The 67544-nt window shown below is 37.0% G+C and overlaps 1 protein-coding gene and 2 long non-coding RNA genes across 3 annotated transcripts; 2 read left to right on the top strand and 1 right to left on the bottom strand.

Annotated features, from left to right (window-relative positions):
* Positions 1–10766: 10766 nt before the first annotated feature.
* LOC132197829 (uncharacterized) lies at positions 10767–45935 on the bottom strand. Its single transcript, XR_009441906.1, has 5 exons — positions 45779–45935; positions 45330–45430; positions 11621–11691; positions 11276–11405; positions 10767–11219 (listed from the first exon to the last, which is right to left on the bottom strand). It is a non-coding gene; the product is annotated as an uncharacterized LOC132197829 (long non-coding RNA).
* Positions 31941–33326, top strand: LOC132197339 (uncharacterized). The gene is made up of 3 exons (XM_059620575.1): positions 31941–32101; positions 32156–32299; positions 32915–33326. The coding sequence occupies exons 1-3, from the start codon at positions 32053–32055 to the stop codon at positions 33136–33138; spliced, it is 417 nt and encodes a 138-aa protein (XP_059476558.1). The 5' UTR covers positions 31941–32052; the 3' UTR covers positions 33139–33326.
* Positions 45936–55602: 9667 nt separating the features above from the next.
* On the top strand, positions 55603–57203 carry LOC132197460 (uncharacterized). Its single transcript, XR_009441853.1, has 3 exons — positions 55603–56125; positions 56258–56377; positions 56446–57203. It is a non-coding gene; the product is annotated as an uncharacterized LOC132197460 (long non-coding RNA).
* The last annotated feature ends 10341 nt before the right edge of the window (positions 57204–67544 follow it).

The following is a 67544-nucleotide window of genomic DNA, read 5'->3' as shown; positions in this document are numbered from 1 at the left end:
CGCACGGGTTCAATATTTGATTCCTCGGCGTCCGAATAACAAAATAAAAAGAGTGGTGGATAAAACGAAATAAAAAACAAACAGCCGGCTGCTGAGCCACGAAATTGGCTGCAGTAGCTGCCGGATCAAAAAATGCAGTTGGGCATGCAAGCTCCATCCATCACGCAGATAACCCCGCAGCCGACAACAAAACTGACGCTTATGCGCGCCGAGAAAAAGGGAAAATGCAGCGCTGGCATGCGTTTTGATGGAGTCGTGTGTCTGTCTGATAGATGACTGGCGGAAATATCTGGCCGTCGAGTACAAAGCAGCCAGTTTGCTTTACAAAACAGCGCAAGGTGATAAATGTAACACCCTCGAGAACAGCGAAACCTCCTCAAAGGCCGCGATAAGACCGTTTGGAAACGCAAGCCGCACACACGCCACTGTGCGGGAAATTGATTCCGAGAGAGGAGGAATTGCTGCGTTTGCATGCGGATAATTTGCCACTTCGGAGAGAGTGGCTTGTTTCGGTGGAAAAGCTGCGAAACAGGAAGCGACAGTGCGTGCAGCTCGGAAAGTTCGGCCATAACAAGAGTCACTCAAACTTTTTGAAGTTTCAATCTCGGCGAGTTCCTGCGACCGTGCACGGATTTTCCTCCAATTTATGTGCGCGTGGCAACTTTCTTAAATTAATAAACTTGCGAAAATCGTTAAAATGAAAAACCCGCCTTGGGAGAAGCAAAAGTTATTTTGAGAATTTTCTTGAACCATGACCAAATCTGCATTTCGCCAGACATGGAATACTATATATTTTAAAAAGTTGCTCAAAATTTTCGCGGCCGGAGAAATGAACTTTTTTTTATAGGCAAGATACACCGACTGACTGTTTTTTATAACCGCAATAATTATTAATAATAGTGATGAATGTACAACTTTTCACCACTTTTTACTAATTCATGAAATCCTGGCACTGAAGCGATGCTCAACACACTTGAAGGTAAAATCAACCTAGCAGTTGAGTTAAATTTACCTTCACGCGGAGGTTGAACGAGCAGATCACGTGACCACTCCGCTGTGCTTTTTACTAGCATTGGTGAATAAATTATTATTTTTTACAAATTTTTATAGAAACTACTGGCTATAATTTCCTTTCTATAGTCTTTTTTTAACTTAGATGGGGGCGCAATGCCTGATGCAACAATGAAATTGATTTTCATTGTTTGATTTTTGCATTGGGCCCCCATTCGTTCAGTGTTATCAAGACCAAAAAATTTGTTAAATAAATTACGTTTGAAATAATTCATTGAAATATTATACCAGCCTCATTTGAGAAGGTACACCTATATTATGTATCGCATTTTGCAATTCAGTTCTCTCTCTTTTGGTTCTATGATATCTTCACTAGAAATAATATTCTTCAATTCAAGTTGTTGTGAGTATTAAACCAACAGATATGAGTTGAATTTACTTTCACGTGAAGATAGTACCATGCTTTTACTAGGTAGGTGAGTAAAATCAACTCACCGCGTTAGTTGAATCAACTAACAAGATGAGTTGAATCTACTAATTCCTGCTGAAGCTGCCAGGACTTCATAATTTCATAGGACATACAAAGGGAAATATAAAACATTATAGTAATTCATAAAATTAGCTTTATACTATATTGAATGAAAATATTAAAGCAGGAAATTCTTTATTAATAAATTTTTAATAAGTTCTGATTAAAGATTAAATCAATTACAAGGCTATTCAAATTAGGGCGTACCTGAGACAACTCCTTTGACATTGTGACATTGCAAATTCGCTTCGGAAACAATGGTTCCATTGTTGTCCTGACCTCACGCTGCACTCTTGGATTTTTAAATCGGCGACGAAATTCTTTTCCTTTCTTTTGCCTCCGTTCAAGAGTATTCATTACGGCTCGCACGCCCCACATCATTTAAATTTTGAGAACACACCTCTGCTCCGCAGACACTCAGATTATATTATTTATCGCTCGATCCATTTCGAAAAGGCAAAATAATTCAACAGAGGGCCGGTTATTTTCAGTTATTGGTGCTGCGAAAAAAGTCCGTCGGTCGCCCCGAGCGACACTTCGGCGCAACCAGTTCCGTGATTATGGTCGCTGCTTTTCGCTAAAATATCCCGAATGATATCATTGCAGTCGTAAAATGAATTTCCTGCGGCTTATGCAGACGGTCGGAAGACGCGGCGCAGAGGGTTGCCTACCTTCTCATTTTTATTTCTTTTACTCCCGCTGCTCTCTCGCGAGGACGATTATTTTGACGCAAGGTAGAGCTAAATTAAGAAAAATTATACGACTTTCGTTTTTCTCGACCCCAAGAGACGCAGGAGCGAAGAAAGGGGTACAAAAATAATTCCCGCTTCTAACATGCCATTGTTTCAAGTTTTAAAAGTTAATCAAGCGCGTCCGATGCTTTAATTAGATTACGGCCGATAGAAATCAAGCTATTCCGCGGCGTGTGCACCCGTGATAAAGTAAACGAGTGTATTTTTCAGCAGTGACAGAATAATGGAGTCTATCTCGTGGCATCGGAACGGCAAAGAAGAAGGCGGCGTACAAATCAGACTGCAAACGATTTCTTCTCTATATACACGCCTACTCGGTTTTCAAACGCATTGTTACGTGCTCTGCGGTGGCACTCGTATCAAAGGGTTAAATCTTAATCAAAAAATTTCTTTTCTGTCTGCTGCTGGACAGGCCTATACAAGGTCCACGTCCTCATATATCTCTTATCTGCGCCTAAGCCTAGGGCCATGAAATAATATTTCCACTTGCAAAGAGAAGAATTACTTTATATTTTTCCAATAACAATTTTTACTTTTAAGATAAAAGCGTGGATCCTTTACTGATTTTCCAGTACGCGGTCTCATTAATTCAGGTGGTGGTGTTGGCCGACTCTGAAGAGGCAAAAAACTATGTATTTGTTTTAGCTAATGGGTAAGAGCTCTGGGCAGCAATATCAAACGGTGACACGCCGGGAATAAGCCTTGTTTTCTGAGAAAACAGAAAATATTTATACTTCTCGGCTTCTGTTGAAAAAGGCGTTCAGCCGTTCATGCCTCTGAATAAATTACGATCGCTCCGGATTTTCGACAAGCATCTGCTGTATTTATTATTCGCTTTCAATAACCTTTAACTGAAGCTTGGGGAAAAATAATTTTATATAGATAATTTAATTTTTTTTATCCTATAATAATTGCTAGATTTTTTAATTTAAATTCATAAAAATCGTTCCAGATTTAAATTTCTTGTCATAATTTTCATCCATACAAAGAGGGAAAAGTTAAAAATTTATATTAAAACATAATAATTTATCAAATTACAAAATGAAAAAAAAAATTAAATTTACCAAGAGACAAGAGATTCCTATTTTCTCCCAACTCTATTGCATGCTGACCAGGCTTAGCATGGGTGTCTAAAACAATTCTCAAACAATATTTTGATCACCTAATCCATCTCACTTCTTGATTCGGGTCGGCCAAAGCTGGAGGCGAGAGACTACTGTTTCCCTTCGCACGAAAGCGCACAGACGCGGCGACACGCACGCCACAAATTCAAACGAGATTTGCATAAGTTGCAGCTTCTTGAACGACTCAAGCCCCAGAGGGCAAGTTCATTTCAGTCACTGGGATAAATAATGCAGCAATTAAATGATTTAACATCACGCATGTTGTGCCTGCCCTGCCGTTTTTTAATTCGCGTTTGATTGATGCACGTACACAACACACCAACCCTTTCCTTATTCTGTCCGGTATGGTTATTTACATAAAATGTAAAACGCAGAGGCGATCTTTCATTTGACACGTGAACCGATTAGGCGATAATGCGCGCGAAGAGTCAGAGCGTCTGGTTTTTAATTGGAAAGCACTAAATATGGCTAAGAGATCAATTCGGTAGCAGAGTCAAAAGTCTTGGCGAGAAACAAATTGGAAGTCTTGGCGCCGACGCGGCTTTTGTTAATTTGTTAAAATCGGTCGTAAATTTAAAAAACGCCCAAACAAGAATCAATCTAAACTTCTTCCACTTAAAATACAATTCAAGGTTGTCTCTGAGAGACAAAGTGCTGGAAAAGTTTTAAAATTCCTTCCAATTGGTGGACAATAATTTACGTCGAAATACAAGTACAAACATACAAAGTTTATGTTCTGGAATTTAAAAAACAGTTGTTTCGTGGCCGTAAAAGGGTAGAAAATGCACTTTAGGGGCTGATGATGCACCAGTCCAATTTCGCATTCTGCTTAAGTGCCCAATTAAGCTTTTAAAAACGTCGTAAAAGGGCGCGAGAAAAACTTCCCCAGCAGCTAGAAAAAAAGAACATCACAAGTCGCACCGTGGAGAAAAGAAGAAGGGGGTGTGCTTCCCATAAAACCTATGTTTTCTTTCCCTCCATAAGCAATTTCTCAGCATCATCTACCTGTGTAATAATAATTCCACCCCGAGCCAAAAACGGATAGGGGCTGAGTTGAAAAATTATAAAACGGCTGATAAAAATATAAATCCACCGGCAGCCCGGGGGAAATTGGTTCAGAGCCACGCATTGTTGTTGGACCCATCGGTAATTACAGCCCTAAATTGGAAGGTCTGAAAAATGGACCCCCGCTCTCGGCCAAAAGCCGCACTCGATAATTATTAAATTATATCCAGGCGAGACGGTTTGTTGCTGCCTGCCTATGTGTGTTGTTTTTTTTTTACCATTTTATATTTTTGCTTCGTCGCTGACAATGAGTAATTATTGCGGCAAGCAGCGAGTGCACAACCCGCCTTCTTGATTTATGTGGCCAATCACATAAATTTTTCTTGTTAAGACAATTTTGTGGTGCACAACTGATGAATTGCGCCAGTTATTGGTAAATCACGATTCTCATTTGGAGCTCTCAAAAAATTACCTCTGGCAGAGGAACTGTCATTATTTTTATTACTAGTATTTATATTTGCACATACATGTAAAATATATTAGCCAAGGTAATAAATAATTTGATATATTACCAACAAATATTTTGCATTAATCTAAAATTTAAACTTAAATAATTTGTATGTGCAGTAAATTTCTACAGCAATCTCATTTTAAACTGACTTTAAAATTTAAAAAAAAAATCTATTATATAATATTTACAATGATCAAAGTAAAATTTTCAAGGATATTTACAAAAATCATTTTGTAATTAAGACGTCTCGGTTCAAAATAAGGTCCTGCTTATTAAAAACTTGGCCATGTTAGGCGTTTGTCGCCTTGGACTTTCGGCCGTGAGTATGATGGCCTTTCAGTGTCACCAAGGAGTGGCGCGGCTGATGTGTTTTTAATTAAATTTCAATGATGAATTATTTATTACCCACAAGAATTGCCCGTCCACGATCCATCACGAGCTGGCCTCTTCCTGTTGATCGTCACACCCGGCCCCGCACGTTATTTGCAATTGAATTACATACAGCAGCACTGCCCATCAGAGGCGGCTGCATAATTATTAATCAGGGATCGCGGCAGCCTCCCTTTGGAATTCGCATTGGGGGCTGGACATTTTGCTTGAAAGAGAGGAGCAGACCTCCATTATGCCACTGTGTTTATTCCAATTAAGACCAGACGCGCACACGAATAATAAATCAGCCTTCCAACTCATATACAATTAGTTTGGGGAAGTGTATAAATTTATTATTTCAATAAAATAAAATCTATGTACGTTAAGGAAAAAATAAGCAATGAGTTTATAATTTTTTTATTTTTAAATCTTTGTAATATTTTTATCAATATTATAAAATTTTAAACTAAACATTAATCTTGCAACATTATTAAATTAATAATTTGCAGTAGAAGAAAAAATTTCATTAAAATTGTTATTCGATTATTATATTAGGCTCTACATTTTGTTTTCATTTAGAATCTTTCCATTTTTAGTATTTTATTTAAGTCCTGAACTTTTTTTTGGAAAGTTCACTTTCTGAACATTTATCACTGCCCCTGATAGTCTGATGTGCTAACCCATCGGCTTCAAACGCGTGAATTTATTTAATTTGACGTTGCTCTCTCATTACGTGTCTCGCACGGGGGGTGCGCGCGTGAAAGTGGAGAGAGCGAGTGTTAAAACTGCTCTTTATTATACTTAGCTGAACGACTCATTGTTGCACCCGCCCCGAACAACAAGGAATGTATAATTTAGTGCGCGGCCCCGTCATTACCCCTGGACGATAAAAGAAATTTTCCACACTCAGCGGTTCCTCCCATGTACATTTGTAATAATCGGAATCAGGCAAGCACCATACATCACCAATCAAGTCCGTTTCTTTTTCCGCAGCACGCGCCTCGACCGTGCATGTCGTGTTTTTTCCCAGTTAAGGGGCTCAGTCAGATGCTGGTGTTTGTCACGCTTCACTACCTCGCTGTGCAATTAAGGAGTGAATATTGATTTAGAAAAATTTATGACTCTTTTGGCTTGTCTCATTTATTAACAATAATAAAAAGTTTTAAAGGATCAGGATTGCTTGTGATATAAGTAATGAAAAAAGAATACCAACTGTTTTTCTAAATTTGTTAAATATTGCATATCTGGCCATAAAATAAAATTTACATAAAATTAATTTGGCAAAGTTGATTATTTGACATTTCTATGTATTTAATATTTTAAACTTAATTTTAAAACTATTTTTTTCAGTGTTCATTCAAATAAAAAGGTTATTGTATAAAAATTTAAAAAGAGTTGCGATTTTAATTTTAACGATTTTAACACTTTATTTTTTATATGCATAATCAATTGTATGGTATGGAGTGAGAAATAAATCCATGGCTTGTTTAGTTTAATCCTTTCTTTTTATGAGGCTGAAACTTGCTGTGCGCAGTTAACTAATGAAAATAATTCATTACAAAAATACCACTGCCGCCGCCGAGAGAGCTATGTAAATTAATTCGAACATTAGAAGGGTCTCGCATGTACCGCAGCGTGGTGTCCCGCCGGATCGCAATTGGTCACGGCGTTGGTGTTTTTTAATATTCCGGCCATATTTTATCAAATAAAGGCTCCCAATTTATTATCGTAGCAGTTGTGATGCTGCGTGGAAAAAAGAAAGGGTAAAAAAATGAAAACACGCGCGTTGACCCTTTTTCGTTCGCTCTCTCGTATACCCACAAGGGTTGCGCCATTAATCTTTAACACCCATCGAGGAAACGCCGCACGTAATCAAATCTCAACGTTTAATCTATCACACCCGGAGAGAGAAAAACCCACCCGCTTTTTAATTAAAACTTTTATTATTCACTCTCTGGAAAAAAAGCAACGCGCGGCGTGTGTTTTTCTCAATTCGTCATCCCCTTTTATGCATATGCAGACTTTAATTATCGCCAACATAGTGCTGCGTCACTTCATCTCTCGCTCTAGGAAAAATCTCCCAGTGCGTGATGCTGCCCTGTATTTTTTTTTTAGAATTTTATTAATTCGCGTGCCAACGGCCGGCGAGCTGGGTGTATTGAATAATCGTGAATGGCAACAAAGAGGATCGAAATCGCGGCTGCTGCTGATGAAAATCAGATCACCAGCAGCGGCACCGACCATTAATTGCGTTTCGGATCGTCTTCTGACATGCAACTTTTATTGCACATTCACGCACACATATCGCTCATCTGCTTTGCTCTTCCTCGAGTGGCAGTTTCCTCTGCTCTTATGGGTGAAAAACAAAATTTTTATTCATGAATGGGGATTCACATGCGATTTTATCTGTGCGTGTAGAGGAAAAAATCATCTTTTTTATAAATGATCCATTTTTATTATGGCGCAAATTATTCTGTGGGATAAAATTGAAAATTATAGAAACAGGGGAGCAGTTATATTCATCTCAACGTCTAGTAATTTTATTATATAATTATTAAGGAAACAAAGAAGTTTAATTTATTCGATGCACATGTCCCAGCATTTTTAATAATTCATTAGGTCTCCCTTATAATTTTTCTTCCAAGCTACCCTCTCATCTTATTTCACGATTCATTATTTTTGATGCACTTTAAAAGCTGCACCTGTGCGCTCGACAAAAAATACATAAACACTTTTTCTCTCTCGGTTATAAGAACAAAAGGAGCGAGAAAAATGGAAGCAATCTACAGAGTTAAATTAGCTTCTAAATGCAAGAGTCAGCATTACCATTAAATATACGCTTCTTCATCTCGCATTCAAATGCATCTCGCGCCTGGATATTGATTGAAAGATTTTTCATCTTCAAAGTCGGGGGCATTTTTCATGCTGCATTTGAATTATCGGTCGGGGATATCTTTTTGTGAGAGGCATGAAAAGGAATCGTCTTTATAAAGTGGGCTCATTAGCCCGGCAAATGTATCAACAATCAGAGGCATCGAATTTATGTTGTCAGCTTTTTATTCGTTTGTCCGCGTGTAATTTTCAGTTGGGTCCGAAACCGGTTCTTCTTACAAACCCTCACGCCCCGATGAAAACTTTGAGGAAAGGGAGAAGTCGAAATGCCCGATATTGGAGCTTAATTAAAGCAACACACTCGGTATCTTCCGAGAAGCAAGGGAACAGCGGTAATGCAATAAATTTCATCTTTCAGCCGCAATTAACACTCACGCACCAACCTGTCGCCGTGTATTTTGAAACTCATTAAAAGTTTAATTACTTGATTTTATCGTTTAATTGGGAGAGGCTGACAATGAGACGCACCTTCTTGTACTTTGACTGTCAAAAAGGAAATGTAAGAATAAGTTACAGTCTAAAGTAGTGGCTTTCATCTCCATAATATCTGGTTATTCAAACTTAAAACAAATTAAATGCTCCCTCATGGCATGGATTCACTTCTTACCACTTTATTGAGCTTGATTTTTAGTTCATTATTATTTCAAACAATTTTCATATGATTTGTTATGAAGGATATTGACAATCGTTAATTACAAAATTATTCTATGGGAAGGTTATACAAGTTTTATTATTAAATTAAATCAAATGCATGCAAACGAAAATTAAAAATATATCAATTCTTTTTATTAAATAATCAAACTTGTTTGTATACTTTAAATCTCCTTAGAAATAAGATAAAGAAAAACTAATTTCTTTCCTCTGTGAATATAAAGCTTATCGGATCAGTCGCAAAGGTGGCCCAGTGTGTCTCTGGCGCAAACAAACAGAATTGCAGACGTCGCTAAATTATCGCCTCTCGACACACACTCGACAGCAGCATTTCGCTTTCACGCGCGCAGATCTACAATTAGATTTGCACAATAAGCGAGGGATTTAAAAGGGCGTGAAAGCAAGTCTGATTGTCGCCAGGCTTATTTACGAAGTGGTCTCGTCAGCATTGAACCGGCGCCAAAACACTATAACGACTTAGGCAGGCAAATCCTCCAGCAGCGTCTTCGCAAGGTTACCAGTTCAGAACGAAAAAGCCAGAGTATATTTCTGGGCGGGTCGCGCGGCACCCATTGCGCCAAACTGCGTGTGATTTGCGATAATGAGACGCCCGCTATTATTTTTTCGCACGTCACACCCACCGCAAATGCAACACATAATATTCGTCTCTCGCCGTTTCATGATATTATGCCCGAGAGGTGCTGCTTTGATTTTTTCCTGGGACAGTGTCTCACGGTCAGAGGGATTTGCACACAATGCTTGGTACCATTGTGTCTGCCATTATAGCAGCACTTTCAATGCAAATATCGCTTTTCGCGGAAATAATCCGCGTCTTAGCGCCCAGGAATTAATTAAAAATTATATACAAGACACAAATAATAGATTCTATGCGCGGTTGTTGTTTTATTTAAAGACTTTAGAATCAATTTTGTACCAGCCAATTTATCTTCCCGGCCAGGAAATAATAGCCCAGCGATGTATCGACGTTCCAAATCAATAAAATATACCGTCTATCGACAGCTCCTTTTTCCGCTCTACTTTGGACAGGCACTTGTATGTAGTTTGGGGCGAAACGCTTCTTTCGATGAATAAATTATTCCTGTTTTCGTCAAAAATTCAGCGCCGACAGGCCTGTCGGTTTGCATCTCATTTGGCCGTGTACAATAAAATATGCCCGGAGAGCGGCATGGAGCGGACGGATTTTCGCAAGCTGTATATAATTTGGCGGAATTGAATCGGCACGACGCCGCATTATATTTACTGCGCCTCTTTGCAGACCTCCGAGCAAGATAGACCAAACTTAATTGCGGGGTCTATTTTCTATGGCCCTGCGAATCTAAGAATTCAAAGAAGAGCAGTTCAAAAACCGACTTATCATTTTAGCTATGGTAAATTTTCAAAGAATTTTCAAGTAAATAAATCCAATTAAGTTTTATACTTGCCACAGTGGTTTGCGTGAGGAAATTTTGTAATAATTGTATGAAGTCCTGGTGCTGCAGTAATGCTCAACTCAACATTTGAGTCGTTCCAACTATAAAAATATGAGTTAAATTTACCTTCATATGGTGGTTAGAAGAGCATTGCATAAAATTCCACACATTTCGCATCCTCTATAAATTTTCTGAAACCCTGGCATAGAAACTGCCCTCGACTAAACTTTTGTGTTGATTCAACTCGTCAGATGAGTTGAATTTACCTTCAAGTGGGGGTTCGACAAGCAGATCACGTGACCGGCAGTAAAATCAACTCACCCAGTTAGTTGAATCAACTCAAATGTGAGTTGTATTTACTAAATCTCACCGAGTTTGATGGAACTGTGCTAGGACTTCATAAACGCCAAGATGTATGAATATCAATGATTTGTTTCAAAAAAGGTAAAGATCAATTAATTTAAAATTAACTCTGTTATTTTTCTTTTATTATTTAATTAATTTTTATAATTTTCAGATTTAAATTATGTTAAAATCATTTTTATTAATATTTTAAATATTATTACAATATTTTCGTAATTGCTTCAAGGTAATCTTGTTTAATTGTACTGTATGCCATTTATTAGGATGCATAGAAATTATTATGAATTTAATTAATATTGTGTTTGAAATGTTACATTATTGTAATAACATTCCTCTGCTATATGCGATTTATGGTTCCGAATTTTACTGAAGCCGTTTTGAAGTTAGCTTAAGTGTTAAATATTCATAAAATTTATTACATCGTGCACATAATACAGTGCAGGTAGCAGGCTTTGGCTCACCCCAAGAAGCATTCTTTGGCTCCGCGTTCGGAGCAGTCTGTGGCTCAGCGTAGGCAAAAGTCTTCAGCTGGGCTCGAATGTTGCTTTTGTATGCCTGGTTGTGCTCATAATCATTGGCCACCTGATACAATTGCAAGTACTTAATTGGATTTTTTTTTATCAAAATAAGTATGTTACCTTATTGGGCTCAGCGAGAAATAGTTTGTTCTTCTCAAGCCCCTGCAAGGTCGACTCAATCAGTTTTATTAAATATCTTTCGTCGAACTCTGCAGTCTTTGGCTCTGCGTAGTCGCAATCCTGACATTTTCTTTTAAATTGCAAAAGACGAAAATTTTAATATTAAACATTTGTTCAATCCCATGCTCACAAAAAAATTATTTAAAAAATTTAATTTTCTAAAAATCTTTATATGCTAATGTTTGCTATATGACCTGATAAATCCAACTTGCCGTAAAATGTATTGCACCCTGCGCGAATAATTGATTTCGAGTTAATAACACTGAGAAGGAAAAGTGAACTTACATTATTTAGAAGTTGTAGGTCATCGAAAGAACGACTGGATTTCCCACTTTTCTGGGTGATGCGTTAGAATTCTGAAAATTAAATAAAAATTGGTTTGTCAGTTTGAACTAGTACTTGATATCTAATGATTTTCTGAAACCCTGGCATTAAAACTGCGTTCAACTTATTTTTTGTGTTGATTTAACTCGTATGATGAGTTGAATTTACCTTCTCGCGAAGATTGGACGCGAAGATCATGTGACCCTCAAGCTGTTCGTTTAACCAGGCAGGTAGGTAAAATCAACTCAACACGTTAGTTGAATCAACTCATCAGGTAAGTTGAATCTACTCATTCTTGCTGGAGCTGACAAATGAATGCCAGGACTTCATAAACCTCAAGAGATACGTGCTTAACAATTGTTATAATAGATTTATAGAAATAAAAGATTAACCCTCTATAATAATTTACATATTAGATTCTAAAATGATTGGAAAATTATTATCTCTGTAATAGTATCTCTTTGGACAATAGAACTGTCTTTATATCGTACGTGAAACTCTCATGTTCCTCCTAAAATATTTTTAGTTTATATCGCCGCTTTATTTCAAGCGAATTTTCCTGCACCGGCTTCCAACAATTTATTTCTTCTTTCTATATATTTCCTGATACTTTGTTAAAGATATGTCCCTGTACCCAACTTCTTGGCAGCTTCTTGGTATATTCAACTCAACATTGAGGGTTGCATTTATCTCCGTTTATAAGTTGCGCCCAAGAGAAATCACGTGTGAGCATTCCGTGAGTTTTACGCAGGTATAGGCGAGAAAAATCAACTCAGCATGTTAGTTGAAACAACTCACCAGACGAGTTGAATCTACTAACCCTCTCTGATTTTAAGAATGAGTGCCAGGGCTTCATAATTGATTAGAGACACCGAGGGAAAAAATACAACTTTATTTTATTTTATACGAAAGAAAAATTAAATTTTTATAGAAAACCCTCATTAGCAAAAAATAAAAGGCAGAATCATCGCATACTTTAATTGCAGGTGAAAAAAATATATTATAAATTACTCTATTTTTTCTGCTTCAATATGATGGGCACATCGGTTTTGGAAAAAGAGTTTGATGGCAGAAGTTAGGGTAAAAAATGTTAGTTATTTACTCTGATGAAGAGGGGCAAAAAGCCGCAGAAGACAAATGCTGGTTGGTCTCTTATGCACGCGGAATGCACAGCGCTCCATCAAGGGGGAAAAATAATTGGCAAAAACCTCTCTCGCACGCCACTGGCCACGGCCAAACACTTTTTCCTGGCGAGTATGAAATAAATCAAGCGCCAAAAGGAGACGCTCTCAATTTGACGCCGCGCCAATTCGCGCTATTTGCCAAAGAGGAAAAAGTGGCAGACTGCACATTTACACCGGCGTCCGTAATTCCATGTTGCGAGCAGAGAAAAGGAAGGCCGGCGCGCGCGACAAAAAGCACTTTGCGTTGTTTTTGCCTGAGAGCAGGAGAGCAACGAACCCATTATTTGAATCCGGCGCGAGCTTTGGGGAGCGAAAGGTTAATTAAACGGCGGGCCTAATGATTTAATTAAAAACTAATCATAAGGCACACAAGTATAACTGGGCACGTGAGAATCAAAACAACAATAACTCATCACGGACGATGACTGTGGCGAAACTTGCTCGAGTGTGAAAAAACCCGCGTGACCAGCACGAGCTTCGGAAGAAATTCTGACAAGACGTGACCAACCCTGACTTTGATTATTTATTTCGCTCTCTCCCCCGCGAGCCCGAGTTGGTGCTCTTCGGGGAAACGCGAGTGGCACGCGGCCGCCGGCTGCGGAGAACGAATTTTCGGTGCTTTCGCACAAAGGCCCGGTCCTCGCAGCGGGTTTCCGATTCCGAAGAGACGGCAGGCAAATTAGGCCGTCTCGTGATAAATCGCGGCCACTTCGCTTTCCGTTGCCGAAACAAAACAAACAACACGCTTAGAAATCGCCTGCGCTTCTGTGTCTGTTCGCTTCCCAGGGAGTTGCCAAATGATTAATCACGAGTATTTTGTTCTTTCAAATGGAGAGCGAAATTTGTGGGCGAAAGTTATTATAGGAGTGGACTTTTATTTATATTTTTTATTTTGAATACATGTTATTATATAGAAACTTTCACCTTAATATTATTACCAATTTCTATGTTTTTTTCGCTTGACTTATTGATGAAACAGATGCTATTCTTTTTAAATTCATAATACTCTCTATAGTATCTAGAAATTTAGTTTTCCTTAATTATTGGACCATAACATTTATCATTTGTTCTGTTTACTAAATAAATTTTTTCCAATTATAACGAATATTTTACAACACTCACATGAGGGCATTACTCCACATAAAAAATATTCAAATTAATCTTTAAATATTATATTAAAGAATATATTTTTAATTCTGCCTTATTTTTTTAACACAAAAATAATTGACTTATGAATGTCATTATTACGATGACATTTTTGACAAACCCTGCCTCCTCTATTCGCATTCCAATCTTTCCCTCTTCAGATGACAATATAATAATATAACAGCTGACATTTCATTTCCACTCTCCCCTTATTTTAATTCAGTCGCGGTGGAGGAAAGATAAAAGAATTTCCCCGCGCCGATTGACAAGGCAGCATAAATAAGAATTTCTAATATCGTCTCATCACCGTGGTTGGAAAAATAATAAAACCCTGCGAGAGATGATAAAACCAACCAATGTTGTTACTTCCCCTCGGATGGTCCTTTTCAACAACAGTCGCATGCCGCTCGCGAGAAATGCGAGGAATCCGTGGATGAAAAGGGTACCGCGTGTATATTTTTTCTAATCGCCTTAATTTAATGAGAAATATCTAACGAACCGTCTTAAATTCTTATGTAAAGAGGCATTACGCCGCGAGTCCATTCAAGCTATATCGCTGGGAGTTTTCTTTCCGGCGCAAGACGTGCGTATCTAAAAACACGCATGACTCGGCGGATTCTGCCGCGTTTTTCAAAACTTTGTACACAGACGCCGAGATAAGGCGATGACACATAGTTTGTGTTACTGTAGTGAAATGGATTTGTCCCTGACAGGAAGGAAAATAATGCACACTGCTTGATGCAATTCTCAAACTCTGACTCAGAGCAATTTATTATAGAACAAAAAACGTTTGAAAACAACTGTCACAAATAAATAAAATAGAAATACAAAAGCAACTGATAAGTCGTCGATTCTGTTTTTATAATGATCTTTATAAGATAGAAATTTATCAGCACAAATTTAACTTCAAATTTTTCTTTTATTTTTCAAAGTTAGGAATGTTCTTTTATATCTTTCCAAAATTTAAACTTTTTTATGAATGTTGAAAAATATCAAGTTGAAACTGTTACTTATATAATTAAACTGCGCTAACAATTTACTATCTTTAACTCATTTTCTCATAAGCCCATCTCGTTTACACCAATGTCTAACGTCATGCAAGTTGCATAACTTCTCCAGCAATGAATGTTTTACTAGTTTCTGCAAATAATACAATCAAATTCTTTTTCATTGCAACGTAGAATCTTCCGAAAAAGCTGGGAAAAAACCATTTTTTAAGGAGAAGTAAGCGTTATTTTTTTTTAGAACATTTAAATTTTCTGAATGAAGTAAAATTGATTTATGTTGTATTTTTCATTTTTCAAATGTTCAGCAAAAAAAATTATATAAAAGGAAAATTCATTGCCGATGAGGAAAAAATCACTTGGGTGTAAAACCGAGCAAGTGTGTCTGATGAAATTAGCGGCGCAGACTGCACTTCCTCGGTGTGCGTCTTCTGTGGGTGTTGGTGCATGAGCAATGAGCAAAACAAACGCGCCCCGAGCTGCTCCTTTTTGCCCAAGGAGATGTGGATGACCAACCATTGCTAGACAACCATACACTCGCCCATTTCGCTTTTTTACCACACGATCGAGGCGAAAAACTAAGCCTGAATTTCGTTTGGTCCAATCAGTGGTTCGTAAACGCTTTTTCCTTTGCACGCTTTTCCCGACTCATCTTTGGTTATTACGCGGCGCGGTGTTTGCTCTCTGCTTTTTTTGTACCGCAGGTCGGTGTTTTTGCCCGACGAGCGTTGAAAATTTCTGATAACTTCACACTTTGAATGGGTAATATCGCCGCCGTCGCACGGCACAATGGCAGCCCTTCCACCTGATGACTTTCTCGGTAAAAAATTACCCGTGGCCAATTTTTGTTTGCGTCTCGAGATGGGCATCAGGTATTTTATTCACATATAACTTCGGTGCCCCTGCCTTCTTTTGTCCTCATGTTTGGCAACTGCAGGTATTGCACAAGTTAAGTTGGCCTTCAGGGCTTTCAATTAATATTAAAAAGAGCAGGATATATAAAGAGAGGAAGCTGCAGCAAAGTGCACTGGGCGAGAAAGCAGCGTGGCAAATTTTTAATTCACTTGTTTCCTTTCAGTATCTCGCAAGGTGGCTGCTGCTCAATGGAGCATAGGGGAAATTTCTAAAAAAGATTGATAGTTAAGAATGAAAAGTGATGAGCGAAATTTTGGTGAAATTTCTAGTGATTAAAAGTGAAAATTCACACACGTTGCGACAAATTTAATACAAAACACAATAAATAGAGGCTGAAATTTTCCCCATTTGAAAAATAATAGCCATGAATAATTTTATCAAGACTTTTTTCCCCAGCTTAAGGAAGTTCACTCTCTGTTTTCCTGGGAAATATATATGCATTAGTGAAATTAGCACTTCTCCTCGGATTCAATCTTGATGATGCAGTGTTAGTCCCAAGTGATTCATCCGTTAATTCTGAGATTAGCAGATAAAAACAAAGCGGGAGATTGCGGGGTGCGATATAATAATTATTGGGGAGAGACGAGCATAATTTTCAATTATCAGCACCACTCTGTATGCGATGAAAGAAAAACTAACTCGGTCCCATTTGCAGCTCTCGAGTTTAGCGAAATGGAATGAATAAATCATAGCAGAACAACATTCCGGCCCGTCTCTCTTTTGATAAAACTCATATAAATTGGCCGAGCTTTTGTGTTTTCATAAGGGCAGAGGGAAAACTTGACAAAGAAATTCTACCCTCTTGTGCTAATGTTCTTGGCTGGACGACGGTTTTATTATTTATTTGTAATTAGGAAGCGGCGCACACAATAAATATTGTAAACACCCTTGTAAGCAGCATAATGCTGCGAGTATTACAAGAAATATAAGGTGCGCTCCTAGAGAGGGGATCGCGGGGATTGAGATGTGAATAGTGGAAGGGCAAACAATCGTTACTTATACACAAATAGACTATATATGGCAGAGAAACACAAAATTCTGTCTTTGGTTTGGGGCTCATGCTTGCCAGTGGCAGTAATTGAAATTAAATAAATTTTTATTATTTTGTTTAAATATGAAAAGCAAATTGATCCAAGTTTTTGTTTTTCTCTTTGATTAATTTGTTTAATAAATTTACACATGACAAAATCAAATGAAGTTTAAGAAGTTTATGCACCTGAATTAAAACCCGTGTCTCTGTGCGTCTCTAAAAAAAAAACAATCAGCAGAGAGTTTTGAATAAACAATGCTCTTTTTGAGATGCAAAAAAAATCTATATAAGAATCAGCTCGAGCGGCGCATTTGTTTTTGTTGCGGTCTTTTTTCGTGTGTCATTACAATGAGGATTTATTTTGCATTCACCGGCAGCAGCTTCGTGATGAAGCAACGTTTGTACTTTAGCCAAGGTCTCCTCGCCTTGGAAACAAAAGTCGAATGACTTGAACGCCTGCAGCTCAAGCGAAATTGCACGTGCAAATTTTCTTTGAACTCTACCAGTGCCGAAAATAGAATTCGTGGTTTGGCAAGACTTGCTAAAAAACGTATCATAAAAATTAATTTAATAATATATTATATTAAATAACATTTCATTGTAAAAAAGTTTCTTTATAACTTCACAAAACTATATTTATTTATTTATTTAATTCCTCTTTTATGGAATTATATGTAAGTTTAAATTATAAATATTTTGACTAATTTTTTTAATTAAGTTTTTATATATTTTATCGATAAATTTGGATTTAGAGGGGGAAAAATAAAAAATTCGAAAAAGATTTTTTGTTTAATTTACAAATTTGCAGACATTACAGAATATAATTAAAAAGAAGATAAGTACAATTAAATTGGACATGATAATAGATTCCATTTAAATTAACAGATATTCAGTAAATGAAATTTAATGAAAAAAAAATCATCTCTCTGCTAATTACAAATTATTCTGTATATTGTTGCTTGTCATTCTGCATTATCTCGGCAGACCAGTAGGCCAAAGTGCCAGCGCCGGATTAAACCTAAGCATCAAATCCAGTTATTTCATGCACTGCTAGATGAAGTGAGAGCGATAAGGGCTGCATTTATTTGCACATTGTTCGGTGGCGCAATTACACAGCACGCAGCAGCGCCTCTCCTGCGTTAATTCGGCTGGGGTGAGTCGAGGGGGTGGCGAGGGGAATCAAGCGAGCTGCAGACCAGCATGCAAAAATTTGATTCCGGGCGCGCTGCGTAATAGACTAACAAGTGAAAATTATTCCCCTGATGACGGAATTTATATCATCAAAGCGTGCGCGCACGGTGAGTCATGGTTCGATATATAGATTCAATTTGCTCTCAGCAGCCTGCGGAAAGCACAGAGAGACGGACGGCCAGGGCTCATTTGAATTATTTATTGGGTACCGCCGTCGTAAAAATGCAGCACGTGGCCGCAAAACGAACGCGTGCTGATTAATTTCTTTCAATGCGCCTCCTATTGTGCCATAGGAATCGATCAGTTTTCTGCAACATCTGGATTATTCCTATTCAGATGCAACTCAAAATGATATGTTCACTATTTATAACATTTCTCTCTATAGAAAATATTTCTTGATAAATTTTGTTGACATAAAATCAAACAAACAAGTCAGATTCTTGAGCCCCCTCTGAAAATTTTAACATATAGATCATAATAAAGACAATTTTTTTTTTATTAAATAAAGACAATTTTCTTGATTTTTATTATATTGTAGAAAATTTTTAATTATTTAATATACCATTCTAGTATAATTTTATTATTCTAGTTTTTTTCCATGCATTAAAGGATTAAATATGGCAAAGGGAAAACCCATAAAATGAATGAAAAAGTTTGTTACATTATCGAGTTAGCTCGAAAAGTGCTTTAAAGTACCAACAGTTTTTTTAATAGTAACCTTATCTAGACAAGCAAAGCGGCTTGATGCAAAGGGACGAGAAACATTCACACACTCGCTCTAATGAGCACTCCTTCTCACAACAGTAGCTCTGGGGAGCCATCTCTCCCCCCGAGAAAGGGAAAATTAAAACCATGCCCGAAGTGGAGTTTTTAACTCGGGTTTTTTTTCTTAGTCCCAACCCCTAAGCTCTTCTTCTGCAAGGGGCGATGCGCGGTGTTGATAAGGCGGCCGGGAAAGGTTAAAACATCTGTTTGGAATCAGATGACCGACCTACTCTAATTTCAAAACGCTATTCCAAGGGTGCATTTATTTTTCGCGTGTGGCGTGCGCATTTCTCGCAGACATCAGGGGTAATTGGAAGTGAGACTTTGCTCGCGAGACACGATAATTCGTCAAAAAAGCTGCTTCTGTACTAAAGGAGGAAGACGCGCGACGGCTAATTGGGTTACGAGTTGTGGCTCGAGGTGAAATAATTGGGCCTGAAGGGCGCCGGTTTTGCGGCTTTTTCTTTCGGCAACAGCTGCTAAATGGGCGCCTTTATCAATTTATATGATGACAGGGAACACAAATGAAGAAAGTAATTCTCGAAACGAGATGGGCCAGGTCTCTTAAGGACTAAGGATGTGAAGACGGACGCATAAGGTAGAAATTGAGTAGTTTTGCAGATGGGAGTCCATAGTACATTTTTAAGTTTCAAATTACTATATATGTACCAACAAGAAATTCATATTTATTTAAATTGAAATATTTACTGAACTAATAATTCAAATTTTAAAAGTTAGTTTTTATTGCATTTCTCTGAGGTTATTTGCAATGCAGAGTAATTTTTTTACAGCAATTTGTAATAAAAACTAATTATTAAGTAATCCAAATTTAATTTTATTACAGAGTTCAATCTATTAATGATTTTTCCATTTTGTTTCACTTTGACGAGCCCAGGATTCATTAGCTTTGTTTCTCACCTCGCTCCCTCTCTCTGATGCTTGATTCGCCTTCGCAACAGTACGAGAGCGTAAAAAATATCCACATTAAATCCAATATAAAATTTATTAAACGCCCTTCAGACAAAGAGGATTCTTGTGTAAACGCCAGCCATCAAATTCCAATCAAACGCACATCGCGCGATGCAAATCAAATTTAACGACACTCTTCTTCACACCGCGTCTCTTCTCTGCGCGCTAATTTGAATCGATTGTCTCTCGCGAAGCTTGTTTCCACCCACGCTCTCTTCGTCAAAGGAACGATCTTTTTCCATTTCAATACAGCTCGTGGTGCTTTTTCTTTCACGAGCCATTGCCCGCGCGAGATGTCTTTTGATTGCACGATGGATGGATAAATATAATGCAGAGAAGAACGAGGAGAAAATACAAATGCGCATTTCTCAAACCCTCTCTGCGTGTGCAGTCGTTGGGGTTCTTCCGCTCGAAATGAATTTCCCGCCCTGCGCGAGTGATACATCAAAAACGAGGAGGAGAAAATGAAAATCCGATCGCGGCAAAGTGAATTTAGGAATATAATTTTTTTTTTAATAATCGAAAAGAGCGAGAATTCAAGTGTGAAAACGCGAGTGTAGCCGCGGCGCCTTATCAGCAAGTCCAGTCACGTGGTTACACAACATTAAATTCTTTGTAGCTATTTATATGCCGCGTGTTTCATTCACCATGCAAAGAAATTATGGTCTATTGAAATAAGGGGGACATTGATGGAATATCAAGCGTGAAAAGAGCCAAGCAACTTAGCCCTTTCATCGCCCTCCCCGCGCGTTGTATATTTTGAATCTACCTCCGAAGGGGAAGCGTAACAAAATTTGTATGCTCAACGTGACTCATTGAGATTTTAATTAAAAAAGTAAATTTTGTATCACAACCGAAAAGTTAATTTAAAATTTATTCATGAAAAACGGAGAAAATTACTTCAGTTTTGGTAGGTTATAAAAAAAAATTAATCGCCGTCCCTCTCAACAAGAGCATCATCACTTCTTCAAAAAGAGAGACAAAGGAGCAGCCCCTCAATTTTTCTCTCTTCTTTCCATCAAATTAAACACAAAGAAATTTCCATTCCGCTAAAGCCTCTGCGGACAAACAAACAAACACAGCAGCAATTGCGACAGCCCTTTTGTTTTTGCCCCGCGTGCTGTAATTTTATATTCAGGCTGCAATTTACACACACACTCTCTCGAGCAGACAAAGAGGCAACACACGAGACAAAAAACAACGCAGAGAGTCTAACGAAGGTCTGCTAACTGAAGATGCTCCAACCCTTTTAAACGCAGCAGCTACATATAATGAAGACGTCCCCTTCAAGATAAATCTCGCGGCGGCAGAGCGGAGGTAGTTTTTTTGCGCCGTAAAAAATTTCCCTTCCAGACGGAGCCTGCAGCAGCCCGCATGCTGAATTCCCGTCAAATATTTATCCTTTTCAACTTGCGCTCTCGGTGTGGTACATTTTGCAGCATCCTTTCTTTGAAGCGCCGGGCCATGTGCAAACATCGTGCTTGCATTTGACGAAACGAGCTTCTTCTTCTCTCTCTTGTGTATGAGCGATGATCTGCCGGTGCATTAAAAAATTTCCTTCTGCCTCCAGTGGTGAAAAATTTATAGAACCTTCTTGGCCGGTGGCGCCGCGCGTGATTTCCGAATTGCGTGCTAGATTTGCTCGCACGCGAAAGGGCTGACAGAATAAAATCAAGTAAAAGTCGAGCCTCCGCGTTTGTTATTCTGAGATTTGCCGAATTGCAGATCTGAACAGATTAGCCCGCTTTGAATTCGTGCGCGACCCACTCGACCCGACGCCTGCCAAAGCGAAACGGGCAGCGTCAGGAAGTGGCCGCAAACACACATCAGACATTTATACGTTTGACCGCCTTCCGTGATGTGCGAAAAGTGAATTTGCGCACGCTAGAATGGATTATTCGAGCGGAAATTAAAGTGTGTGTGGAGGCTTACGAAAGTTTTCTTTAAAAAAAATAACCAAAATAATTTTGGTATATATATTTTTCATTCATTTTGCAACCGAAGAAAACTAAATAATATTATGATTATTCAATTAATTTCAATCAAAAAGCTTTGTGAATTTTGAAGTCACAAACTGGAATGAAAAATAAATAGTGTACGTGTCTGTAGTTCAGTGCAGTTGTTGACAAGAGCCCCCTTATCCGCAACAAACTATACCTATCACCTCCAGTTAGTATGAAATCCTTGCTACCAATACCGAAAAATACCGATATCGAAAGGTGCAGGCAGCAAAATCCAGCCAGAAACGACACGAAATCCAGTCAGAATATTAATGTTTTTTTATTAATTAAATTTTCGTCAATTTTCCCATGTTCCATGATGATAGTCCGATCAATAAACTATAATTTGAATTATTTTGCCTTGAAAACATCTTCAAAGATAAACCATATTACTTATCCCAACTAAATTCCCAATCAAATTTCCAACCAAAATATTCCAACCAAAATTCCAACCAAACCAGCGGTGGTTTTACCAAGGTTTCATGACATTCGTGAGGGTTTATAGGTAAAATTACTTATTTTATTCAGGCTCAAATATGAAAATAAATTCTAATAAGGAAAATTTTAAAGGAATGTGTAACCAAATCTCTTCTTATCGATTTGGATATTTGAAGAACTTGAAAAAAACAAAATAATATTATGCATAAAATAAAAAAATAAAAATAAAAATTGCATGTAATTTTTATTGTTAGAAAAAGTTTTGGTAGAAAAGAAAATGTGAAAATCTTCGAAGCAGAAAGAAACCTGTAAAATTTACAATAAAATATTCCTTCATATTTTTAAAATTTATACTACTGCTGCTGATTCTTAAATATACACTGCAGATTGTTTTGCTTCTCTCAATAGTGTAATGAAAGTCATCGCTAACAAGTCTATTTTCACTCTCTCAAAAAAAAAAAATTAAAATTAATAAAAAAAAAATGGAAGCAATATTCAAATTTAGTAGACTACTTTACAAGTTGCATGATTTTGGTAGAAAAACAATCTGCGGATATTTAGAAGAAAACTCAACCCAGGTCTATATCCCAACCAAATTTCCAATCAAATTTCCAACCAAAAAATTCCAACTAAAATTCCAACCAAATCAGCGATATTTCTACCAGGGCTTCATGATATCCATGAGGGCTCACAGTTAGAAATGCTATTTATTTTTATTCGGGCTCATCTGCGCAAATGAATTTTTTATAGATTGTGTGAAAAAAATCTCTATCGATTTTTACGTTTGAGGAACAACAAAGTTCACAAAAGAGCATAATAATGAAATATCAAATGCTTATTTATTTTTTGCTCTATTTTATTATTTTTTTTTATTTTATATTTTTTTAATTGATTTTAATGTACATTTTAAATTCATTTTTGTAGAAATATGATTGGTAGAATAGGACTCTGAAATTTGAATAAATTTCTAAAAAGAACAGAAAAAACTCAAAATCTATTTAATTCATAAAATATTTAATTTTTTATGCTGCTTAAGAGATATTTAAATATAAAATGCAGAATGTATTTTGTTTGCTCTATTATGTGATCTGCCCTCAAGTTTAATTAAAGCCCTCTCGCTTTTCCGCAAAGGTGTCTGAAGATATCAAGCCCAAAGGCTTAAATATTCCTTTTGGTGCTCATTCTTTCTTGTGCGTCAGTTAAGGTTAAAATTCAGCCTCGCTTCTTCCCTTTTCTATTCTGCGAATGAAACTACGCCCACTTTGCTTTTAGACATTTATTTTCGCAACTCTCTGATATGCATAATACACTTGGGCAAAACAAAGTAGCGAACTTTCACGCCCGACACGTCTCTCTTTCTTGCCTTGGCAGTTTTTCGCCAGCACCTTATTAAGTATACATAAAACACGGTGCTGATGTTCCTCTCTGGCTGCTTTTTGCTTTCAAAAAAATCGGACAGGAAATTTCTTCTCTCGCGAACTTCAAAGTTTGTTTACTCTCGAAGGGGCCGTCTGGTCCTTGCGGAAAGTACACATACGCGCTCTCGTAATTAAATTTGCATAAAAATCTGGTCCGCCGGCTCCGGCAGATTCGCGCCTGAAATATGGACCAGATGGCAACGCGAAGATACAAAATATTTTTTCGCGCGCCGTCTCTTCCAGCAGCAGTCTTGAGGCGGCGGACGCCTATCTCAATCATCCGCGGCGAGCCAAGAAAACTAGCTTACCAGTCCCATCAATCACTCCCCAACACGAAATTATCTTCTCCTCCTCCTCATTTTTAATTCTTTTGTGCATGCGAGGGAGATAGTGCTGCTGTCTGTCTTTCCGAATCGAATTAGCTGCCGTATAAAAACAAAAAAGCTGTAGAGTTCATTGTTTTTTAGAGCAGATTGCAAAAAGAAATCAGGCGGCGAGAAATTAATTAAACTGGTGAGCATGGTAATTTAATTAAAAAATGAAACAAAACCACGTTATCATATATAATGCCTAGAGCTAAATAATCTCATTCGCATAAACTAATTACACAACAAGAAATTTGAAACAAATCAAAAACATTTTTAAAATCCAATTATTTGTGATAATTTAAAATTTCCGCTTCGATTCTTAATTTTGAAAGCATTATTTGATCAATGTTCTGAGAAGGAATTTTAACTGGGCATAAAATCATATCACTTTCGTGTCACTCTTTGAAATGCAAGCACCGAGGAAAATTCCTGTGTGTGCCTCGATCACTCTCGGCGCCCCCCAGAGTCCGAGAGTAAACGAAACAAGGAAAATTTATTTCCTAGCTATTTTATAGTCCGTAGGAGGTGTTGGTTTTATTTTCACGCCATCCACGGCTGCAGCAAAGGGATAAACGAGCGATGACCTTCAAAATAAGATCGGGTTAAAGGAGATTCCATTTCGATAAAATGCTCTTTGTTTAGTGTGCTGGAATATTAAACAAAGGAAAAGGTACGTTGATGATGATAATAAATATGAAGTGCTACACGTCCAGATCGGAGGAAAAAATTAAAAAACCCAATTTTCTTCCTCGCGCGCGTAATGATAATGATGATGATGGACCTCTCCTCCGGTTGAGTCGTCGTGATGCGCGTCTCGCGCGCTTCGGATCAAAATATGAACGGACGTTGTAATGCGTGAGAGGTGTGAGGAATAAATAATGAGATTGGAAACACTTTTTATCACAAAATTTTCTGTCGGAAAGGTGGAATTTCGGTTAAAATTGATGTTTGTTATATAAACAAGGCTGGGAGGAGATTTTTTTTATTAAAGCACAAGGCTAAAACTTGACTTTGAAAATTCTCTCCAATAAATTATAGTCCAAAAATGGAGCTTATTAATTTTTTATGAGTTCGTTGCCATTTTAAAGTGTTAATGCACGAAAAAAGAAGAGTTCCCATAAAGAGACGAGAAAAGAATAACGTCATGTAGGACAACGGGTTTCCTTTGGCGACATTTAATTATAATTCCCACATGTCGCGAGGGTTTGACAAGTGCTGGGCATAAAAAGCATAATAGTACTTGTGACTCATTGCTCTTGAAAGTTCACCGACACAAACAACCGCGTGCAAGTGCTAAAGTTGGCGATGAAACAGGCAAGATAAAAAGAAGAATTAGTTCCTTCCTTCCTTCCTTTGTCCGCACCCTTCCTCTTGAAATTACTCGCACTCTCGGGCCATTTGCATATTATGCACCAGCGTTTAATTCTGCACCGCTGCTTTTTGTTTCCAACCCCTTCAGTTGAATTTCAATCAAACCCACGCACGGCTGCAATAATCAAAGACCCACCAGCTCTCAAGTGTTAATGAAAGTTTTGTTTATGGGTGAGAGAAACGTGATTCTTGCACCCCTCCCTCTTATTCAAAGTCCTTCCGAATTTCGTCCAATAAAATTTACATATTGATAGAAAAATATGAATAAATAGAGATAAGACGCGGCTCGTTCAACGATCGGGCAATTAAAAATTAATAACAAAACGCTTGGCCAGCAGCAGCGACTCAATCTCCATCTCTGGCATTAGGAGAATAATAACCATTCTGTGTGGATTATCAAAACGGCTTCCTGGTATTTTATATATAGATGTAGATATACCGACACTTTTGAATATGGAACGTGTGTCAGACCATAAATAACAGCGTTGTTGCGGTGATAATAAGAAATTGTGCCCTTGTTCAATTATGTGGTATTATTTTTGGGCTGGACGACTAACTGACCTTCAATAATAAACTGCCTTCTCGTTGGAATTGAAATTTGATTGTGAGGCCGATAAGAAGAGCAGAAAATGAAGTTGATGCAGCTTAGCTTTTTAAATAAAGTTAACATTTAAATTAATAATAAAAAATTATTACTTTTTAAACTAAATGCTGTTTATTAAATTGAAAAAATTAAAAAAATTCACATGTTTGTTAATTTGTCAAAATTTAAATTTTATTAATCTCATTTTATGTAAATAGTGTTTTATTTTTAGGAATTTGTATATAAAAACCTCCCTGCAGAAACGCTATTCTTAAATCTGTATGTAATGAAAAAAAACTACAAAATAAAGACCAACGGGGATTTTTAATAACTTCTGAAAGATTGCCGGTTTTCCTCTGCCCTGGTTCATTCCGCAAAATCAATTATCCAAAACAATCTGCAATTAAGAGCTGACCGAAACGAAAGAGACACACAATTCCGCCACTCGCGGAGCCTCTCTCCTCTTCCTTCTCCGAGTATTATATTTTTTCTTTTCGTCTTCCAAGATGTAACGGCCCGGTCGACCCGCATCCAACAGAGTCTAATGTCCATCCTTTGAATAAAATGCAATGCTCTTTATCAGCCTGGCTACCGCTCGCTTTTTTTAATTCCTTCCAGCAGCCGGCGGCGATCTAGGCGCGGCTCGGGGCTCCAAAAACACGTACTTCCATTTTTTGTGGTCGCCGACGCCGCCGTGGCACGGCAGCCACATGCACGGCATAAACGGCCGGCGGCCATTCCAAAATGATGATTACCTCCGAAGATGCTCCGCTGGCTTTTGGCCTCGTCATTTCGCTCCATACAATAAAGAAATAATATATACAAGTTTTGATTCGATAGACCGCATGCACCTGGGTACCAAGAGAAAGAAGAATAAATTATTGAGCATGCGAGATCTCTCTCTGTTTCTCTTTTTATATAAAATGTTATTTTTTCCACTCTTTTGTGTGTGTTTTGTGCGTTTGGACTTTGCTGTGCATCTCTCGATGATAATGATTGTTCTCATGCGAAATCATAAATATTAATCTGCCCTTGAGCACGCAACCAAGATTGCGGAGAGTGCTGCTCTGCGAGCAATTGTGGCACTGTGTGTTTTAAATGGCCTTTTGTTTGTGTATCTTTTGTTTTAATGAAAACTCTAGATTTTTTTTTTTTAATTAAGAAAAACAACTTTCGAGATCTGCCATTATTTTTTTGCGGAATGTAATTAGCCTGTTGATTATGTGTGGATCCTCACGAAAAACTTATTTTATGCATTTTGATATATTCGGAGGAATTCTTGTTGCATGTTTTGACGGTTTCTGAGAAATTAAAGACCTCTCTTCGCGACGTTGATAGCCAGTCATTATGTCATTTTTCCTGGTCGCAATCAAAAATGCATTTTCTCAACGCGTTAATTTTTTATGAACTCTGATTTGGAACATTTGTCCGGGGAGCTATATAATTTTGTTTTTCACGCAACTTGGAAGAAGTCCATAAATCTCGCACCTGTTTCTCCCTTAAATTATGAAACATTTAATTTCTCTCCTGGCACCTATTAGAAAATTAAAGAATTCGTATAGAGAAAATTATAGTTCATTTAATACATCAAATTTCCTGAAATTTCATGCCTCTAAAATATGCTCTTGCAATTTATTTAACATTTAATTTGAGAATTCACGGAAAGGCTTAGCGTGAATTTATTATATATTATTTTAATATAGACGTATATTATTTAAAATAATATTATCAAGCCCCGAAATCCACAAGATAAGAAGGGTCATGAAAAATAGCTTTACTGCTTATCAAATTTAGAGTTCCTGAGTGGCAAAAAAAAAATCGATTTTTCTTGTTTGTTGTGAGTTCAGTGCTCTCGGATGTTGATAATATTTCAACTTCAACCCCTCGTGCCCTTTTCAAATGTGGAGTTATTTGTTTGCCTATATTTACTTATCTAAATATGCAAAAGACACTCAGACGTCCGCCGGAAAAATCAAAGTAATACCAAGTCACTGGTTGATATGCCAACAGAAGCTTGGTCGGAACTATTAGGTTGAAAAAAACGAACGGAAATTAATGAGGTCTTTAGTCCGCTACTAATCATAAATGAGCAGACAGCTGACGCCGTCCTGGGTATGAGAGTCGTTATGGATTTTCTGATGATATAACTCGATGGACATATTTCACGTCCCGGCACCACACTTGGAGCTGATGTGGCGTCACTTTTTATTATGCACAGGCCTAGGGAAGGGTTGTTAATAAGCTTTGGGAGGCACATTAAGTTTTAAAAGTGTGTTGGCTTAATTTTAAGATTTATTTCGGGACTGCTTTAAAACGAGTTTTTTTCTAAGTTGGAATGCGTATCAAAATTGATAAATTGGCAATTAAGAAGGAGCATAAACAGCCATAATTGCAGTTAAAAAATACACCATGAGACTGTACTAAATTAAAATTTTATGGATCACGTAATGAAATGCGACAAAATTGTTATGCTGAGCAAACAAAATCGAAGATATTTTAATGCTTAATAAAAAACTGTAATTGAATGATATTTTTTTTTCAAATAAAATTTTTAATAAATTTGACAGAATGTTATTATCACTGGGGAAAGTAATTTTCAGCCACGGATATTTGAGGAACGTCACAAATAAAATTGTGCACGATCTAAACTTACTGTAAGTGGCTCTTATGGCTCTCGGACAGCTTTTATGACTTATTCAAGCAATCTGAGAGCGTGTGCTGTGGCGGAGGAAACTGGTGAAATAAGAGTAAGTGCACATGCTCCACCAGGCAAGCACACTTTCGTGCAATCTCGTCTGGCGGCCACAAGTCGACTGACTTTTCTTCTTGGCGTGCTTGGCGCAATATCCTGATGGCGTCAATTTTCATTTCTCTGCGTGAATTAATTACGACAGCTCGCGCCACTTTCATCCTTTTACGAGCAAAAGGGGTACGCGAAAAATTAAAAGGATAAAAAAAGATAATAAAAAAGCCACCCCCGCATGCATCAGAGCAGCTGGCAGGAAAAGACGATGAGGGTGTATCGTTTGCACGCCAGCATGAGACAAACCCGATGTCATCTCCATCATGAGAGTTTAAAAATTTGTTGCCTGCAGTTGTCATAACCTGGCACTCAACCACACACGCATCTAGAACACGTGTATACACCTGTTAAGGGAGTGCTCGCTAGTCAAAAAATTAAAAAAGGAGGATGCCGCTAATGAGTTCTGGATTTCCTCCAAAATTGCTCAATTTACTCGCAGCAAAGGGGCTTTTTCCTCTCTCCAATTTCTTACTCCGGGGTAATGAAGCCGAAATGAGAAATTATTGCGTCCATCGCGGCAGCCGCACCTCATTTCCAACGCAAACGAGAGGTGACACCAGGACCTGTGCGCCAGCGGTGGATGGCAATTACCATCTCTCTCCATCTATATAGCTCGCGAGTAGCGCGGTGTGCCAAACCGCAAAACGCAGCCGCCGGTGCCCACCAGAAACCGCACGACTTTAATCTTTCTTTTTACACAAAAACGACATACGCGGATAATGAGAGGAAACAAACACAGCACTCATCTTTTTATGACGCTGCAATATCAAGGCTTGTTTGTTCAGCAGCTGAGGAAATTGATAATATGATTTTGTACTGTACAGACCTACAAAAAAAGTGCATCGTGATTTGCCTTGATAAAGCAATATGATTGCAATTATTATCTTTTTCTGAATCATCAAACACTCTGCAAATGATTGCAATCATGAATCGAGAAAAATTATAAATGAAAATATACTTATATCACTTATATATAAAAATAAATAAATACTGCAGATTCTGAAGAAAAAATTTCTCAGAGCTCCATAAAAAAGTTATGTGTAATTGATTTACAATAAGATGAACACATAAATCACTCTACATTGCAGCTGTATTTTGAAAGGTTTTTATAGTTGGCTTCAAACTCACACCACATCTTATCAATAATTTATTAAAGGTTATAAAACACTAATTAAATTCACCATCATAATATTAAATTATTATAAACATAATTTTTTGATCTTAGCAAAACAACTATTATATGTTTTTTATTGTCTTAAAATTAGTCATACGTACTTAAATTATCACGAGTCCACGCTTAATTCAAAATTTTAAAACAGTATTAAATTAAGTAATGAAATTATTTTTATAAATTTTGTGCAGGTTATTATTCTTGACTCGTAAATGGTAAAATGATTTTGATTTTAAATTGAGAATTGTGGTTACATTTCTGTAAAGTTAAAGTTAATAATTTGATACGGTTGATCTGATTTTCATTATACGCTTTAATAAATAAAAGTCTAAAAGAAAAATAAGTTTCTTATTGCAGACTTTCCGTTTTTTTTTCTTCTGAAGTTCCCCCTTTAATTTTGTCCAATTTCGCGTAACCATTTCAATCGAGCCTCTAGCAAATTGCTAAAATATCTGATGCAACGTGCGACCAGCCGGCACAAAGCGCGTAATAAATGTAATACGCACTGCACATTGTGTATTGTGGTGCGGGGAAACCGGAGGCGCGCCTAAATTTAATAAACCGAAATCTCCCCTCGCAGAATCCACTAAATTATGCGCCACCGCTCTATGGCAACACTTTCGCGTCTTAAATGACCCGCGTGCGGAACGCAACGGAATATATATTTGCGTGCGTAAGCTGCAATAAAATAGCGAACCAAAACGTTTATTAAATGAATCATTTCATAGAGCTGCGGTAGCAGCAGGTTTGTATCAGTCATATTATGTAGTTTCCCCTCGGCCGCAGCGCAAAATGCGAAAGGGGTTGGTTTTCATTAAAAATAGGCGCTCATCCGCAGGAACTGCAATTGCTCCTCGGCGCACGATTTGGCCTCTCCGGCGAGCGTTTCCTCTCGTAATATATGGCACGGAGAGCGGAAAACTTTCGACCGTTCTTCGGCCCGAGTGCCTTTCCGGCGGGCCATTCATCGCTGCGCGCCGCATATTTATCGCAGCGGGCCTCCTAATGAAATAATAATTAGTTCGTCTAGTTAATTTTGCGCTCCAGCCTCGCCGAGCAGATTAAATTTGCCCTCTCAGCCCGTATGCCTTGTTAGAACAGTGCCGAAATTTTGTTTTTGAAAATATTATCGCGCGCGCACCAGCCGCAATTTTCTCTCCGGCTTATACTCTAATCTTTCTTTTCACGTGCAAGCTATGATAAGAGGATGAGGTGTTGCTCAATTATAGGAAAAAATTAATTTTGATGCGATAGAAGAGATAAACTAATGACGTCCTCTGAAAATTCTTGAATGGCCGGACTTCCACACGGAAAATGTTTTTATGAATCATTTCTAATTGATTATTAGCACAACAAGGAATATCATACATAATATTTATAAGATAGGTTTTTTTAAAGATATTATTTACATTCTCGAAACTATGTAAATCAAACGTTTATTATATGTTACTATTTTTATTAATTCTGAACCATTCTGACCCTATTAGAGCTGCTGCATTGGATGGTAATTTTAATTAGCGCACTTATTGGTTTCAGCTTTGGAATTCAATTATTCTTAATTAATTTCTGAATTTTACCGTTCACATTTATTAAATTATTAATTAAATAATAGTCTTTTAATTGATTTCAGAGAATATTTCTTTCGCATAATATTGTCTTTGTTAAAAGTATTATGTTCCCTCTTTATTGGACAAATAAAATGTGTGACTCTTGAAACTCATAAAAGTCTGTTTTGACTCCCTAAATTTTACTGCAATGGCCACATAAGGAAAATGATCGTATAAATGCAGCGATTTTTACATCACTCTACGACGCAAACTGATAAGACCGCTCTCAAGGTGTGTCTCATGCGGACACCGTGAGTGATTTCCCGTTCTGCGCTCTTCCCCTGGCATATAATCTTTGTTGGTCATATGCGTCACAATCATTCTTTGACAAATATAAAGGCCCAATCAGCCCTCGAGCCTCAGTTCTTTGAGTGACAACTTTGCGTTAGGAAGCAACTTACTCTCTCATTCCTGCACTTTACGGATAAAAATGCAGTACCTTATTGCTCTGTGCGTTTTCGCCCTGGCTCTCCACCAAGGTAGGCGGCTTGTCAGAAGTTTGTGTGCTGTAGTTATTTAATTTTTTTCTGCAGGAGTTGCCCTAGAGTGCTATGTGTGTGCGTCTGCCGGCGACAACGCCAATTGTGGAGACCCTTTCAAGCCAGACTCCAACATGCCCACGTGCAATCTTCCGAACGGAACCAACGCAGTTTGCGTTAAGTCAATTGTGTCTCTCCGTAAGTAAATTTTAAATTTTTAAACGTTTTTTATCTCCATAAGAAACTAGAAAATCTTTTCAATAAATTATTTTGCTAAAAAATCATTTGGCACTGGATTCAATTTTATCCTGTTTTGAGTTCACCTCTGAGTAGTAATATTATATTTTTCCTTTTTATTTCCAAAAATTATTAGTAACTTAATGGCAGTGCAAACACTGCGAACCTTAATATCAGTTAAGATAAGTTATCAATGACTCGCTATCAAAAATATCGCTGGACATATACCCTGGTTTGGTTCACTTGTGAGTTTTAGTTGCAAAGTGTCTTTATTGATTGTATCAGAAGGCAATTACTGCCCAGGTACATCATACATACATTCAAATAAAATTATCAATTTACATAATAGAGAGGAAAATTATCTTAAAAAGAAAAAATTCACATTAATCAAAAGAAGTTTTATGCTTCATTGAAGTTTTCATATTAATATTGTTAATAATTTTTCACAATTATTTTTTAATCTAAAAATTAAGCGCATCTAGTAACAAATTGAAGATGAGAAATTTATTTAAATCATTTTTAAGTAATTTATTCTTAATTTCACAAAAAAAAATATTGATTGTTCCCAATTTTCAGCTTTGGGTGAGTCTGATTTGGTGACCACTGCTAGAAGTTGCGCACCAAATCTTTCCGGTGACCCTTGCGCGGCGATCAGGACAACCATAAATGGCCAGGGTGGAGTTGTGGATCATTGCTCCATTTGCTCGACCAGCCTTTGCAACGGTGCTCCCCATTCAGTGGCGGTTTCTGTGACCAGTCTGATTGGAGCTGTGCTGCTCGCCCTCAGACATGCATTTTAAATTTTGAAACAAATATATATTTAAAAAGTGGAAATCTCATGTACCTTTTCGTCACAAACAATACACGGCAGGTTTTTTATATTGAATTTGTGTCGTAAAAAGTTTGGTGTATAATAAAATTTGATGCCGACTTTCAAGGGATTAGTATCCTTGCGAAAATTACTTTTAACGGCTCAAGGTAAATTAAATTTGCGTTTTATGCTTCTCAGAGTAAGCCCTGATGCTGCGAGAATTACACGCCAAACGATATAATCCCTGTTGGAAATTAATAGACGAAAATGGATTTTGTCGCCTGGGCGTTGAAAGGATAAAAAAATTTAAATCTGCTTCTCTGCGCCGCACAAAGCATGCCGCTCTTGTCCGCAGAGATGCTTTTTATTCTCAAATGAAATCTACGGAATATTTTATATACGCGCTGCTGAATAGGGCAGATTAAGGCAAAAGGAGTCAAGACGACTTTTGAGTTTCAGGAGGAAAAGATCAACACGGCATGCTTAATGATGATGACCACGAAGCCACTCCAAAAGGCTGTTCCTTATTTTTTTTTTATTCCCGCTTTTTTAAGTGTCCCTATATATATGTTATTATTTTTCGTGACTCCAAATAAATGACGCGAAGTGCGGTTGTTTGCATTTGGACATTGTTGCTTCGTGGTGTGGCGACACTTTAATTGTGAGGCGAGAATTCTCCGAGTTGGACCTGCTAGGTTGACACCAACATTTATGCTGCTCGAGCGGAAATTCTCCAAAGTCACGCAACCACAAAAAAAATTATATTCCTTGGAAAAAGTGCGCCGGTAGGAATTTCTGACACTTTCAGGAAAATAAACATCAACAACGTCAACGGTCAGAGAGATCTGATTTCAAACAGCATTTATTTTATGAAACCTCAGTGGACAGACAGAAAGATGATGAATTATTTTTAAAGCCGCGACTTCCATTAGTCGCGAAAAAGGGTCGGCGGAAACATTAGAAATTCATTTATGTCGCCGGGCAGCATATCAAAAATGCAATTAGCCGGTCGCAGAAAAGGCTCATAAACAAAACATCAGCGCCGTATTTGGCGCAGACAGGGGAATTTCATATATAATGTTTAAATGGAACACACGCCGCGGCAGCCGACCGAAATGGGGAGTCATCAAATTGCAAATCCATCACGAGCTGTTTGGGTGCGTCGCCACACAGCAGCTCTCTGAGGAGATGCTGTCAATCTCGCGTTTGGCCCTTTTTTGTGCTCCATTGGCTCCAAATGCAGCAGCTGTCGCCGAGTATGGAATTTTGAATTTTGTATAAATGCGGTGACGCGATTAATCGAAAACCACGCGTCATTTGCCAGTTGAGAGAAATGTCAAACAATACCCATGATTAATATTAAAATCAAATAAATTTTGACGTATAGATTTGGAAATTGATATTTCTGTCAACCTATACACATCAGTATGTCCAAAATATGAAATATTATCAAATAAATCGAATTGTCACATCAAAGCAACTCGACGACGTAAAATTGCGAATGTTTCATTTGATTAAAAATTAAAATATGTGCAAATATTTGTAATCCTTTGTCAAAGAAATCTGCTAAAACGAATACCAAAACATTTCCTTAGCATGAAAATATGATTATGCAACCTGCACAACATAGAAAATTTAAATTTTGTTGAAAGTTCTTTTCTTTTTTTGCTCTCTTATTCTCGCATGGGATTCTAAATAAACGAACCAATAAAGGAAGATTGTTTTTATGTGTGTTATCAATAAAATTGTTCTATTTGTTCTATATAAGAGGATATTAGTAGATATGAAACTTAATTTTTTAATTTCAAATTATTTAGAAGGAAAATCAAATTTCTTCAAAATTGGCCTTGTGTTTTGCCGGAACTTGGTGAATCAGTGCGATATCTGTTTCCAGTTGGCTGGCGCCGGACCACCCTCCCCATACAAGTTTGCAGGTTTGAAAAAATCCACCCCAACCTTATTTTCACAGCTCGAAACCCAATCAATCGCAATCAATTACACTTCTTCTCACTCCGTCTCGCACGCACGGGCAGCTGCGCGAGAATTGCAGCACGGAAATAAGGAAGTGGAATTACGGGAAAAATTTCATTACTCGCCGGTGCTGCAGCGAGCTTAGGGTGACGATGCATCTGTCCGACTGTCAAAGCGCGTTTTTTTTCTCTGCACGTTATATTAAATTGCGTTTGTCCACCGCCGAGAGACCCGCAGCCGAGTAATCTGTACGAATTTCCCTCATTACGCGTGGCTGAGTACATCAATCAGCAATGAAAAAGTATTATGGCGGGATCCGTCCCGTGTCAGTCAAAATGCGTCGGCGGTGGTTCTCGTACACAAAAGCAGGGCTTAGTCGAAGAAGGGGGTTGTGTGTGTACCCTTAATAGTTTGGCGCGCGCGTGGTTCGAAGATAATCCGGGCCCGGCGAGTTATGAGTTTTGTGCAATCACATGAGACCGAACGAGATGGGACGCGTGTGTTTCTAGATTGGATGTGTATGTTGTGAGCACCTAATTCATGACGTATAGAGGGAGAGAGCTTTATAGGTGTGTGCGTCGGTTTTGGAAAGGAAGGATTAAATAATGTCGTCGCGCTTCAGAAATTATTAATAATTCCTCTGCGACTATTGGGAAATAAGCTGCTTTTTCTCTCTTTCCCTATCTGCTTGAGGAGGAACACGATGTTGAGAGAAAAGGTGTCGTTTGATTTATGGAACTTTGATGAGCGAGCGGATTAGGCGGGGTGTTGAAATACTTAAAAAAATATTTCTTGTAGATATATAATTTTTAAACAATGCTATTTTTTTAAATGAACATTAAAATGTAAAAAGATTAAAATGTATTCGGAGATATTCACATGCTAAGTTAGTATTACCTGCTATTTACATAAGCTCGCATGTGAATATCTACAGTTGATATTTATTAACTTATGGAATAATTTTTTAATTTTTATTTTAAAATCAATGTGCTTGTTGGAAGATATCATTTAATACAAATTTAAATTTCCTTTTTCTATCATTGCAACAAGAAAAAGAAATAGTTTCTTTCTTTCTTGCCAACATGCATCGAAGAATGAAAAGGAAATTCAGAATTAAAAAGTATTTAACCATCATATCAATATAAAACTCTGCATTATATTTGTAAATCCCAAAACCTAAATCAAATTTATTATAAAATGATGATTCAAAATACCCACCCCCGCTCACATCGGAAAGATATTCAACAATGAAACTTAATCCCTGTTGATCGACAGGCTGCAGCTTTTCCAGTATTTCACAGAAAATGCATCACGTTTCGCTCCTGTTGCTCCAATTGTACTCTGCCAGGTTTTGAGTTAATCACAAGCCTGAATGGCGAATAATGATGTCCCTCTTCTCGCAGGGCTGCTGCTGGACCGCACAAAGGAAATTCAAGGAGATCTGTGACAAGTCCATTTGCCGGCCACGCAGGGATTTTCTTTTAAGAGCGCCGAATTTTTTCCAGCAGCTGGCCGCGCTTTTTGGGTGTGCTTTATTATCACGCTCTTTAGCGCGGCAGTGATAAATGATCACCTGGCCCTTTATGATGCTGAAAAGCGCGCGGGGTGCCTCGATATTTTCCACTCAAGTGGAACTAAATTCGGTTTCTTCTCCAATTTTGGCCATTTCACACAAAAAATAAATCTATCGCTACCCCCGTGGCTAATTTCACGGCGAGGATGCGGCGAATAATGCACATGGCGTGGATTTTTCAGCATTTTGCTGCGGAAAATTATGTTGGATAAGGGGCAGGGGTGATCAATGTCTGCTATTAAGAAAACCGGACGGCTGATTTATGTGGAGATGCACCAAAAACGTTACTGAAACGAATGATTGGATTTCCGTCTTAAAATGTATGAAAATTATAAATAAAAGATTTAACAATCTTTGGTATACATACATATCTTTCTGATAAAACTTATAATAATTTTCTGTTTCGATATAAATTTTATATGTGTTAGTTCAAAATGCGACACTAAATAAAATTAAACAATGCAATTTGTTTTTGCTTCTTTTTGGCATGTGCTATAATAATAATAAATTTAATATTTTGCTACAAAATATTAAATTTCTTTACTTTTATACAGACTGGTTTCTAAAACTCTTATTGCAAATCTAATTAATAATTTTTAGACTAAATTAATTTAAAGGAATAATTCGGGTATTTAAGAAGTAAATTTAATATTAATTTTTAATCATTTAATTAAAAGTTTCGTTATTTGTAACTAATTATAATTAGCTTAAAAAAAGTATGTATTTCTGTACATTTGTCCAGACTGCATATTGAAAAAAAACCAATTACAAAACGTTCCGGCTGCAAACCTTGTTAAAATCATGTTCTTTTCATAAAGACGGTTGGTAGTCTGTAAAAATCGCTATTTACCGTGGCTGCAAGAGAGGGAAGATGCTGCGCGCACTCAATATTTCTTTTGTGAGTCGGGCCAGGATAGATAAAGGACGACAGCTGCAAAGCGCGGGATAAGAAACAACAACAGTTTAAATACACACAATACCTGGGCATTAAAAGATGATGCACTTTGGTGGGCAAACACACCTGCTTCCCGCACCCACCCCAAACTTAAAAGAGAAAGAAGAAAAGTTATGGAGAAGAGCGTGCAGTGCCTGCTGCTGGCTGACAAACGGCGGAAAAAAAATGAGCTCGTGCCTTAATATGAATTTTATCTGCAGGCAGTTTTCGAAGTGAGCAAAAGTGATTGGAAAAGAAGAGGGTTGCTCATCCTTATTTTTATCTAGTATAAGAAAGACGAGGGTTGGAAATGGGCTCGGGATGATAATTGGCTCCTAGATAAGGCGGAATTTAATTTCGTCTGGAATCAATTAGCACCAACCCCCTGAGAGAGCAGACGAAGATCGGTATCGCGAGAGGAATAATCAAATTAACCGCTCATGCCATTAGAAAAATTCAGCTGCCAGCTCACTACTTTGCTAGATTATCTTTTCACAACAGAAGCTCGTCTGCTGCGTTGAAAGGGTGAAAATTATTTGTGTTTTCGTCACGGCAAACTTTTTAGTTGATAAAAAGAAGTCCCAATCGTCTATCAACGCCCCATCCTGCTCCTGACAAATGGGAATCGACTGTTTTTACAAGATAAAATTTAATGGCAAGAAGGAAATTAATTGTCAAAAAGGGCTTCTATTGGGTTTTTTAACATATCAGGAATGGCGGCGACATTCTGGTCTCGTTTCGAAAACTGTCACTCACAGGTTTGGGGATTTTTTTATTATTTTATTGCCGAGCGCACGTCAAACAATTTCAATTTGGATATACGGAACTTTTTCACAATGCAGAGAGGGAGCGGTGCAATTTTTTTCATGCCCCTTTGCGCGAATTCTGCGGGCTTAATCTACATTCCAACTTGTCAACTGCGCCCCTTGTCAGCAGAGTGAAAATATTTGCCTCTCACAATAAAATAAAAATTCCAGCAGCAATTCGATCCAATCAGAGTCGCTATTATTCGAAATAAAATCATTCCATCATCACAGCAGCGACAGTATAATTCCATTATGTGTCACTTTTGCTCTCGAAACTGTGTCTCGCACCCCAAAAATGTGGCGATTCTCCCCCAAAAAGTGGTGGGCTGTTTATTTCCATGAAAATGATGCCAAAGGTTGAGCTGGCAATATAACACGCACAAAGCCCGCTGCTGGTCCATTGTGCCGATTGCAGAATTCGATATATTTGTGAATAGACAGAGCACTACTGTTGCTCCCCGCGTGCGTGTTTTCCAGACCGGGGTGTGCTGCAGTCAAAGGCGTGCGTCTATCACTGCGCGCAGATTATTTGAACCATTTCAGCTGCCCCCGGATAATGGCAGCAGGTGACGTATGGCCCTGATTACGGCCGAGCAGATGCTGCTCCAGAGGCAAAGAGTCACAGAGTTGTGATTCTAACTCTGTGCAAAGAGTGATCGCGACCAGCAGTACTCCAATGCGGCTCTTTATGATTGCCAGAGAGCAAACAACCTATTTGCTTACACTCAACAAAAGCTGTAAAACACACCTTTCCAAAATAATATGAAAATTTTTAAGTAATGGGGAGGCTGTTGCGTGTGTATAAGAAGAATTAAAAAAATTCAAATTCACCGTATTTTTCAGATTCCATATATGACTTTGTGCAAAAATAAGTACAGAAAGCATGAATTAATTTTAGAAAACTGGGCAAAAAGGTTGTATGAAAATTCTTTCAATAACTATTGTAATTAATTATTATTTCTTGATTAAATTTTGTTATTTCTAAAAAAAAAATTACATTGAATTTCTGCAATTTTTCTTTTGATCTCATAATAAAATTACATTGTGTATTTTTACTTTGAAATACTGATCAATTTATCTCTTTATGGGCCGTGAATTGATAAATATTATTAGCAACTCTTTTTTAAGACATTTGCAAAAAATTGTTCCATCAACAATGGAGTTTTTAATTAATTTTTCTTCCCGCGATTTCCTCTCATTTGCAATTGAAATGCTGCCCCTTCCTCTCTCTCTCCTCTTTTCTTGTCAAAAGCTGTGACAAATCTGAATAAAAAGACAAGCTGTCACAGCCACACCCACCCCCAAAAGCCAAGTTTTCAAACCACGGAGCACAAACAAATTTAATCCCATATAATTACGCTCCCGTCTGCGTTCGCAACGACAAAGAGCCAAATTCACGGCTGCTTTTCTGTGTGGCTTGGATTCAGCTGCAGTGTTTGCCAAAATAATTACACACACATGCGAGCACTTAATTTGCAAACGTACTCTTGCCTCCGCAAACACGTCGCTTATTGTTTGCCCCAACGTAACAATAATTCAGTCGAATTTCCGAGCTGCTATGCAGAGACGCCGGCGATGTAATTATATAATCTTGTGTCTACCCAATACACTGGCAAGACATGCGTGTTCATCAAACAATTTAACCCCTTCGCCACCCCCATCCCCGCGCGCTTGATTAAATCACTCGCATCACGAAACGGGCCCCTTCTGTTTCCAGCAAACTAATTAATATGAACGTGCACAAAGCCCAGCTCCGATACAGAAACAATTACGCCGTTTAATTTCGAAGAGCTCCCGTTTAATTGGCAAACAGCCTGCTGATGGGTTTTTTACGATAAGTCTTTTACTGAAATGGACGCTAAGGCGAGGTTTTATTCGCCGAGATGCTCAATAAATTTCAACTTTTTCCGCACGTTTGGCAGCTTGATTATAGTCGCACCTTGGCCGTCGCGGTTTGGTAATTAAAATTCTGATGCCGGCGCGACGCCGCGGCTGCTTTTTGTAAACGTTTGATTGATTTTGCGAGATGTGGCCTTGCGGTTGGATTAATTGATCTTGAAGATCATTCAAGCTGCGAATTGAAAACATTTTTGATAAGCCATTAATATGAATATAGTTTCTTTTTATTGATATAGTCAACGCCCAAAATGGTCTTAAGAAAATAACACGTTTTACATAATTCAATATTAATTTATTAGTAATTCCAATATAGGTTGTCAGTTTTCATAATCTGTTCTTTAAAAGAAAATCCTTTTAATTGACAAGTTTTCAAAAATAAAATCTTACCGCACGAGAATTAAAATGAAAACCTTCATAATTTCATAAAAGCAAAAAAATGAAAATGTACAATATATTTTTGAAAAATATATCAGTTTATTCTCTAAAATTAATTAATTAATTTAAAATTTTTTTAAATAAAAATATAAAATGAATAACTGGAGGAAAAATTGTAAGAAGGTTTACGGCTTTTACGGTTTGTTAAATAATGTGAGCACCTCAAGCAACGCTTAAATATATTTTCGGTGGTTGAACAAGGTGGCAAAAATATTCTTTTATTACAATTCCACTTGGAATGAAAAGAACTGTATGGGTCACAAGGGGTCACAAGCTAAATTTGTATTTTTGGCTCCCTTTTCTGTATATTTCTCCTTTTAAGAGACGCAAAATTTGATTCATCATCGCGCTTTCAAAGAGGTGAATAGCAACGGCATCCTTATTCTTTGACACACTTGCGATTTTGAAAACATGTTTTTTTCACTCGACAATGCTGCAGGTAGTGCGGAGACGGGCCAGCCTCTCTTGGATAAAATCTATTGTCACCCTTTCTTTATTTGCTTCCTCCTACATAATTCAATACAAATTTCTCAATTCAATACCTAACTGCGTTGAATTCATCATTCGTTGAGCAAGAATTCCATATAATATCCATTTTCTGGAGAAAATACAAGTTTTGAATTTCTAAACCAACGGGAGAGGAAAATATTTTCAATTTGAACTTGAGATCTTGAACTCTCTTCAAGTCCTCAAGTAACAAAAGCATAACCAAGGTCTCATTTTATGAGGAGACTGCTGCTGCCTGGATATTCAATCCGCAGCATCTTTCACAATCACGTACGTGAGCTCGCTAGAATAAAAATTGTGTACTGAAAAGAGCAGCAGCAGTTGGTTGTTATACGCAGAGCTTGTGCGGGCCGAAAAGAGTCCGATTTCAGACCCTTTATTTGAAACGCAGGGATCGAGCAACAGGCGGGCAGGTGCCGCCTAAAACGCGACCGGCTGTTTGCGTCCGCCGAAAATCTGACCAGTCATCTGAAAATTATTTAATTTGAAAATGGCGAGCGGAAACAGCATGTTGCTTCTGCTGTCACGTGGAGAGAAACAGAAGGGATGATCGATCTTAACAACCACTTTTGTACCTTTAGAAAGGAAAAGACATTTGATACTTTTTTTATCATTTATTCACAACAAAGCTCCAGCTTGGAAAAATATTCAAAAAATTATAATGCAAAGTAATTATTGAATTATTGATATTTTTTTATGAAAGCAATTTTCTTTTTAGCGCAGATTGTGAATTTTATGGTGATGATGTTAGTTTCTTTCTAGTCTTTTTATTCTTCGCCTCGTTATTATGTTATTATTTCTGCTTTTGTTATTAATGTGAGTGCGTTTGCTCTATCATCGAGGAAAATCTCGGCGGACTCCCACGCGCCACTTCTTACATGACTAATCCCTCTGCAGCACCGATTTGGGCGCACAGGCCGTTAAATGGCCGCGCTTGTGTGAATAACCAGAGTTGACTCGGAAAAGGCTAACGCCCAATACAGAAGCTTCTCTTTTTTTATCGGCGCATGAATAATGACGACACATTTCATAATTTGAATGTGCGCGCTGTGGGACGCTTTTACTGGAAAGGAGCGCCAAATTGGGCAGAGGAAGAAGATTTCTGATAAATTTATTCAACAGAGAAGGAACGAACCGTCAATTTTTATGCCTTTATTTAGGCGGTTAACGACCAGATTGTATGTATTTATTTGGGTAATTTTTCATCTGCCTCTGGAAAAAAGTGCCGCTATGCACGATTGAATTAATTTATTAAAATTATCACATTTCCATATTAACTTGTTTACCAATCCGTTCAAACACGATTTTTGTTGCTTTATATTTTTAGCTCCACCAGTATTTTTGCAAAATTTATCAAGAGCAACCTTTTTCAATCTGTAAAGTAAAATTAATACAAATTGTGAAAACAAACAATTATAACACCAAAAATTCAATTAAAACCTTCTGCAAAGCGCCAACGCATGATTAATTAGCAATTTTGAAAAGAACCTCCGCGCTAATTTGTCGGATGGAGCGTGCAGCGTTCAAACGAAAAAGCTGGTGATGAAAAGCAATTTATTTCTGTAAATTAACAGGCTGCTTTTGTTATAGTCCATCGCACCTCTGCTTTTAACAAGGTGCAGCTAATTTAAAACGTTTGCAATTCCAAAACATTGTTTGACGAGCCAATAATAATTAATAATCCAAAAATCCTAAGGAGCCGTCAATCAGCTCCTCTCAGCGGCCTTCGAGCTCCACTCAAAACTGTGATTAATTCTCCAACCGCGAAAGGGGTCGCAACAAAAAATACATGCGCCGTCCGAAGGCCAAGAAACTTTTTGTGCATTTGACTTTTTGCAATTTTATTTGTTGGGCCCTCTTCTTATTTATAGAGATGATCCGGAACGCAAACAACTCGCAGAGACCGCAACCTCGAGAATAATTTGGTCGGAGCAGCGCAGTCCCATATTTTTCACGCGCGCGCTCGCGATTTTGACAGAAGCAAAGCTCTAAATTAAACAAAGTGCCGCACGTCGAGTGCGCCAGGCATTGTCAGTCTGAAGCAGTAATGATCGCATTAGAGCTGTTTGCAGAGAAGTCATGCTGCGTCTAGTGTACTTTATTGAGAGAGGGTGGGAAATCCATGCGAGCTTCGATGCTCCCCAATTTAATTCAGGCACACGCGGCGCTCTTCCCGACTTTATCAAACGTAATAACGGTCGTGATTGATGAATCTAAAGTGACTCTGGGGACTCGGCTTTGTGTGCATGTGTCGCCTCGATTCTTGTTGCGATCGCTCATAATGCAAGTGAAACGCGATACCTGCCGATGATGGCAGCGAATAAACAGTATTTTTTGACAACTTGTTTACCAAAACATTCATCATGCTTTTTACTTCAATAAACTTTAATTATAAATTTTCAAAAAAAAAGTCTTATGATTTAATTTTTTTAAAGGTTTTAATATAATTTTGATTTCTTCTGATTTGTCTCTAATGGAAAAATAAAACTGACTTTTTAATTTTTTTGAAAGCAATGCAAGCTACAAGACTGTTTACTTCTTGCGAGACGAACGTCTGTCATAACAAGCGGCGGAAAACTTTCCCAGTGGCCGTCGCCGGCCGCACACAGGTCGATTCTTCTCCAAGGTTGCACCTGGCCTCCCGCTAGAGACGCATGTGCTCCTGCTACAAATGTGAGAAATTTTGTCTCTTTGGAATAAAAAAACGCAAATCTGGGAATCAAACCAGTTGGCTGGCGCATGCGTAATGAATTTTATATTCAGACTCGCTGCTTCTCTCCTCCGAAAGGCGCCTTCACAAAACACGCTCAGCCGAATCTCGAGCTCACTATACATTTTTAATGGAGAGTGAATATTAAATTTCCGTTGCAAATACGGATAGGAAATTTTTTTGCTTTTTCATCTTAAACTTATTAAATAAAATCAAAATTTATATGTTAATTTTGTTGCCAAATTTGTATTTCGGACTCGTATATACATTTTCAGTTGGAATAGTTAAAATTTAAGTCCCAAACTTTTTGTTTTCTAAAAATATAGCGACAAACGGTTTCTCAAGGAATAATTAACACTCTGGCTGCTCTGGACATAAACAGTCGTTGCACAAGTGCATTAGATACCATCTGAGAGTGCATGAAGTCCTGTTACAATCTTGGAAAATTTTGTCTCTCGGGGAATAAAAAAACACAAACTCGCCAAGAAGCAAGAAACCCGCAGGCGTGCCAACAGGAAATACAGGCACGCCACACAAGGCAGGAAAGTTACGATCGTCGGTTGGCAGGGAAAATTGATCAGAAAATAAAAATTTCTTTGAGGACAAAGCTCACAGTGCATCATGCATCTAGAAGTGCACTTGGCTGCATTTGTAATCGACAATGCACTCTGCAGTGACAATTAAAAGCGTTAGAAACTCTCTACAGACACATGCTAACCTGTTCCACGTTAGAAAAATTTAGTCTCTTGGGAATAAAAAAAAAACGCAAACCTTGGAACTAGAAATCTGCCGACGCATGCGGTTTCATGTGCACGCGTGCTCACTATTTACCGCCGCACACACCACAACATAGGAGAGCCCTCCTTTTTTTTTCTTCAATAATTCTATGTAGTTTGTGGGAAAATAATTATAATTAGTATTTTAATTATAGAATTTTGCAATTTTCTTTTAAAATATCTAAATATTGAATTTATTTTTGCAGATAAAATTATTTAATTAAAATAAAAACCAAACCGAATAGTTACAGGCTCGTATCTGAATCAAAAGGCCAAATTCTGATAAAAGATATAATTCGCTTGTACGTACATTCCATGCATTGACCACAACCCGATTGTTTTCGGCTGTTGGGCAAAATTTTGATTTAATGACGTTTGAATTAAAATTCGGCGTTTCCTCATTGAATTATTATAGTAATTTGTGATTCCTTAGAAACTTTTTTACATGATAAACCGTGATAAACAAATCAAATAACCCATCGAGGATAAGATGAATTTCAAATTTCAATTATTGAAACTTGAAACTACAAGATGTAATAAAAAGTTAAATGTTTGTGTGTGTTGCCTACCTTCTGCCTGTTCGTTGCTCACGTTAGATGATCAGGAGCTGGCTGTTGAAAGTCGTCGTTTCGGCCCGTTCTGCAGGTGATTTTTCCGCGAAACTCGCTCACTGGTAAACAGAAAAACACGCAATGCCAATACTAAAACATGAGTGATTTTTAATGCTCGAGTGTTGGATTTTCATTCGTCAAGGAGGAGGAATTGGTAAGCAATTTGACGTAAAATTTAACGAAAGCGGCTGTAGCAAAACCTTTTATAATTTTCCTTTTTTTATCAGGTTGATGAACAATTGAAAATATTTAAATTTAAAAAATATAGTTTGAAGAACATTCATTTTAAAATATACACACTGCAGGGACAAATTTTAACAAAGACTCCTCTGGCGATCATTTATAGTTACTAAATTTTGAGCCCAAATTGGAGAGGAGCGAAATCGGGTTAAAATTGAGAAATATACCTGGTGCCACGGCTGGAACGATGATGAATTGAGGACGGCCGCCACTTGTGGCTGCTTCGGATTGATTTCACTGGATTTTTTTCGAAAAAAACACTCATTTAAGTCCCATTTCTTAACTGACACTTGAATTACAACATCACACGTGTCTCTTTGCTCTTTGTAAACAATTACTGACCCCGCCCCCTTCACCTCCGTTTTCACAAAAAAGGGCGCGATTGCATCATGCACTGATTAGTAAGTGGCGCCGCTGGCGTTGAGCGATCTGCAAAAACGGTATATCTTTAAAAAATTGATTTTGAATTTTACGAAAGCAAATAAAAATTTATCCCTCAATGCAATGATAATGAATATTGGGAGCTCAAAATTTTCTTCAACGATGTGAAATAATTAATTAAGGGTTTGCAAAGTTGTGTTTTACTAATGAAATCAAATTTATTATTATTTAATAATGAAAAATTATAATTTATCGCAAACTATGATATGATAACCTAGAGAAAATCTTTCGTTGCGTATAGCTGTTCTTGTTATTATTATTGCGTATTGTTGTAGTAAAATCTTTTTTCACATTTTAATAAAACAAATGCTCAAAAAAAGCTTTAATTTTTTTGTACTATTTATTACGTCCAAAAGCGTTTTGTTTTAGCATTGTTAGAAATTAATTTTATTTATTTCTTATGCTCCAGGAGATAAATCACTTTTCTCCTTTATTTCTAGTGTGATAGAGAAGACCTGCTAGAAACGCATTCACGCCTGCTCTTGGAGTGGAATTGAAAATCAACTGACCCTGAACGCGATCACGAAGTCTCCTGGCCAGCCCTCCCTTCCACTCACTGACCGCTCAGGCTCATTATACAGACAAAAATAAACCCTGAAAATTTGAGAGAATCGGCAGCTTGCCAAACGCCAATCGTTTCATTATTTTTGAATTGATGTGGACAACTCCTTATACGGCAGCATGTTTTTTTGCAAAGGACGAGAATTACCCTTCTCAAATAATTACATTCACATTCCTAATCCCAAATAATTGGGATTGGCGAGAGCGAGTCCAATTTAATCCGAAGATCAGAGAAAATGCCACTCCTTGCTCGGAAATAATAATCCGCTCCTAATTCTGGCGCGATTATCATCAAATTGTGCTCGAGTTTCTTTCTGATTCTCGCTCGAGGTCATGTTTCCGTCCTAACGAAAGTTGATAGGATTATTGGCGGCGTGTTGTTGTGTGCAGAGCAAAATGAATCATGGGAACATTATTTTGCGCTCGGCGTTTATTAGCGCGGTTTTCACACAAATATTAAATCAGCGCAGCAGCCATAAAGGATATGAAAAGTGGCGGCGGCGGATTTTTATTGTATCAAGAGGTAACAAGCACACTCGCACAGGATGAGCCCTTTGTTGTGATGTGAAAATAACTCGCGGCGGCGGCGGCGGCTTTTCGCCACAAGTCGCACCGGAATACATGGCAATTTCATTAGCCTATTTCTTCTTGCAGTTGTTTACAAGAGCACACACATGACGCCTCGCTTGCGGGAAAAGCGAGTGCTTTTTTCTGCAAACCAGATTGTCGCGATACATTTAAACTTTCATATTGGTTTGAAAGACGTGCATGGTCGCAACGGAAAGTAGATTGTTTGTGAGAATATAATGGGAGAAAGTGCACATAATTCAATACATTTGGAAATCTGATAAAATATAAGAATAAATAGAATAATTTATTAAAAACAAAGGTATAAAAAATTATTATTATTATAATGTATTTAATTAAAATGCCTGGTCTATTAATTAAAAATTAATATTGTTAAATAAAACAATGATTACATAAATTAAAACCAATAAAAACACAATTTTGTGTACAGAAAAATATTAATCTAATAATTTTTTTATATCGAACATTAAATTAAATTTAAAATATGCTATATAAATAAATTAGAAAATTTTATTAAACACAACACATATAAATAAATGTGTTTTTTTTTTTTTTTTCAAATCGGATAATTCAGTAAAGTTATTTCTCAATGTGCTGGCCGCTGCTTTTGAATGCGTGTGAGCATAAATCGTAATTATACCGGCAATAAATACTTGGCATTTAAAATTTCTCAATAATTTAATAACGTGTCTTGAGCATTTTCTGCAACACGCAGAAACAGAGCAGCTCCTTCAGAAGCCGAGGCAATAAATTCTGCCCGAGCAAAACACCAACTCATTTCGACTCTGGTGCGTTGACAGAACGAAGTGCATGATGCAGCATTGTAGGTAAAAGCTTTTTGTGCAGCATTCCATGAAATATGCGTTCGAAAACGAGCATTTCTGAAGAAGAGGTCGCGCACAATTAGCCGCCATTATTCATACCTGCAAATGAAAATAATTGCCAACGATAATGCTGAGTGTGTGTTCTGAAGGGGAAAAGCGTGTTTTCATCGCGTTTTGAATAATATGTGCAGTGCGTGAAACTTTTCTCATAAATTTTATTTTCAAGAGACCAGAGATGATGGATGTAGTTAAGCGCATGTTTCACGCTTGAGAAACGGCAATTTGTTAAAATTATACATACAAATGTTAAGAACTTCAAAAAAATCGATTTCATCTCTGACTTAAAATTAAACCAACTTGTTATTTTTTATGAGGACAAAGAACAGCTAATTAGATAATTTTCTTTTGTTGCACTCAGCAGAGATGCAATTAAATTTTCACACTTCATGCCGGCCGATCAGCCGCTGATTAATGAACAATGATAGGCTTTCTTTTCCAATCAAATTTGTCCTCGACTTGAATAATTAATTAGCCTTTCTCAGCTTCAGTCCAGGATCCTGTTATGCCCGATGCACTGCTTCTTCTTTAATTCCTTTTAGTGCATCGCTCTTTAGACGAGAGGAGTCGTTCTGCCGGTAGGAAGCACACCTTTCCTGAGCCAATGATTAATGAGCGGTTGCATTTCTCCTTATCCTCGAGCATGTTTCACTCCTGAATATTCATCATCTCTAAGCCTACCTATGCATTACTGCAGCGTTGCACAAGAGTTGCTATCAGTCACTGACTTTCCAAAAAGAGCCCTTTTTATTGAAAAAAACATTTCATAATTCAATTAATTAATTTTCATTTTTTTATAGGAATAAAAATGTTTTTTTTTATCCAGTTTGCAAAATATAATTTCACGTTGCATCATCCTAAATAAGAGGAGTGAAAGTCTCTTAATCTTTTTTAGTCATCTGTCCCCTTTTGTTGTGGGCCCGACGTGTATATTTTTAACACCTCCCAGAGGCACGCCCGTGATTAATGCATCCATTTATTGTTGTAATTCCGCGGCAATTAATATTCATGCGCTTGTGCTTTATGTGTGTTCAGCGCCTCGTTCTATTTGGAGTGGGACTTTCGTGCGGTAGTGGAAAATTCGTCGCATTTCCCGCGAGCCAACCGGCTAGACAAATTGCAAGTGGGACTTGGACAACAACGACACAGAAAACCAGAAAAGCCGATTTTTACCAACTTGAATTTGTATAATAATATGAGCTGTTGCAGCTTAATTAAGGTGTTTATTATATTTTAGACTCTTATAAAAAAGATAAGAATGTGTTCAGAATAATAATTGAAAAGCTAACAAATTTCATAAATATTGATTTTTTAATTTGAAGTTTCTTATTTTCGATATTAAAGAAATCGTAAAAAATTGAAACCAAGTGAACCTCGTTGGAAATTTCTTGCAAAGTCACAGTATGAAGCTGTTGACTGACTCCTTTGCTTAATTAATTTCTGCAATTTTTGTTTATTAAAATTAAATTCTCCCCCGTTTTATTTTTTTTTTTTTTTATGATTTCCTCCCACTTATTGTTAGGTTTAGTTCGGACACGACAAATCCAGCAGACCGCAGGTCGCCTTTTGGGAGGTCAGTTTTGTCCTTTATTATTTTTTTCATTTTTCTTTGCAACAAGGCTCGCCCATTTCGCTTCCATTTTTCAATTCAAATTAAAAAAATCACCACTTATTTTTTTCCACAATGTAAACTTTCCTATTCTAAATGATTATTTTTTAATTATTTTTTTTTTCTGTTGAAAAAAGAAATAAAAACTATTTTGGTTCATCTAATGAGAGGCAAATAATTGCACCTCTAATTTAAATTTTACTTCTGTATATTTATTATTTTGATCAAACATCAGATGCCAGTACAGGAACATCTCCCTCCAAATTTACATATCATTCATATTCCCTGCTGCTCCCTTTTAATTCAGAACGAGAAAACGCACTTCAGAGACGAAAATAATTGCAAATGCACCGGCGCAATCGAAACAAAACAAATCTCATAGTGACTCACGCTGCACCCAAAGCTCTTTCTCTCGCACGTGTAATTCCACCGATTCATCATCTGCGGTCCTGCGTGGCCCATCAAGCAATCAGTCACATCCAAACTCGGATCCATCACTCGACGCAACCCCCGCTGCAGCTTTTTCCCATTTGCTTGTCCCACCCAGACGGTGCGACCCGAAACGACCCCAAAACGCGGCACAGATGCTGACGGAAAAGAGCCACACTGCAATTTTATAGTTTTTCAGGTTCGCACGCCTTAATCCTAGACATCCTTTCTCACAGCCACGCTCGAATTCGACATGCCTCTTTGCTGAGGCCACGCGTGTAATTTATTTCGCATTTCGCGCCAAAGTGTGATCCGTTCAAATAAATTGAGACAATAACTCACTCTGGATTAAGGATGCTGAGCCCGAAAAATTATATTCGGCCTCTCTTTATCATTTCGCGACTTCAATTGCTGCAATTTTTGTTCTGCAAGTTCTGCACGAAATGGCATCATTTATAACACACTCTGGTTGACCAGAAAAAATTGCACAAAAAAAAACATTTTTAGGCTGGCTACATTATTTGAATTTCTATGTCAATTTAAAATTTTTTTTAAACTGGAGTGTAAAATTAAAACTTTGTTGGATGATACCGAAGTTGAAATTATATTCAGTTCACAGGATGATAAACATTAACATTTTTCTTATCTCAAAAATTACATTTTTTTACTTATTTTATCAAAATTGATAAAAAAAATGCAATAAAATATTTTGATAATTTATTAACAATTTCACTTCTTTCAATCGGTACTTTCTAGCTAATTAAATTGTTTAAAATAATAATACCGCTGTAAATTCTAAAGTTAAATAATTTGAATTTTAACACTTTTAGATTTAAAACTAAAACTACTAAATTAATGAAGAAAAAAGCAATACAATAAATAATACATAATTAATGACAAAATAACAGTATTTTGCCATTATAACAATTCTATACAAAAGCCAAATAATTATTTATGCAAGGAACTTGTTCCTTTCTCAGCTCAATCTAGTTTTTTAATGAAATGGCACTATGAAATAATTAATTAACCGTTTCTCCATCGTGGAGTCTGTCTTTCTTTCTCTCCACTGATGTGCAATCAGTACAGAGAGCGTGCGAGTGACTCATTTTATGTGAAACCCACACTCGGCAGAGTTTATTTTGTAAACACTGTAACGGTCATCTGCGAGTGAGAATACAAATGAAAAAATAATAGTGCCCTGATTACAATTGTGGGAGAACCGGTTGCGTTAGCTCGGCTTCGTATTTGGCGTGCAACGATTCGCAAATTTGGTCATTCGGGTAGAAAAGAGAAGAAAAAGCGGCCGACGCGATCACGATTTCCAAGCAAAACGCACACAAAGTAATCAGTCCGGCCATCAAGCAGCAAGAGCAAACAACAAATAGACCATAAATACATCTCAGGGATCGAGAGAGAAAATTAATTCCGATCACATCCAACACTTCTTTGACGGACACGCCGTCCTACAAGTCTGCCGCGCGTGTGAGAAAACTGCAGGTTATGAATAAAGCACGAGATTGGTTCTCATTAATTCGGCGGCGGCTCATTAGTGAGGCAGATCGGCCAGATTAACAAAGTTACGACGGACGATGGGAAAAAATCAAACCTTGCTTTGCTTTATTTCAATTATTTATCACCAGACCCTATACTCGATAGGAGCAGACGCTGGTCTAATTTAATTTTATGTCTTTTCCGAGTAGAAAAAAACGTCTGCTATTCCCACCGGTCAAATGTCGCCGCGGCGGACAGACTTGGATTTATTTTGGCTCGACGACTCATGCAATATTAAAATTTAATTCTCAGCTCTGGCGGCGAATAAATTTACATAAAGGAGGAGCAGAAATCTGGTGTGTCTCTTTTAGAGAGAAAATCTCTGCTCAGATATTTGACACCCCTGCTTTTATTGTAAAGTCAAAGACGCGGAGGGTTGTTTTTTTCCTCTTATTCTCTCACTTTCTTGAGGGGGTGCTGCTGTGTTTCTGTCCCTCCCATGCTCGGGGGTTGAAAGATCTCCGTCGGGGCACTTACAGCATCTCACCATCGAAAACTAGTCAAGCAGAGAACGTTATGGCATGTGAATAAAAAATATTACCAAACCCAGCAAGAGAGGGAACCTATTCAAGGTGCGCCGTTGCAGACAAAATGCTAGGAGACAGCTAGCCAAATGTATTCAAAGCCGAGAGGGAAGGAGACAGAATTATTATTGTTATTTTGGTTTTAATCCTTATCAAGTTACTGAATAGGAAAGTTCGATTGTTGACGGATCGAGACGACGAGGGCGAAACTTTTTCTAATAACACACGCAACCGAGGGTGTTCCATCTATACATTTGCCGAATGAAAGGAAAATCTTGATGGGTTTCGTTCTCCAGGTCCTTACATAGAAAAGCTAGACTGCCGAGGGGAAAGTGAAACGAAATCTGACCAACTGTACTGCAACAAAAAAGCCTATTGAAAGTTGTGGAAAAGTTCTGAGAAGCCTGGAAGATTTTTTGTACATGAAACCACCATAAAAGTCATAAAAATAAAAGAAAAAATCAGAGTATATCTTTTCCCCAAAAATGATAATCAATTTAAAAATTAAGTTTTTTGTGTTATATAATATATAGTGTTTAAAAAAAATAAAACCTTTTTAGCATCTAAAAAATTTAATTGATTAAATTCTACAAATTAGCTTCTTTTAGTAAATTAATAAATCCCAAAATAAGCTCCGAGCTTAACAAAATGATTATTTTACTTTGCAAGTTTTAGAAACCTATGGAAATAAAAATTCATGATAATTGCGAGAACAATTTGTGGCTTGATTTGCAGCAAATTCTGGTTGGATTTGGTGCCACTTTGGTTGGTTATCACTGCTATCGGCTGCCAGGACTACATGCTGAATGGAGGTGGAATAAAGTTTGGTTGATTTTAAAATTTTAAACATGTTATTCTACAACATTTGCCAAAGGAAAGGAAAATCTTGATGGGTTTATTTATACTCCAGGTCCCTACACAGAAAAACAAATAATTTTTATTACTAGTAGATAAAGCATGTATTTCTCAAAAAAATAAAAAAAAATAAAATAAAAAATAGAATTTATAAAATTCTGTATTACCTCATTTTAGTAAATTAATAAACCAAGTGAACTCATGACTGCTTAATTGATCCCGAAAATAAGCTCAAAATTTCACAAAATGATTCATGGCAAGAACCCTTATTTTAAATAATATTTCATGTTCCATTTTCCAGTCAGGCGCGCGTGAATATATCCCATTATTCGGCAAAAAGGTTATGGGGTGGCATAAAAGTGAAATATCGGCACTCAATGGAGAATAAAGATTAAAAAATTCCACGGCAATAAAACGGCCCGGCTTATAAATTCGAAAATTTATGTTTGCAGAGAAGATAAGTCTATATAAAAGGTGGTCCTGCGAGTTATACGTGACACAAATTTGAGGTCTCTCTTTGTCTTCTCGGAACGGCAAATTCCTTTGTGCAAAATCTGTGGCTCTCTATAAATTTCAACAGCTCCGAGGGCACAAAGCCACCCATTAATCACGTTCGCAGCAAGTCCTCCTAGAAAAAATATAAAAAACGGGCTTAAAAAAGTAGTAGTTCCATTCGTCATCCCGATTTAAATGCGATTTAATGAGTGTCCGAGGCAGAACCCCTGTGCGCAGCAACAAAGGAGAACTTTCGCAAGCAAATTTTTCACCGTCCATAAAAAGCGACGCGCAGAAAAATTCCGCAAATTTTATGGCTTTTCTTTTGCACTACTGTTCGCTGCTGCCAGCTAAAAAATAACACACGCGCGTAATTTACAGCCGGAGCAAAACACAACACTGGTAGTAAATATCTCGAAATTTCTCTCTCCTCTTGCGGCGTAAAGAAATGTGCGAATATAAAAAATCAGCGGGTGCCGATAAATCAAGTTGTACATGTCTTGACACCCTCTCCGCTTGTGCGTATTATTTATGCATTTTTTGGATTGGTAATTTTCATATCTGAACCCGCAGCACGATTAACGGCTGCCCGATTTATGAATAATTCACGATCAAAACCCGTTCTGATAAAACAGCACACCGCTAATCAGCTAAAAAAAATTGGCAACAGGTCTTTTCAAGCAGCTGCACGATTTATCCAAATGCCATCCGCATATTTTTCATATCATAAAAATTTTCCCCTCCAAAAAAGCAGAGAATCATAAATAATAAAAAATATGCAAGAATTTTAGTCATAACTGCTTCATCATCTCTAAATTCATGCGCATACCAAAATTTTTGTTTTCAGCGGAATTTTTACCTTTTTTTTTCAGACAAAAAAATTTTATTTGTCATTTGCCCTCATTTTCATTATAAAAATACTTCTTTTCACATCGCCTCGTCTCTCTTCCTGCATGTATGATGGTAATTTGTCCGGTGGTAAATCTTACTCTCAGCGTGTAGAACATGGGTTGGCTTTTAACTCGCTCTCCGCAGTCAGTAATCCTTTTCTTTTCTGGGCGCTTTGTATTATATTAGTTGGAGAAGGAAATAGTGGCCTGCTGAGTTCAAGAAAAAATTATTTTCATTCGCGTCCTCCTCTCTTGGGGTGTGAGCCGAGCTTGGATTCGTCCTGCCCACTATTTTGTATATAAATAATCGTGCGCTGGCTGTCCAAACAATTATCATATCTCTAAGTGCATCATGCACGGAATTATAATTTTAATGTTTACAAATCGCCTCATATACTCACTCAAGAGAGGCATCCGGAATATACACGGAGAAAAATAAATACCAGGTTTGCCTAGTTAACTCAAATCTAACTAGGTGATTGTAAATTTAACTACATGAAATATGTTATTTATACGAGGCGGATAGTAAAAGCAACAAGCTCGTGCCTAGTAAAATTATCCAGCATGGTAACTTAGTAAATTTAACTAGGTAGCCCAGTGACAGTGGGCACAACTGGGCAGTAACTATTCTACCTTGTAAAATGCGCAGAGTTAACTTGTTCAAGGCGCAAGATAACGACTAGTTAATTTTACTAGGCTAGAGTTTAGTTAATTTTACAAGTTGAAAATTGCAAGTGTAACAATTTTTGAGCAGTAACTTTCACAGAGAACATTGTTAGATGTACTTTTACATTTCAATACCTTGTACTTTTAACAAACACGGCATTGTAACCAAGACTTCTACGAGTTGATTCCACAAAGTAGACTAGTAAAATCAACAAACCTTCCTGTAGATTTTGAATTTTTATGAGCGGGAACATTTTATTTTTGTCATTGCAGATAATTAAATATTTTTTTATTTAAAATATAATTAGCACTTCCAACTCTTTTCATTCTGAATTATTTAAAAAATTATTGTAATTTTAAATTGATATTTTTCTCATGATTAAACTAGCAGCAGAAAAAAATTAAAAAAATATTTTCTTAATAAATGTTATGTTTCTCCGTAATAAATGGTCAAATGAAGTTATTTTTGCTTATATAAAAAATTCCGTACTATTTCAAAAATTCAATTTTTTTAGACCCTTTGTATTATTTACTATTATTATTTTACTTCCAAAGGTGCAAACTTTCAAAAAAATTATTTATTTGGCAATAATTGAGATTCTTGACCTAATGAGTTATTATATCGTGATCTAAAAATAAAATTGAAATAAAAAATGAAAAACGTTTTTGTCAAAATTTGCAACTTTCAAATGAACTCTTTATACCGAGTTTGTATTTGTATGATGAGTGTCTGGTTTGGTCTGGTTGATGAACTTGCAACGTTTTAAAAAGTTCGTTACAACTTTTACTAAGCTACCTTGTGGAATTTACTAGATACATTGTAACTTTAACAAATCTTCCTAGTAACAAGGTGCGCGGCGTCTCGGCGCGCGGACCGAGTCGCCATCATTTCCTTGGAAAAACACAAACCGTGTGCACGTTTCTGCGTCGCTTTTTGACTAATTTCAGTTTAATTTCCGTTTTGGATGTGATTCTGGCTGTCTGGAGGAAAATTTAACATCTGACAATGCACTGGCATATCAAGGTAAATAAATTTACTGGGATATTTTCTGCAGTGTGTGTGAAATTGTCTCCAATCTCCAATTTTATGGAGAAGCAAACTTTTAGCTTGGCCATACCGTATTCAAAATATTTAATCGCTCTTTTAAAATTTCAGCAGTGGCCTAAAGCTGACGTCGTTGGAAATAAGCCAGTTTTAAGGAGAGTTTGGTAATTTTGGACTTGCATTCCGCCGATTAAATTGAAACAAGATTTTGAAACCAAGAAAGAATTCAAGGTAAATATTCTGCAATAATCTATTAAAAATGTGACCAACTAAATATTTCTCTACATATTTGTTCGCAGGATAAGCATTTTTGTGCTGAAAATTGACAAGAGCTCTTAAAGGATAAATGTTTGAATACACCAAAAACGTGACCACCAGGGCAATACCCTAGCCGTCAGAAGAGATTGACCTTTGACAGCATTTAATCGCGTAGACTGGACACCACCTAGACTCTGGACATCTGAATCCTCCCACGCAAGACGCAAGTGCAACTATTTTGATAAGTACAAGAACCCTTCTTACAACTTTTGTTTTTTGTTAGTTTTTTTCTACCATTCAACACTCAAATCACATAAATGCTTTACTAAAATATCTTAAATTTTTTGAGCGTTGAATGATTTTTTTACATGTATGTGTAAATTGCTAAAAATTATTTTGTATTTTATTTTATGTGACAAACTGCAATAAATAAAAATTTAATGTACAAAATACAACTTATTTTACTCTGTACCAAGAACATTCCCAACTTGTAAAAAATACTGATCAAAAATAGTAAAAGCAACAAATGAAACCTAGTAAAAAGTAACAAACGGAGGAAAGTAAATCCAACAAACCTACCTAGTAAAAGCCAGCTCCGTTTTTGTCTAGTAAATTTAACAAGGTATGGTCAGTTGAAAGTACAAGGTAAATGGAGTACAAATCCAGCTTTTAAATGCCTAGTGAATTTAACAAGGTAACCTAGTAAAAATCATTTTACTAGCCCATACCTTGTAAAAATAACTAACCTCAGGACCTGAGGCACTTTTAACAAGATTATTCTAGTAAATACAACTAGAACCTAGTGAAAATTTTTCTGTGTGTAATAACATAATAAAAAAATATAGTATAATTTTAATATATAACAAGGTTTGGCCTTATAAATAATGCATGTGTATTCTCTTAAGAATGTATTGAACTTTTTACAGATAAAAACACAGGAATGTCATCAGATATAATTAATTTATTAAGTTTCTGGTAAAATAAATCAATTTTGTCGCAATACCAAATTGAAACTTCTAGGTTTTTATAGGAGAGTGGTTTGATGTCAGCAGATAAACAATTTTGGAGCTAAAACTTTCCAGACTCGATTATTGACGCGACGTCTGTAAAGGTTTCTTGAGCAAATAGATTTCATTTTTATGAAGCCAAGTCACGGGACAAACCAATTTCCTTGCCGACACAAAAGGCTATATATAATAGTGATCAGAGACACGTCCACCGGATCAAAAACCAACAAAATGGCACGGCATTGTAGTTGCTCCGGACTGGCCGAGATGGTCTATGATTATAGGAAGGTACATAAAAGCAATCTAAAAGTGTCATCATTTCAAATTTGATTTTTCGTTTGTGTGCCAGAATGCACACCTTGCAGTGTTTAATCTGGGCGATCTTTATCTTCTTAATAAAAAGATCCAGCTTTTTAATAATAGAGAAGAGTCTCCTCTCTTTGAGAAAGAGCTGCGGACGAAATAAAAATGATATTAAACTTTGGTGCCGCGCCGAGTGTTTATAAACGTCGACGGGAGGAATGTGCTCCGGCTACCGAAGGCGAAGGACCTGCGCTGGAAACTGGCTCGCGCGTATCATCATCTCGAGTCGCCGCAGGGCCGCTTCTTATTTTTTATAACGCTTTTCGGTCACCCCGCGTGCCTTTTCCCGCACGACGACACCGAACGCAATTTTCACCAAAAAAGATTTTCGTCTTCATTTGAATGCCTTGGAGGCGAGGAGTCGATTTTAATCACGAGAGCGGTCCAGATTTATTTTTTACGACTGATTTATGGAAATTGCTTCGATTTGGTGCTTGTGTTGAAATCCAGCAGCAAACTCGAAAGGCCTGCGATGAAAGAGAAGTGGAAAGAGAGTGCTTGAGAGACTCTCTTGAAGCCTCTCTCTTGTTTTAAAGTTTGTTTGGCGCGCACGCCGAAAACGGAACACACGTTGAGAGCTTTTGGAATTTAAAAAGGGCCGGAGCGAAAAGTTGCTCCGTGCCTTTTGCGATCAAAGTTGCTGTTTATTTACAAACTATGCAGGCGTGCCGCGCCCGGCGCCACTGCAAACTTCTCAATATATTTGCAAAGTTGAGTCGTGAATTTTATATGCTGCCAATATGGTCTGCTCATCCCAAATTTAATAATGGATCTAGGAAAAATTGTGAGAAGAATTTTTGTAATAAGTAGCTAACTTTCTTTTCTTTGCTTTCCTTATAAAATTCATCCAAATTTGTTTTAATTTAATGTGAATTTGAAAATCATATTGAATGCATCTGAATAGAGAGTAAATTAATAATAATATTAATTAATAAATTAATTATTTAAAACCTTGTTTTTTCTCCAAAAATGATGTCAATACAATATATTGTAAAAAATTGGTTAGGAGAAATATAGGGATAGTGCTATAGTGAACAGCTCACTGAAACTCATTTTCCAAGTGCAATGCTATTAAATTAATAATTTTAAATAAATGTAAATGAATAAACAAATGAATGAATAAATAAATACTTTTATTCACTATAGTTTATATGTTTTTTTTAATATAGTTATTTTATTTTTATGTTTTATAACCTATCTTTTGCTTTGGTGTTAAATTTTGAAAAATATTTCAACACACGCTTTTCTCATTTTCTTCGCGGCTCGCATTCCAGAGTCCATTTCCGAGCTGCATCTGCGTGCAATAAAAATACACAAAAGTTCGCTGCTCTAAAAAGCCTAAAAAGATAAAAATAAAAGATTTCCACTCGAAAAAGTTCAGGCCAGACCGTTTTATACTCTATATTCTGTGGCATGGGCATAAAATCGACCTCTCCAGTACATAAAATTTTAATATTCTCACTCGAAAAAATATTTTTTACGAGGGCTCGTCCGTCAGTCATGGTAGAAAATAATTTCGGTGCACTTGGCCGGGATAGTATATTTTTGACATAAAACCAGAGCCAGGAATCCCTGCCCGTTCTGGCGTATTTAGCGTCGCCTCATAAATCCCATTCTGTTTATATCTATTTTCCCAAAAATTCCGCCTGCAATAAGAACCGCGGTGACATATTTCGGCCGCTCAATGGACCATTTATGCGCGTCGCAATTGTACTCAAAATTACGTGCGCTCTTCTCTCTCTCTCATGAAAGCTGCTGTTATTGTTGCGCACCCAAGGGGACGATTCGAGCCGTAAAATAGTCTGGCTGTCTCCACACAAATAAAAAACGGTCAAAACGGGAGAAAAATATCCGCACATAAAAAACAGGTCGCACACAAGGACAACGAGGGGTGCTTTTTTATCGTCGGCACCTGAATTTTTTTCCAGTAAAGCACCCTGACTCGGCGGGAGGGTAGCGTCAAAGACAGGCTTCGCCCTGAGATGAGGAAAATATATGAGACGTTCTAAAAGGGTTTTGACATTTTTCAGGCAGAAAACATGCCCCAGTCACACAATCTTTTGTCAAGCATCTCGAGACACGTTCAACCTTGCGTGTTGGCGCCAACTCCCTTAACAATGAGGGCTGTTTGTTTTGATTTTTCCTGAGAGACACTTGTTAGAGATTTTGATCCTCTTGGATGCTGAAGGGGAAGCTATAACGATCGTTTTTTTTTACCTGCGTTAGAACCGAGTTGAGGATGGCCTAGTAACTATTTGAATAATAGAAAATTATTTAATTTGTTTTTTATATTTAGAAAAATAATTTTAACCAAATTATATCCATATAATTATATTTTTGTCTAAATTTTAATGTAATTTGTTTTATTTATTTAAATTAATTGAAATAGTTGGGAATTCTCAAAACTAATGCATTTAGAAGTATTACTACTGATTTATTTTTTATTTTTCTTCTTTAGTTAAATTTATTTTATAAATAACAATCGATAATATTTATTTTCTATCTAGGAGCGGATAACTATTCAACCTTCTGCGGACGCATGAAAGCTTTGCAAAGTTTGGGTGATCTACACTGCTGTGCTCGGGTAGGGAATGGAAGCAGCAGTTGAAAAACAACATCCACCCAGCAGGCAGGCAGCCAGCAGCGCCCTTCTCGACCAGCAGCAAACATTATTAATTATTATTATTATTGTTTTTGCCTACATGCATTTTGTTGTTTGCGTTTTAGGATGGGTCACAAGCTAAGTTTTGAATTATGAAAAATTGCCCTCCGCCGGAATATTCTTTTATTTGCCAAAATACTATGTGTTTGGAAATTACAATAAACGCGATAAACCATAATTATTTTAAATTAATTATCAATTTATTTTACTTATTGTAAATATATTTTAAAGCTCTCTGCACTTCTATTTTGCACTCTTTTTGTGTGATTCAAAAAATTTTCAACATCAATTTTGTTAACTTTTAAGAACCGCTTTTCTCTTATCGTGATTGAGGAAGAAACCATCTGCTGCTGCATGAAAGCCTGTTGAAGTTTGGGTGATGTTCGGCTGGACTCGGGTTGGAATTCTGGGAAGCGTTGAAAAGCAACATGCACCCAGCAGTAGCGTCTGCTCCAACCAGTCTGCGGCCTGAATACAAACATATTTATTTTAGCAGAGAAAAAGACATCAGAGGATTTTCAATAAACTTTAAATTAATATAAATTTGTGCATGCAACACAAAGTAAACTACATAATTTTTTAAAAATGTGAAAAATAGTGCATAAAGTTATCCGTTTCTTAACGTGAACTTTATACATTTATTATTGCTTACAAAAAATTCAGGGTAGTATTTTTTTATTAATCATTTGATCCAACAATAAGGTGGGACGATTTGCAAGTACTTCATCTTTTAGCAATCTTGCTTTAACAAAAAGAAGGTGAAAAATAAAAGGTAAAATAATCGCTGTATATTATCAGCCAAACAGGAAACCAACCGCACCTCCTACTGCCGCATGGCAGCCTGGCAGAGCTGGTGGCCGAAACCCTGTAGGAATTGGAAAACCTACCTCGATTCAGCCACAGCCATGGCTCTCCATATCAACAGCGGCAGACTCTGGTTCGTTGCTATGTCAATTTATTATTCTTATAAATAATATAAAAAAAATCGAGATCATAACGTGATGAGGTAAACTTATAAATTTTGTCTCATGAATCTCCTATCTTACGTAAAGTTTAGGATGATTCAGAACAAAAACTATTAATTAAAAAACTTAAATGTACATAATATTCCAACTATTAATAGAATAAACGAGATATTATTTTATAATTAAATAATAAAGAGTTTTTAACACGATTCATTAAACAGGTAAGTGACGGAGCTGCAAATATTTTTAGCATTTATTTCTGTGTATGTTTGAATGCAAATTTTAATGCATAAAATTGTCTCATTTCTTTGCATTTCCAAGCCTTCCTAAACTTAAGCGAGAGACCAGCAACCAACCCTCTGCTGCTGCATTGAAGCCTGGCAGCGCTGGTGCCGAAACCGGGTAGGAATTGTAAAGGCAGTACAAAACCTACATTGATTCAGCCACGGCGCTTCTCCCGACCAAACAGCGCGCGGCCCATTCTAAATTTCTAACTTCTAACCAAACTTTACTGAGAAATTTAACATTTAATGTGAATGCAAATACACCAAGTAACAAAGCAATGCTCTGAATCCACATTAAATTTATTTTAAACATTTTTATTAAAATTGAAACTGCAATACAAATTATAAAAGAATGCGCTCTTCAATCACAAAAACCCACTTGCACTAAAAAATTACCAACAACTTACCTATTTCATGTATTCTTTAATTTGCTTTTATTACTTAATAATGCATCATATTAAGTGATCAATTTAATTTTAATTAATAAAATTGAAAAATTACAGGTCTATAAAAATTTCAGTTTGAAAATTAATCAGAATTAATTAAGAGACAATTTTTAATTTTAATTGCAGCAAAACCCCACGTGAAAGAAATCGGTATTTTGGAGGCACAGTTAAGTGAACCGTAAAAGTACGTTTTTATTCATGAAGCCGTGTGCACTTTTGAACGCAAATGATCCAATTTGCCACGCGTTTCGAATCGGCCGCGCAGAAACCGGGATCCTCTCTCTCTTCACCGCTCCATCCAGACTATGCTGAACCTTTTATCAAACGAGAAAATCTGCTCCGTAATTTGGCGTTATTATTCTGATAATCGGGCTTCTTTTCCCAAGGCAACATATGCATATGCGGAGAGGCTGATAATTAGGTGAGTCGACGCGAGACAACAGCTTCTGTATTTGTCGGGCACAATTGAAGCTTAATTGCAAGAGCAAAATAGTAATTATGCAACGCGTTTTTCAATTCCCAAACCGTACGTTTCTCTCTCTCAAACTGCATGCGAAATTTTCAATTCAAAGGAGAGAGACAACGGTTAGCAAACGCGAAACACGTGCGAATTTCAGAGGTGCCTAATGAAAAATTAATTTTTAATCGCGTAGCTCTCGTGTGTATTTTTGCGCGCTGTAAATTTCAAGTGAGCACAATGTAACCTGCAGAACCAGTTTCTCTCTCGGGTATTATTATTATTCCGCGCTCCTCCAGAGGTCAACCGAGTTCATCCCTTGCAGTAATGTATTGCCTTTGCGTCTGAGGAAGATAACAATGTGAAGTAATAGTCTATTCCCTCTTTTCTCTTTGAATGTTGTATGGTCAAAAATAATTACACTTCACTGGCTTAATTCGGAGCTGCATCGGCGACTCAATCAGGTTCTCTCGTGTTTCTTCTCTCAATGCTTGTTAAAACAAAGCTGGTTGTTGGCCTTGACTGCTTAAGTGACGCGTTAAATATAAAATTCGGTAAAAATAAAAATGATGTAAAATAATAATTAAAAAAAATATATACAGCTAAATTAATTTAATAGTTTGATTTTTAGCAAATTTCATTTACCTCTCTTCATAATTAAATTCAATTAAATTGTACTCTGTCAAACGAGAGCAATAATATTTGTTAAGACAAGTCTTTGTATTAATTTATAAGTTTAGTGTTTTTATGTGTTGAAAATATTACATCAATCAAACTTCAAAGAATTCATGCATTGTTTTTAAATTTGATTAAAAATTTCACATGATTTTTTTTTACTATTATTGAATAAAAATTAAAAAAAAAGTATGGAATATCAGAAAAAAGTCACTGGACTGACCTTAAAGAGAAAATTTACGTTGGACAGATGAACCAGCTTGGATCCTTTATTGCCCCATGTGTTTTACAAGATGCCAGCAACAAACATTGATAAATTGAAACGTCAAAATTGTGTCGCTCTTCCGCCTCACCAAGGAAAGGAAGCAAGTCTGTTTCTATTTTAAAAATATTTACCTCAATCAATCAAATCGAAGGAGTTATAAATTGGCTGGATCGGTGTTAGGATTAATTCCATCTTTATTACCAAGAAAAATGCGGCTGCCTCTCCTTAAAAACCTGAACTTATAATATATAATTTTGTATCAAATTAATTTGAAAAAGCACTCAGCGTTTGAGGAAGAGTGTTTTATTGAAGCAATAAATTTCCATGAATCCATCGCACACGCATCGGAAGATGAGAATGACTTTGACCTAGGCCTAATCTCTGTCAGATATTCTTTTTCATTCTCCTGCTTTCGCTGCCAGGCACGAAAACACGCGCAACTCATTTCGGCGTCGGGATGCAGCGTCGTGATTTTTGACGCGCGGCGGCGGCAACGCTTATTCAAATCACACACTATTATACACTGTGTGAGTTTTATTGGAGGTACCGTTAAAAGGTGCATTAAAGAGATAACAGCTTTCAAAGCAGCACACCTCTGAACAGTCCTGTATATTATTCATCCTTACAGAGAGCTACAGGCAATTGAACAAAAGCGTCTCCTTGTGTCTTAACCAGGGAGAGCTCGAGCGAGTGCAGGATGAAAATCCCGATAAGAATGTGGAGGAAATGATGCTTGGTAATAACAATAATGCCGCTGAGATTCTCCACAAAATGAATTAGGATGCATTGTGCTCTGTCTGTAAGGGAAAATGTATAAAGGTGGAATTATTATAATTCTCAGCAAAGGAAAACGTAAAATACAATCAGCTCCGGGATCAGTATCGAACTTAAAAATTATCCAGTTACCTTAACACCAGTAATGATCGTGTTGGATACTCAGATTTTCTTTGATAGAGAGGAGGAAAGAATTTTGAAATTTCCGTGGTGGAAGATGAAAAATACAATTTTGTTTAATTCTTCGATAATTTTTTTTTTAATATTATTTAGATCAATCTTCTTATAAATAATAAAAAAAAAACAGGTATAAATTTTTAACTGTTTGCAGCGATTCTGGTTGAGGATTTGGTATTGCTTTGGTTGGTTTTCTTTGCTATCGGCAACCAGGACTTATGCTGAATGGAGGTGGAATAAAGTTTGGTTGGAATTCATTTATAATTTTAAATACACAGGGTTTTTTCTTCTTTTCTCACTAAATTTATTAACAAATTTCAAACCAATAAGCAAATTATTTTTAAGTGAAACCGTGATAAATAAAAATTTTTGAATTAAAAAGTTAAAGACGCGAAACCTCACACCCAGATGTAACACCTGGAAGATCTTCTTTGATAATAATTTAAAAAGTAAATGAATGCTCGAACAGTGTATCCGTGACTTGTCCGTGACATTATTGCTTCTTGAAATAAGCGGCTCCTCCATTTTAAGTACGCACTTTTGCTAATTGCCTAGCAAATGGCCAGCGGCGAGCTCTGCAATAAAATAACCTCGCGCGAATGCGAGTCAACGTCCTCTCTCTTGGTCATACGCGACGCCAACAACAATGAAGGAGCGCATGATGGAAAAGTGAAAAATCAAGCAAGCCAACGACGTCTCCCGTGTGTGTTTGTACCTTGGCGCTAACACGGCGAGGAAATAATAATTCCTCCTCGCCAAACATGACGCCATCTCGGCAGCCGGCGTAATTATTTAAACATTATATTATTGTTCCCGCGTCCGACGCCGCGCAGCAATTGATGCAGAAACCAGTTTGGAGAGTGTGTATAATACTTTACGCACGGAATAATAACAAGACAAAACATCATACTGCTGCCGTTGCATCTCGACAACCCGTGGTGTGTGGGCACGCAAAAGCACTCACTTTGCCCGACCAGCGCTTGCAATACACATAAGTAATAATTTTCTGGCGGAGATGAAAAAAAAGCTGAGATGTTTTCTCCACTGAGCAGGATCGTGCAAGAAGAAAACACAAAAACCGCTTATAACTTATGTGGAGGTCGACAAAGACAGATAATAAGATTATTTGGAGGGCCTTCATAAGAAATTAAAAAAAAAAAAAAAAAAATTATTTAAACTATATTGAAAACATTTTAAATTATTAATATAAGATGTATTTTAATTTAAATTAAAACGGGAAATATTTTGGCAGTTGTTGGTCTTATTTAAAGTAAATTTATAATTATATAAAAAGCATTTAAGATTTGGCCAAAATTAAAATTTAATTTTTTTATTACCGTTTATGCCGTTTTTGAAACTCTCAATTTAAAAAAAAAATGTACCAGAACAAAATTAGAAAATATTGTTTGTTAATATTCAAAAATTTTGTTTAATTTTTCTTCAATGGAATTTTAAAAGGTCTTGCTTTTCTATGGCATAATTAAATCTGAGTATTTAACCTGGAGAATTCTCCAATTTTAGAACTGCATATTTCCACTTAAAGTCATTTGGTCATACTTCATTCTGACCCAATTGTTTTCATAACCACTTTAAAACTCCTACGCCGACATGAAAGCCTGGTACTATATTGGGAGAATGTGCCGTAACAATAATGACACAATATTGTCAGAATATAGTGAGAATATAGTCGGAATATTGCGCCCAAATATTGCAGCCACAATATAACTTTCTTAAGTTTTATCAGTTGAAAAATTGTTTACAAGGTTAATAACAGCACCGCTGTTACAGCAATTTAATTAATCACCAAGCATTCGAAGCGTATATTTTAGCAATTAGTTTCATTTCTAAATCTCAAAAATTAAGTTAAAAATAATTTTAATTGAGTTATACACACACGTCTGCAGCGAATATTGTGGGAATATTGAAAACAAATATTTCCACAATATTCGAGTCCATTATTCTGACAATGTTGTAGCGGCTTCGCATTCATGAAAGAGAGTTAATGGAAAACCCAGAATATAAACAAAATTTCAAAACCGTCACACCATTGACTGATTTGTCTGATTAAAATATATGCATGCGCGCGATGAAATAAAAATAATCAATTGATGCATGCATAATAGTCGGTCAAATGGAGGAGAGGAATATTATATAATTAGATGCTTCAATACATTTGCATGGAATTAGAAATTTTTATGAAATTCTTCCAACAATCGATTGCAATTTTTAAATTTTTGGGTTTCGCTTAAATTTTCCAAATTGAGAGCATAAATTCTAATTTAGTAATAAAAAATAGTGATAAATTTTAGGTGCCTCTCAAAGACAAGCAAAGATACAAGCACGCAGGGCCTTTTAAAAACTGGCGTCGTAATTTTTATTTTGCCAGGTGTGGCCGTGGCATTTTTTGTTTTTCTTTTTTAAGCCGCGAACCGACGCCACGCAGCATAGATTCTTCCCGTTGGGTGCGCGCTTTATTTTCGCGGCGGGTATATTTCATTAGCATACGCAGGCCTCGCGCTGTTTTCTTTCTTCTGTCCGCGCGTCGCGCCAAGCCAGAGAAATAAATTGGAAATCGCTGGATTAGGAATGCTAATGGCCGGGTACTGCTGCGGCTGCTGCTCGCATCTGACGCCACGCATTAATAATAAAATGCTGGACGGCAACAAAGAGAGAAATAAATAAAAGCAGGGAATTATAATTTATTGATGTGGTTGCCGCTGCTGGTTAATGCCGCAGCGTCAATTCTTTTTAGGTAAGTAGTAATCAAGGAAAGGAAACTCAGTGGCCCAACTTTCATAATTAAAGGTTGTTATTTTAAGGAGAGCGATTCTTCAAGTGCTCATCAACAGACGTCTAAATGCGGCTTTAAAATATTTTTATACTAAGGATTTTTTTCAGATTTTTTAAAGAAAACATGCACAAATTTAGTGTAATTTTTTTAGTTTAATTTTAAGTAATTTTTTTGCCAAAGGAAAAAGACGCGGACTTATTCTCGCGTACGTTTGTTTCTATAGCCTCCCAATAAAATCCTTCTCGTCCTCCCTCCTACTATCGCATGCAAACCT

Source organism: Neocloeon triangulifer, unplaced genomic scaffold, assembly GCF_031216515.1.
Source record: "Neocloeon triangulifer isolate White Clay Creek 2 clone unplaced genomic scaffold, ASM3121651v1 ptg000012l, whole genome shotgun sequence".
Lineage (NCBI taxonomy): Eukaryota > Metazoa > Arthropoda > Insecta > Ephemeroptera > Baetidae > Neocloeon > Neocloeon triangulifer.
This window is presented reverse-complemented; position numbering and strand designations above follow the sequence as displayed.

Excerpts from the sequence above, each read along its gene's own strand:
- LOC132197339 (XM_059620575.1), top strand. The coding sequence starts at position 32,053 with ATGCAGTACCTTATTGCTCTGTGCGTTTTCGCCCTGGCTCTCCACCAA. Across the intron at positions 32,102-32,155 it reads CGCCCTGGCTCTCCACCAAG|GAGTTGCCCTAGAGTGCTAT; the intron begins GTAGGCGGCTTG and ends TTTTTTCTGCAG. Across the intron at positions 32,300-32,914 it reads TAAGTCAATTGTGTCTCTCC|CTTTGGGTGAGTCTGATTTG; the intron begins GTAAGTAAATTT and ends CCCAATTTTCAG.